The sequence below is a fragment of the Salmo salar genome, chromosome 11 (assembly GCF_965601325.2).
Source record: "Salmo salar chromosome 11, fSalSal1, whole genome shotgun sequence".
In the NCBI taxonomy this organism is placed as follows: domain Eukaryota; kingdom Metazoa; phylum Chordata; class Actinopteri; order Salmoniformes; family Salmonidae; genus Salmo; species Salmo salar.
The window spans coordinates 124,845,513-124,913,012 of record NC_138301.1 but is presented as its reverse complement, the minus strand read 5'-3'; the positions used below and the strand labels follow the sequence as shown (position 1 = coordinate 124,913,012).

General features: G+C 44.2%; 4 protein-coding genes across 4 annotated transcripts in view; 2 read left to right on the top strand and 2 right to left on the bottom strand.

The window, feature by feature from the left end:
* Positions 1-4,507, bottom strand: part of hoatz (HOATZ cilia and flagella associated protein) — a 9,350-nt gene extending 4,843 nt beyond the window's left edge. Inside the window, 2 exon segments of the mRNA NM_001146477.1 lie at positions 1,327-1,365; positions 4,107-4,507. Of these exon segments, the coding sequence (NP_001139949.1) occupies positions 1,327-1,365; positions 4,107-4,359 (292 nt within the window). The 5' untranslated portion in view covers positions 4,360-4,507.
* Positions 4,508-8,564: 4,057 nt separating this feature from the next.
* On the top strand, positions 8,565-13,260 carry btg4 (BTG anti-proliferation factor 4). The gene is made up of 5 exons (XM_082957609.1): positions 8,565-8,955; positions 9,138-9,275; positions 11,562-11,683; positions 12,331-12,464; positions 12,949-13,260. Exons 1-5 carry the CDS (start codon positions 8,783-8,785, stop codon positions 13,180-13,182), a joined length of 801 nt encoding a protein of 266 aa, XP_082813735.1. The 5' UTR covers positions 8,565-8,782; the 3' UTR covers positions 13,183-13,260.
* Positions 13,261-20,355: 7,095 nt separating this feature from the next.
* Positions 20,356-34,152, top strand: bud13 (BUD13 homolog). Its single transcript, XM_045690317.2, has 10 exons — positions 20,356-20,509; positions 20,783-20,876; positions 21,019-21,103; positions 21,188-21,478; positions 21,919-22,229; positions 22,628-22,736; positions 32,093-32,231; positions 32,552-32,742; positions 33,145-33,226; positions 33,910-34,152. The coding sequence occupies exons 1-10, from the start codon at positions 20,367-20,369 to the stop codon at positions 34,001-34,003; spliced, it is 1,539 nt and encodes a 512-aa protein (XP_045546273.1). The 5' UTR covers positions 20,356-20,366; the 3' UTR covers positions 34,004-34,152.
* Positions 34,153-40,643: 6,491 nt separating this feature from the next.
* On the bottom strand, positions 40,644-56,315 carry c1qb (complement C1q B chain). Its single transcript, NM_001173900.1, is given in 5 exon segments — positions 40,644-42,100; positions 49,185-49,388; positions 53,990-54,171; positions 55,667-55,853; positions 56,119-56,315. Coding segments are annotated over 5 exon segments (750 nt in total). The 5' UTR covers positions 56,122-56,315; the 3' UTR covers positions 40,644-41,926.
* Between the last annotated feature and the right edge of the window lie 11,185 nt (positions 56,316-67,500).

Genomic DNA, 67,500 nt, shown 5'->3' with positions numbered 1-67,500 from the left:
TGGAGGTCTACAATGTTTTTTCTGAGGTCTTGACTGATTTCTTTTGATTGTCCCATGATGTCAAGCAAAGAGGCACTGAGTTTGAAGGTAGGGCTTGAAATACATCCACAGGTACACCTCCAATTGATTCAAATTATATCAATTAGCCTATCAGAAGCTTCTAAAGCCATGACATCATTTTTTGGAATTTTCCAAGCTGTTTAAAGGCACCAGTCAACTTAGTGTATGTAAACTTCTAACCCACTGGAATTGTGATACAGTGAATTATAAGTGAAATAATCTGTCTGTAAACAATTGTTGGAAAAATTACTTGTGTCATGCACAAAGTAGATGTCCTAACCGACTTGCCAAAACTATAGTTTGTTAACAAGACATTTGTGGAGTGGTTGAAAGTGTCACCAACAAAAAGGTAAACAACAGGCCTGTAGCAAATGCAGCATATGACGTTCATTCTTCACATGTGAATATCACTTTTCAGTAGTGTTCAAAGCCATTCCACGAGCACAGCATTTATTTTTCAACTCAATGAGCCCAATCAGTCCTCCATGACAACACAATCATAAACAACATAGTAGGGCTGGCTAATAAGTGCTGAGTTTTGGGGTCATTCTCAGGTAAAACAATTTGGCTAATCTATACTTCCATATTTCCAAGTCCTATTCATGAAGATCAAGGGGTATTACATTTATTGGAATGACTGTAATTCTGATAGATTTTTAATGTAAAGATATAATTGAATCGTATTATTATATGTAGTAGAAAGCGATGGGTTAGCAGAAGCCTACATAACCAACCCGTAAAGTAAACGGTAACATCCATATATGGCCAGCTATGTAAACTTTAACATTGCAGGATAAATCAATAGATGTCGTTCAGTTGGTAACATGCTTTGGTCTTGTAATGCCTCTTAAGGGGAAAGTAATCTAAAAGTAACAGAATGTAATCAGATTACATTACTGAGTTCAGGTAATCCGAAAGTTACGTTACTGAGTACAGGTTTGGACGAACAAATCACATTTTATTGGTCACATACACATGTTTAGCAGATGTTATTGCGAGTGTAGCGAAATGCTTATGAAAAATAAATGCTGTGCTCATGGAATGGCTTTGAGCACTACTGAAAAGTGCTATTTACATGTGAAGAATGAACGTCATATGCTGCATTCGCTACTCGCCTGTTGTTTACCTTTTTGTTGGTGACAGGTAACTAATAACGGCAAAGAAAATAATCTACCCAACCTCACACACACACACACACACACACACACACACACACACACAGATGTCTTTATGACTGTGATATCTAAGGTAGGGCTGTATACTTACTATGGTCAGAAGAAGACGGTTTGAGAGCAGCATTGGTGTCTAAAAAGGGAATATAAAAGGTTATTTAATTTTTGGGGCACATGACCTCAAATTGAGACTAGAAAATACAGGCACTGGTGTCTCGAAATGAAATGATTAATTCCCTAGTTAAAGTGTGTTCATATCCACTCAATATTAGTTCCCGCACTCCCAACACATAATAATGACATTAAAGCTCATTAAAATAATTCAAAAGGTTCTTAGTTGACACTTAAATATTTTATTCTATACTCATTTGAGGAAAGAAACTTTCTTAATTTGTTTGATGATAAGATTAAATATTTCCAAGGGACCTCATGGGGTCCCGACTCCATGTTTGGGGACCACTGACATAGACTATCCAGGAGGTAGATCCTAGACTATCCAGGAGGTAGATCATAGACTATCCAGGAGGTAGACCATAGACTATCCAGGAGGTAGATCATAGACTATCCAGGAGGTAGATCATAGACTATCCAGGAGGTAGATCCTAGACTATCCAGGAGGTAGATCATAGACTATCCAGGAGGTAGATCCTAGACTATCCAGGAGGTAGATCATAGACTATCCAGGAGGTAGATCATAGACTATCCAGGAGGTAGATCATAGACTATCCAGGAGGTAGATCATAGACTATCCAGGAGGTGATTCATAGACTATCCAGGAGGTAGATCCTAGACTATCCAGGAGGTAGATCCTAGGCTATCCAGGAGGTAGATCATAGACTATCCAGGAGGTAGATCATAGACTATCCAGGAGGTAGATCATAGACTATCCAGGAGGTAGATCATAGACTATCCAGGAGGTAGATCATAGACTATCCAGGAGGTAGATCATAGACTATCCAGGAGGTAGATCCTAGACTATCCAGGAGGTAGACCATAGACTATTCAGGAGGTAGATCCTAGACTATCCAGGAGGTAGATCATAGACTATCCAGGAGGTAGATCATAGACTATCCAGGAGGTGATTCATAGACTATCCAGGAGGTAATTCATAGACTATCCAGGAGGTAGATCCTAGACTATCCAGGAGGTAGATCATAGACTATCCAGGAGGTAGATCATAGACTATCCAGGAGGTAGATCCTAGACTATCCAGGAGGTAGACCATAGACTATTCAGGAGGTAGATCCTAGACTATCCAGGAGGTAGATCATAGACTATCCAGGAGGTAGATCCTAGACTATCCAGGAGGTGATTCATAGACTATCCAGGAGGTAATTCATAGACTATCCAGGAGGTAGATCCTAGACTATCCAGGAGGTAGATCCTAGACTATCCAGGAGGTAGATCATAGACTATCCAGGAGGTAGATCCTAGACTATTCAGGAGGTAGATCCTAGACTATCCAGGAGGTAGATCATAGACTATCCAGGAGGTGATTCATAGACTATCCAGGAGGTAGATCCTAGACTATCCAGGAGGTGATTCATAGACTATCCAGGAGGTAGATCATAGACTATCCAGGAGGTAGATCATAGACTATCCAGGAGGTAGATCATAGACTATTCAGGAGGTAGATCCTAGACTATCCAGGAGGTAGATCCTAGACTATCCAGGAGGTAGATCCTAGACTATCCAGGAGGTAGATCCTAGACTATCCAGGAGGTAGATCATAGACTATCCAGGAGGTAGATCCTAGACTATCCAGGAGGTAGATCATAGACTATCCAGGAGGTAGATCATAGACTATCCAGGAGGTAGATCCTAGACTATCCAGGAGGTAGATCCTAGACTATGCAGGACGTAGATCCTAGACTATTCAGGAGGTAGATCCTAGACTATCCAGGAGGTATATCACAGGGGGCTGCATATGTTACACAATACACAGTCCTGTAATAGTATAACTAAAGATCTCATAAGGAAAAAAATATTGCGTCAAAAATAAGCGTGCGACAGCATGTGAACCGAGCAGTGTGCCTCGCATGGTTTGACCGGGCTAACGTTACCTTACCGACTACCAGAAGTCTCTCATCGTGGTTTGTCGGGGCTAACGTTACCTTACCGACGACCAGAAGTGTCTCATCGTGGTTTGACCGGGCTAACGTTACCTTACCGACTACCAGAAGTATCTCATCGTGGTTTATCGGGGCTAACGTTACCTTACCGACTACCAGAAGTGTTTCATCGTGGTTTGACCGGGCTAATGTTACCTTACCGACTACCAGAAGTGTCTTATCGTGGTTTGACTGGGCTAATGTTACCTTACCGACTACCAGAAGTGTCTCATCGTGGTTTGACCGGGCTAACGTTACCTTACCGACTACCAGAAGTGTCTCATCGTGGTTTGACCGGGCTAACGTTACCTTACCGACTACCAGAAGTGTCTCATCGTGGTTTGACCGGGCTAACGTTACCGACTACCAGAAGTGTCTCATCGTGGTTTGACCGGGCTAACGTTACCTTACCGACTACCAGAAGTATCTCATCGTGGTTTATCGGGGCTAACGTTACCTTACCGACTACCTGAAGTGTCTCATCGCGGTTTGACCGGGCTAACGTTACCTTACCGACTACCAGAAGTGTCTCATCGTGGTTTGACCGGGCTAACGTTACCTTACCGACTACCAGAAGTGTCTCATCATGGTTTATCAGGGCTAACGTTACCTTACCGACTACCAGAAGTGTCTCATCGTGGTTTGACCGGGCTAACGTTACCGACTACCAGAAGTGTCTCATCGTGGTTTGACCGGGCTAACGTTACCTTACCGACTACCAGAAGTGTCTCATCGTGGTTTGACCGGGCTAACGTTACCTTACCGACTACCAGAAGTGTCTCATCGTGTTTTGTCGGGGCTACCGGCAGCCTCTGGCGGATGTCTGCGTTGACCAGGCGGGACTCTAGCGGAGGGAGCAGTGACAGAGAGGTCCACAGCTGCTTGGCGTGAGACACATCTTCAGGAGACGAGCCGTCAAACACTGTGAAGAAGTATTTATCCAACTCTGTCTCTAGCTGCTCTGCCTCTCTCCTCTCCTCCTCCGTTACCGGAGCCCGCGGCTCTGACTCACACATTACGATAGACAGTGTGTTTTAAACCAACCAACAACAGGAGGAGCGGATATCACCGAATCATCAATATTATAAAGTAACCGAGCCACAGACGGAATATTGATATTGCTAGCTAGCTAAATGGAGAGGCGATAGATACACTGGAAATGTTTCGTTTTTTTGGCAACCCGGAAGTGAGGAGAACGCGTTACCAAGGCGACGGGACGCTCCAGGAAGTGTGTGTTGCAGCAGGAAGGGGGGATGGGATAAACATTTGACACTATTATAGTGTATATGGTATTATATTCAGTTCTACAGTATATAGTATTATATTCAGTTCTACAGTATATGGTACTATATTCAGTTCTACAGTATATTATATTCAGTTCTACAGTATATGGTATTATATTCAGTTCTACAGTATATAGTATTATATTCAGTTCTACAGTATATGGTACTATATTCAGTTCTACAGTATATTATATTCAGTTCTACAGTATATGGTATTATATTCAGTTCTACAGTGTATGGTATTATATTCAGTTCTACAGTATATGGTACTATATTCAGTTCTACAGTGTATGGTATTATATTCAGTTCTACAGTATATGGTATTATATTCAGTTCTACAGTATATTATATTCAGTTCTACAGTATATGGTATTATATTCAGTTCTACAGTATATGGTATTATATTCAGTTCTACAGTATATGGTATTATATTCAGTTCTACAGTATATTATATTCAGTTCTACAGTATATGGTATTATATTCAGTTCTACAGTATATGGTATTATATTCAGTTCTACAGTATATTATATTCAGTTCTACAGTATATGGTATTATATTCAGTTCTACAGTATATGGTATTATATTCAGTTCTACAGTATATTATATTCAGTTCTACAGTATATGGTATTATATTCAGTTCTACAGTATATGGTATTATATTCAGTTCTACAGTATATGGTATTATATTCAGTTCTACAGTATATTATATTCAGTTCTACAGTATATGGTATTATATTCAGTTCTACAGTATATGGTATTATATTCAGTTCTACAGTATATGGTATTATATTCAGTTCTACAGTATATGGTATTTTATTCAGTTCTAGTATATGGTATTTTATTCAGTTCTACAGTATATGGTATGGTAGCACCATGGTGATAAGTGATAATCTTCTATTTGTAATAATAATGTCAACTATAAAAATACATTTCCTGAAGAAAACGTGGCGTGCTTGCTAGCTTGTTTTGAAACAGTCAGAAAATATGAATGTGGTTTTAATGTTTGTAGCTGAAATGGTTAAAGAGTGCTAGCATTTAAAATGTCTACCACTGTGTTCTTATTTTTGGCATTGAATCCATGAAGTGTTATGCTAATTTATGCAAATTACCACTGCTTGTAGTTTATAAACGTTTTTAGGAATGTGAAGTCAGGATAGACTGAACATGCTAAAGTTGGTTTGGTGTCTCTAGCCTGAACATGCTAAAGTTGGTTTGGTGTCTCTAGCCTGAACATGCTAAAGTTGGTTTGGTGTCTCTAGCCTGAACATGCTAAAGTTGGTTTGGTGTCTCTAGCCTGAACATGCTAAAGTTGGTTTGGTGTCTCTAGCCTGAACATGCTAAAGTTGGTTTGGTGTCTCTAGCTTGAACATGTGAAAGTTGGTTTGGTGTCTCTAGCCTGAACATGTGAAAGTTGGTTTGGTGTCTCTAGCTTGAACATGCTAAAGTTGGTTTGGTGTCTCTAGCCTGAACATGTGAAAGTTGGTTTGGTGTCTCTAGCCTGAACATGTGAAAGTTGGTTTGGTGTCTCTAGCTTGAACATGCTAAAGTTGGTTTGGTGTCTCTAGCCTGAACATGTGAAAGTTGGTTTGGTGTCTCTAGCCTGAACATGCTAAAGTTGGTTTGGTGTCTCTAGCTTGAACATGTGAAAGTTGGTTTGGTGTCTCTAGCCTGAACATGCTAAAGTTGGTTTGGTGTCTCTAGCCTGAACATGCTAAAGTTGGTTTGGTGTCTCTAGCCTGAACATGCTAAAGTTGGTTTGGTGTCTCTAGCCTGAATATGTGAAAGTTGGTTTGGTGTCTCTAGCCTGAACATGTGAAAGTTGGTTTGGTGTCTCTAGCTTGAACATGCTAAAGTTGGTTTGGTGTCTCTAGCCTGAACATGTGAAAGTTGGTTTGGTGTCTCTAGCCTGAACATGTGAAAGTTGGTTTGGTGTCTCTAGCTTGAACATGCTAAAGTTGGTTTGGTGTCTCTAGCCTGAACATGTGAAAGTTGGTTTGGTGTCTCTAGCCTGAACATGCTAAAGTTGGTTTGGTGTCTCTAGCCTGAACATGCTAAAGTTGGTTTAGTGTCTCTAGCCTGAACATGATAAAGTTGGTTTGGTGTCTCTAGCTTGAACATGTGAAAGTTGGTTTGGTGTCTCTAGCCTGAACATGCTAAAGTTGGTTTGGTGTCTCTAGCCTGAACATGTGAAAGTTGGTTTGGTGTCTCTAACCTGAACATGCTAAAGTTGGTTTGGTGTCTCTAGCTTGAACATGTGAAAGTTGGTTTGGTGTCTCTAGCCTGAACATGCTAAAGTTGGTTTGGTGTCTCTAGCCTGAACATGCTAAAGTTGGTTTGGTGTCTCTAGCCTGAACATGTGAAAGTTGGTTTGGTGTCTCTAGCCTGAACATGTGAAAGTTGGTTTGGTGTCTCTAGCTTGAACATGCTAAAGTTGGTTTGGTGTCTCTAGCCTGAACATGCTAAAGTTGGTTTGGTGTCTCTAGCCTGAACATGCTAAAGTTGGTTTGGTGTCTCTAGCCTGAACATGTGAAAGTTGGTTTGGTGTCTCTAGCCTGAACATGTGAAAGTTGGTTTGGTGTCTCTAGACTGTACGGTTGGTGAGTTGATTTTATGCAAATGTATGCACATTTGTCTAGTTATAGTTGATAAAAGTTTTATAGAATTTTAAGTTAGGATAGCCTGAACTTTTGAAAGTTGGTTTGGTGTTCAAGAGGTACTGTTGATGAATTAATTTATGCAAATGTATAGACAACAGAACATGATTTATTATTTGAAGTGATTTGAGCGCCCTTTGAATCGTGGCGCTGAAAGGACAACACCGTAAAGTGGTGACCCATCGATCTGGGTTCCGCTGTGCAAGAGGGGGTCCGTGGAGTTCTGAACATCAAGGGGATCGCTGTGAGGGATAAGATTCACGCGGTGGATCAGTTGATCTGCATATGCAAATAGAGATGGTATGTTTCTGTAAGCTAAGCACTCCCACAGTGGTGCGAATTCAAGTGCATCATACATGAGTGGACGTGTCATAATACTCATACAATCTGTCAGTCAAACAGGGAAATAGTTCCAATAGTTTTCCCACCATTTATTTTTCCCCAAAGGGGGATTTTAGAAACACTTCAAATGAGGGCTGTGTTTCCTGTAGGTTTACCCTGGCGTGACGCTTTGATAACCATGTAAATCTCTCTCGGACAAGGTGACTTTTAGCAGTAGTAGTAGTAGTAATAGAGCGGTCCATGTGTAGGTTCTGACGGACAGAGCTGTCCATGTGAAGGTTCGGACAGACAGAGCGGTCCATGTGTAGGTTCTGACGGACAGAGCTGTCCATGTGAAGGTTCGGACAGACAGAGCAGTCCATGTGAAGGTTCTGATAGACAGAGCGGTCCATGTGAAGGTTCTGACGGACAGAGCTGTCCATGTGAAGGTTCGGACAGACAGAGTGGTCCATGTGAAGGTTCGGACAGACAGAGCGGTCCATGTGAAGGTTCTGACAGACAGTGGTCCATGTGAAGGTTCTGACAGACAGAGCGGTCCATGTGAAGGTTCTGACAGACAGAGCGGTCCATGTGAAGGTTCTGACAGACAGTGGTCCATGTGAAGGTTCTGACAGACAGAGCGATCCATGTGAAGGTTCTGACAGACAGAGCGGTCCATGTGAAGGTTCTGACAGACAGTGGTCCATGTGAAGGTTCTGACAGACAGAGCGGTCCATTGTACTGAGTCTGGTTAACATATCAATGAATGAGATGGTACCCTGAGGCTGGTTATCCCATCTCCTTGGTGCATTCCTTCTGTCAGAGTTACTACCGCAGCCTGCTGTCAATCAGTCAGGACCTGCAATCACATTGGAACTCACATCACCTGTGCTTTTCCCCTCACACACACAGCTGATTTCAACGAGGTGTGTTTAGCAGCAGGCTTTTATACAGAACCTGTTTGTTCTGGGCTCAAGCTGCCCTGAACGAACTGGCTGTTATCTAGAAGTGTCCAGAGAGAAACGGTAACATTTAAAAGCAGATTTGTTTGCTAGGGATTGGGACATTTTTGTCATTTGGTTTCTAAAGCTGCAGTTTAATTAAGTCTTTAAGCGGTGTCTGTGTTGCTAAGGTAGTTGGCTGAAGGTTGTGTTAAGGTTAGGTGGTTTGACCTTCTGACGATGAAGGAAGAGATCGCAGCAGCAGTGTTCTTTGTTGCTCGGCTGGCGAAGCGCCATGGAAGTTTAGATGCTGAGAGCAGAGAAGGGTTTGCTGCTGCCCTCACCTCAGCCCTGTTTGACACCTACAAGACCCACTGGTACCCTCACGCACCTGTCAAGGGACAGGCCTACCGGTCAGTAACTACACACACACACACCTGTCAAGGGACAGGCCTACCGGTCAGTAACTACACATAGGCAAGATTGTCTCTGGCTGTGTGTGTAACCATTGTGTGTGTGTGTGTGTGTGTGTGTGTGTGTGTGTGTGTGTGTAACCATTGTGCTGTGTGTGTGTGTGTAACCTGTGCTGTGTTAGGTGCCTGCGTATGAACCGCATTCAGCTGAGGGACCCTGTGTTGGAGAGGGCGTGTGTACGCAGCGCTGTCTGTTACGAGGACCTGGGGTTGCCACGGGAGATGACAATCTGGGTCGACCCTGGAGAGGTGTCCTGCAGGTGAGTGCTGAGGTACTACTGTACTGGTATGTCTTACTGGCGCCTCTCGGGAAGAAATTGTCAACTGGTGTGCCAAATTCAGCCCCTCGGCATGTTAAATGTAGACATAAATAGACATAAGACTGTAAAAACCCACTTGGAATTCACCTCAAAATGATCTATTTTAAGAAATCTATACCGAAGTATTTCCACTCCTAAATGGACGTATGTGAACATGTATAAATGTAAGGTTTGAAATTGTCAAAGACGGCCGGGGGGGTCGTGGTCACTGCAAAAGTTATTTTTACAGAGTGAGTTAATGAATATGACCCAGGATTGTGTTGATTAGGCCATCAATCAAATCAATCAATCAAATTTATTTTTATATAGCCCTTCGTACATCAGCTGATATCTCAAAGTGCTGTACCGAAACCCAGCCTAAAACCCCCAAACAGCAAGCAATGCAGGTGTAGAAGCATAGTGGCTAGGAAACTCCCTAGAAAGGCCAGAACCTAGGAAGAAACCTAGAGGAACCAGGCTATGAGGGGTGGCTAGGAAAAACTCCCCTAGAAAGGCCAGAACCTCAGAAGAAACCTAGAGAGGAACCAGGCTATGAGGGGTGGCTAGTCCTCTTCTGGCTGTGCAGGGTGGATATTGTAACAGAACATGGTCAAGATGTTAAAATGTTCATAAATGACCAGCATGGTCAAATAATAATAATCATAGTAGTTGTCGAGGGTGCAACAAGCACGTCCGGTGAACAGGTCAGGGTTCCATAGCCGCAGGCAGAACAGTTGAAACTGGAGCAGCAGCACGGCCAGGTGGACTGGGGACAGCAAGGAGTCATCATACCAGGTAGTCCTGAGGCATGGTCCTAGGGCTCAGGTCCTCCGAGAGAAAGACAGAAAGAGAGAATTAGAGAGAGCATATTTAAATTCACACAGGACACCGGATAAGATAAGAGAAATACTCCAGATGTAACAGACTGACCCTAGCCCCCCGACACATAAACTACTGCAGCATAAATACTGGAGGCTGAGACTGGAGACTGGATAAATACTGGAGGCCAGTGGTTTTCACCCACTCCTTGGAGACCCCCAGCTGTTTCACGGGACTATTAGACCAGAACATTGTAAACCTCTCCATTAGACCAGAACATTGTAAACCTCTCCACGGGACTATTAGACCAGAACATTGTAAACCTCTCCACGGGACTATTAGACCAGAACATTGTAAACCTCTCCATTAGACCAGAACATTGTAAACCTCTCCATTAGACCAGAACATTGTAAACCTCTCCATTAGACCAGAACATTGTAAACCTCTCCATTAGACCAGAACATTGTAAACCTCTCCATTAGACCAGAACATTGTAAACCTCTCCATTAGACCAGAACATTGTAGATCTCTCCATTAGACCAGAACATTGTAGATCTCTCCATTAGACCAGAACATTGTAAACCTCTCCACGGGACTATTAGACCAGAACATTGTAAACCTCCACGGGACTATTAGACCAGAACATTGTAGATCTCTCCATTAGACCAGAACATTGTAAACCTCTCCACGGGACTATTAGACCAGAACATTGTAAACCTCTCCACGGGACTATTAGACCAGAACATTGTAAACCTCTCCAATAGACCAGAACATTGTAAACCTCTCCAATAGACCAGAACATTGTAAACCTCTCCACGGGACTATTAGACCAGAACATTGTAAGCCTCTCCACGGGACTATTAGACCAGAACATTGTAAACCTCTCCACGGGACTATTAGACCAGAACATTGTAAACCTCTCCACGGGACTATTAGACCAGAACATTGTAAACCTCTCCACGGGACTATTAGACCAGAACATTGTAAACCTCTCCACGGGACTAATAGACCAGAACATTGTAAACCTCTCCATTAGACCAGAACATTGTAAACCTCTCCACGGGACTATTAGACCAGAACATTGTAAACCTCTCCATTAGACCAGAACATTGTAAACCTCTCCACGGGACTATTAGACCAGAACATTGTAAACCTCTCCATTAGACCAGAACATTGTAGATCTCTCCACAGGGACCCCCTGTATTTAATTCATTTCAGAGCTAACACACCTGATTCAAATTATATCAAGCTTTTGACTAAAATCAGGTGAGCTAGTTCAGGGCTACAATAAAATTAAGTCTGGGGGGGGGGGGGGGGTCCCGATGAGAGGTTTGGTTCAGCTAGAACCTCCCTCTGCTTGTTAACCTGAGCCCAGGGAAAGGAGCTACTGTTTTGGCAGGAAGATGTTGTGATGCGTTTCCTGTGTAGGTACGGAGAGCGCAGCGTTCCCTTCTGTGTGATGCAGCTGCAGGGCTGTCACCAGGGTGACAAGGAGTTTTCCCGACGCATACATAATGCGGTGGAGCGGGCCGCCTCCGACATCCAATCAGGTGCTCTGGTTTTCTGTTTTTAACTCATGTTTTTCTGTTTCTCAGACAAATACTTGTATTTCTTACCCTGATTTATAAAATGTGTAGCAACATGTATGGTTGGATTGGATTATGCTGAGCTGCGGGAACCTGATGTAAATGGTCAAAGCACTGATGGAGGAGCGCCCTTCTCAAATTGAACAGTAATCTGCCCAGCATGGCCGCGTCGTCGCCAAGCCAGCATGGCCGCGTCGTCCACAAACATCTATTTTCAATAAAATACATATGTTCTAACTAGTTTTCACTGGAAGGCAGTTCCAAATTAACTGTTCTAGAAGGTTCTACAGTTGTTTTTACTGTAGCCTGTAGGGCAGGGATTGCCAACTGCTTTTGATTAAAAAAACGCCAATCACTTTCTCCCCTTGAACACAGAATCCTACTCCTTATTCACGTAATGTAGGCTAGGCTACGTCACTTGTTTTGAGCTGACTTCGCCGCTGGCTTTGAACGGGGCACCTGGCTCACGCCTGGGATGTAGCCCTGTTCCAAACTGATTACAGCCACTTTTCACCAGGTGCAATCACCTCTCACCGGGGTAACCCATGGCCAGATAATCAATTCCATTTACTGTGAAAAAATGTTTTAAAGCTTTGATTTGATCCAATCAGGCTCTTCCTCTGAAGAGGAGGGCGAGGACACCAGCATGGGTAGCAGCTGCAGCAGCCTATCCGCTCCCGGCCCTGCCCCCAACCCGAAACCCAAAACCATCCCAACAGTCAGCAACCCCAACAGTGTCTACAAGGTAACTAACCAACCAGGTAACTAACCAGGTAACTAACCAGGTAACTAACCAGGTAACTGGAGCTCTAGAGGTGTCTACCAGGTAACTGGAGCTCTAGAGGTGTCTACCAGGTAACTAACAAACTAATGTTAAGCGCTCTGACGTAATAAACCAGGACTGGACGGAGCTCTAGGGCAGGGGTACTCAACTCTTACCATACAAGGTCCGGCGCCTGCTAGTTTTCTGTTCTACCTGATAATTGCACTCACCTGGTGTCCCAGGTCTAAACCAGTCCCTAATTTAGAGAGAACAATGAAGGGGGGGGGGGGGAAATGCATTGAAACTGGCTTTAAAGTCCAGAGTTGAATTTGAGGGATGTGTGATGGTTTAGATGATAGTAATAATTGTTGTCTGCTGCGCAGTAACAATGTGGTCCAGGTGTTGTAGAGAGCTGGCAGGCATCAATGATGTGGTTGTGATGTGACTCTTTCTCTCTCTGTTCCAGTTCAGTGAGTTCGCTCTAGTACCACCCCCTCTGGCCTGGGCAGCTTACCCCAACAGGAAGGCCTTCCCTGGGGACGGCTACCCTCCTCACGGCCCTCCCTCTGGAGGCGTGTTCGCCCAGCAGCACACCGGCCAGTTCCAGCCTCCTAAAGGCTTCAAACCCTACAGAGCTGCCACCTCCTTCACTGGGCCCAGGCAGGACAAGTACCACTGGGTCAGCAAGAACCGCTCCTAGAATGTAAACCTAGAAACCTACTAGAAACTAGGCTGCTTAGAGGCCAGAACACTTAAAAATATTAAAAGGTCAAAGTATGAATTATGAAATGGTTAAAGCAATGCTTTTTAAGCATTTTTTAAAAGTTGCAGTATTTTTATTTAAAAAATATTTTATGTCTTAACTATTGTGACTGTTAAACTGGAAAATATTGTCTGAATAAAATTATTGATTTATTTTTAAGAAACTGGTTCTGTTTGTAGTGGGGGATTGTTTTCAGATAAACACAGGAGTGTCCCGGTTTACATTGGTCCATATTATTCAGTGGGGTTAATTTAGTTCGTGACTGAGCTTCAATATTCGTAAACCAACTAGGGGTGGGTAGTATACCGGTATGACATTGTGCCAGGATATGGATTTTTGCCATATTGTGCGTATCATGATAAATATATGAAATGAGGTGTTCATTTCAGTCACGTGATACAGCCTAGTGGGTTAGTTCAAATTGTTTCTTACTAAAAACTAAACAGCAAAGAAAACAAAGCATGGATGTTTCACTCAATCAGTCTGCCAAGTCGACAAGCGTGTGTCGAGTAAGTGACCATTTCGTGAAACACCTTTCATTAACGGCCTTCCCTGTGGCTCAGTTGGTAGAGCATGGTGTTTGCAACGCCAGGGTTGTGGGTTCGATTCCCACGGGGGACCAGTACAAAAAAAAAAAAAAGGCATGAAATGTATGTATTCACTACTGTAAGTCGCTCTGGATAGCTTCTTTTGGTCTTCCCTGTGGCTCAGTTGGTAGAGCGCTACCACTAAAACTAAAGAAGGATTTTCCTAAAAATCGGTCAAGACCAGAGGGAACTCAAGAATTAACCAACCCTGCGATCACATTTGACCACTTTTTGCAGCTCTATTTCATTTTCCAACAGCCAGATCAATCGCCTTCAACTTGAAAGCTGCATCATATGCATTTCTCCGTGTCTTTGCCATGATGAGGGTGACAAAATGACTACCGTAATCAGAATGATGGGAAGTTTGAGAGCGCTCGATTTAATCTAAACAGTAAACAAAAAAGTTGTTTGACCTTAATAACCCGTTCGGCAATTTCATTAAAAAAACTGAGCATGTCACAGAATGTATTTTTTTGCAAAAAAAAAAATTGAAAGCGGGAAAAATCCATATATTAGCCGCGTCATAGTTTAAGCCGCAACGTTCAAAGTGTGGGAAAAAAGTTGCGGCTTAAAGTCCGGAAATTACGGTACATAAAATGCCCAGATACTGTATTTATAGGTGGGAACTCCATCGATGACAGAACCATCCAATTAATAAATATGTAGTTCATCTGAAACATTTCTGTGAGAATTAGAGAACATGTATTTAGTCTTGCTCACATTAAATACATGTTTTAAACCAAACAGGGCTTCTGAAACCCCACCTCTTTAAGGAATACCTGGGATAGGATAAAGTAATCCTTCTAACCCCCCCCCCCCCCCCCCCCCCCCCCCCCCCCCCAAAAAAAAAGATATAGATGTACTATTGTAAAGTGGTTCTTCCACTGGATATCATAAGGTGAATGCACCTATTTGTAAGTCGCTCTGGATAAGAGCGTCTGCTAAATGACGTAAATGTAAATGTAATGGCTTCCTGTAAGGTAACAAGTTCAGAGTGCAGCTCTTACATAGCCTGCTCAACAGGCAATGGCATACATAAGTGTAGATTAATATTACAAGTTAACAGATAGACCCAATATTATTCATATAAATAGTAAAGAGGACAGGTCCCATAACCAACCCCTGCGGAACACCTTTTGTTATAAAACCAGACTTAACACCATCAGAAATCACACATTGTGTCCCGTCTGATAGGTTGACTGAAATAGATCATTTTTCAAACCTTTGGATGAGAATGTGAGGGTCAGCGGAATCGGACGCCTTGGAAATGTCTATAAATAAGACGGCACAATGGATTTTTAATGAACTAAGCAGTTTAACATCTAAAAACATAGCAGCTGAAACGATGTTCAGGTCTAAAACCAGGTGAAGATTAAGAACAGAGTGAAAAGTAAAAAAAAAAAAAAAAGTTCTTAGGGATTCTAAAACTTCAGAAAAGGCAAGGTAACTACTGTCCGATTTATCTGAGACAGAAAGATCTCCTTCTCCACCCCATAGGCAGGTAGTCTGGCGAGTAGGAGCGTTTGGCGAGTAGGAGCGTTTGGAGAGTAGGAGCGTTTGGAGAGTAGGAGCGTCTGGAGAGTAGGAGCGTCTGGAGAGTAGGAGCGTCTGGCGAGTAGGAGCGTCTGGCGAGTAGGAGCGTCTGGAGAGTAGGAGCGTCTGGAGAGTAGGAGCGTTTGGAGAGTAGGAGCGTCTGGCGAGTAGGAGCGTCTGGAGAGTAGGAGCGTCTGGAGAGTAGGAGCGTCTGGAGAGTAGGAGCGTTTGGCGAGTAGGAGCGTCTGGCGAGTAGGAGCGTCTGGCGAGTAGGAGCGTTTGGCAAGTAACTGAAAGGTTGCTGGATCGAATCCCCAAGCTGACAAGGTTAAAAAAAATCTGTCGTTCTGCCCCTGAGCAAGGCAGTTAACCCACTGTTCCTTTATGTAGGGGGAGTACATGGCTTTCCAGATTTGAGGGATTACAAGTTCAAAATATAGGTCAATGGGTCTGAGTGTGGCAGAGAGCTGCAGTAAAAAGGGATGACGCAAATCATTCCCTGTGGCTGTATTAACATCAAGCTTTAGTAAAACACTTAGTACATCACAGACATTACCTTAGTACATCACAAACATTACCCATTACCTTAGTACATCAGACATTTATTATCTTAGTACATCAGACATTACCTTAGTACATCACAGACATCAAAGGGTTGAAATGAATTGTGTCTGTTAGTGCATCATTCTCTACAATCTCTGAGGTGACTAAAGGACTTCCTCTAGTGGAATGAGATTAAAATAACATTTTATTGGTCACATACACATGATTAGCAGATGTTAATGTGAGTGTAGGGAAATGCTTGTGCTTCTAAAGTCAGTGAAAAAGAAACGTTCTCACTATCAACTCCGTTTATTTTCAGCAAACTTAACATGATTCAACAACTGAGACAAACTGAACAAGTTCCACAGACATGTGACTAACAGAAATGGAATAATGTGTCCCTGAACAAAGGGGGGTCAAAATCTAAAGTAACAGTCAGTATCTGGTGTGGCCACCAGCTGCATTAAGTACTGCAGTGCATCTCCTCCTCATGGACTGCACCAGATTTGCCAGTTCTTGCTGTGAGATGTTACCCCACTCTTCCACCAAGGCACCTGCAAGTTCCCGGCAATTTCTGGGGGGAATGGCCCTAGCTCTCACCCTCCGATCCAGCAGGTCCCAGACGTGCTCAATGGGATTGAGATCCGGGCTCTTCGCTGGCCATGGCAGAACACTGACATTCCTGACTTGCAGGAAATCACGCACAGAACGAGCAGTATGGCTGGTGGCATTGTCATGCTGGAGGGTCATGTCAGGATGAGCCTGCAGGAAGGGTACCACATGAGGGAGGAGGATGTCTTCCCTGTAACACACAGCGTTGAGATTACCTACAATGACAACAACCTCAGTCCGATGATGCTGTGACACACCACCCCAAACCATGACGGACCCTCCACCTCCAGATGTAACGCTCATTCCTTCGACGATAAACGTGAATCCGACCATTTTTATTTATTTCACCAGGTAGGCAAGTTGAGAACAAGTTCTCATTTACAACTGCGACCTGGCCAAGATAAAGCAAAGCAGTTCGACACATACAACAACACAGAGTTACACATGGAGTAAAACAAACATACAGTCAATAATACAGTAGAAGAATAAGTCTATATACAATGTGAGCAAATGAGGTGAGATAAGGGAGGTAAAGGCAAAAAAGGCCATGGTGGCAAAGTAAATACAATATAGCAAGTAAAACACTGGAATGGTAGATTTGACAGTAGATGAGTGTGCAAAGTAGAAATACTGGGGTGCAAAGGAGCAAAATAAATAAATAAATACAGTAGGGGAAGAGGTAGTTGTTTGGGCTATTTATAGATGGGCTATGTACAGGTGCAGTGATCTGTGAGCTGCTCTGACAGCTGGTGCTTAAAGCTAGTGAGGGAGATAAGTGTTTCCAGTTTCAGAGATTTTTGTAGTTCGTTCCAGTCATTGGCAGCAGAGAACTGGAAGGAGAGGCGGCCAAAGGAGGAATTGGCTTTGGGGGTGACCAGAGAGATATACCTGCTGGAGCGCGTGCTACAGGTGGGTGCTGCTATGGTGACCAGTGAGCTGAGATAAGGGGGGACTTTACCTAGCAGGGTCTTGTAGATAACCTGGAGCCGGTGGGTTTGGCGACGAGTATGAAGCGAGGGCCAGCCAACGAGAGCGTACAGGTCGCAGTGGTGGGTAGTATATGAGGCTTTGGTGATAAAACGGATGGCACTGTGATAGACTACATCCAGTTTATTGAGTAGAGTGTTGGAGGCTATTTTGTAAATGACGTCGCCAAAGTCGAGGATCGGTAGGATGGTCAGTTTTACGAGGGTATGTTTGGCAGCATGAGTGAAGGATGCTTTGTTGCGAAATAGGAAGCCAATTCTAGATTTAACTTTGGATTGGAGATGTTTGATGTGAGTCTGGAAGGAGAGTTTACAGTCTAACCAGACACCTAGGTATTTATAGTTGTCCACATATTCTAAGTCAGAACCGTCCAGAGTAGTGATGCTGGGCAGGCGGGCGGGCGCAGGCAGCGATCGGTTGAAGAGCATGCATTTAGTTTTACTTGTATTTAAGAGCAGTTGGAGGCCACGGAAGGAGAGTTGTATGGCATTGAAGCTCGTCTGGAGGGTTGTTAACACAGTGTCCAAAGAGGGGCCAGAAGTATACAGAATGGTGTCGTCTGCGTAGAGGTGGATCAGAGAATCACCAACAGCAAGAGCGACATCATTGATATATACAGAGAAAAGAGTTCTCTGTATCTACTGTATAGGCACTGCGGACATACAGTACCAGTCAAACCCATTCCAATGAGTAAATGTCCGACCTTTTGACTGGTAATATACATCTCTTCTGATCCGCAATACAGGTGATCAATGTCAAATTCAAATCAAATGTATTTATATAGCCCTTCTTACATCAGCTGATATCACAAAGTGCTGTACAGAAACCCAGCCTAAAACCCCAAACAGCAAGCAATGCAGGTGTAGAAGCACGGTGGCTAGGAAAAACTCCCTAGAAAGGCCAAAACCTAGGAAGAAACCTAGAGAGGAACCAGGCTATGAGGGGTGGCCAGTCCTCTTCTGGCTGTGCCGGGTGGAGATTATAACAGCACATGGCCAAGATGTTCAAATGTTCATAAATGACCAGCATGGTCAAATAATAATAATCATAGTAGTTGTCGAGGGTTCAACAAGTCAGTAACACAAGAGTAAGTGTCAGTTGGCTTTTTCATAGCCGATCTTTGAGAGTATCTCTACCGCTCCTGCCGTCTATAGAGAGTTGAAAACAGCAGGTCTGGGACAGGTAGCACGTCCGGTGAATAGGTCAGGGTTCCAGCAGGTCTGGGACAACAGGTCTGGGACAGGTAGCACGTCCGGTGAACAGGTCAGGGTTTCATAGCTGCAGGGAGAACAGTTGAAACTGGAGCAGCAGCACGGCCAGGTGAACTGGGGACAGCAAGGAGTCATCAAGCCAGGTAGTCCTGAGGCATGGTCCTAGGGCTCAGGTCCTCCGAGAGAAAGAGAGAAAGAGAGAATTAGAGAGAGCATATTTAAATTCACACAGGACACTGGAAAAGACAAGAGAAATACTCCAGATGTGACAGAGTGACCCTAGCCCCCCGACACATAAACTACTGCAGCATAAATACTGGGGCTGAGACAGGAGGGGTCAGGAGACACTGTCGCCCCATCCGATGATACCCCCGGACAGGGCCAAACAGGTAGGATATAACCCCACCCACTTTGCCAAAGCACAGCCTCCACACCACTGGAGGGATATCTCCAGCCACCAACATGTGTTGATATTACTTGTGTTTCAACAGGATCCATAGACTGCTCACTCTTCATGGACAGACGGCTGGGTACAGGGGAGGCTGGTCTCTCCCGACGGAGCCTGACAGACACAGGAAGTGTAACTTCTGTCTAATTAGTTTATTTACAATTTGAGGCATTACATAGTATCAACAGCAATGAAGAGCTGAATAACGTGATACAATGTTACACAATAAATTGGTAAACACGGTACAAATGGAAAATCTATTTTCTTCAAACCTGTCACAGCGCTGGAGGCATAGCCTCGGGAAGTAGGGGTGCCGAGTGTGCTGCAGCACCCCCTGACAAATCAGAATAAAAAAAATATATTAATACATTTAAATAAAAATCTCACAAAAAGTAGTGCACTGGGCCACAGCAAATGAATATCTCTCTCCTCAGCTATTTGTGTTGCAAAAGCAAAGTTCAATATTTAAAGTTCACTGAGAAAATTAAAAAGTGAAATTCAACTCCCATTGAGCAAAATCTTTGGGTTAGTGAAGTAGGTCCATGTCAACTCAACAACTTCCCAATTAAAGTCCAGCCAACATAGATACTGAAGTTGTATTTTTCACAGTGTGTCTTGAGCAGTCGTATCATTTAAGGAAGTGATGTAATATAACAGTCATCAACAGTTACATTTTCATCACACATCTTGGCTTTGGTGTCGCTGTCATGGTCCCTAAAAATACTTTTAGGGGCTGTGGTCCCCTTCTCACTCACCCACCAGGGTTATTCCAACAAATATTGATTTCTGAACTCTTTCTAAGTTAAAACATTAGTATTGTTTAAAAATTAATATGAATTTATTTTCTTTGCATTATTCGAGGTCTGACAACACTGCATATTATTATTATTTTTTTGACCAGTTGTCATTTTCTGCAAATAAATGCTCTAAATGACTATATTTTTATTTGGGAGAAATGTTGTCAGTAGTTTATAGAATAAAATAAATATATTCATTTTACCCAAACACAGACCTATAAATAGTAAAACCAGAGAAACTGATAATTTTGCAGTTGTCTCTTAATTTCTTCCAGGGCTGAATATTTATGAAGTCTACTCTTCATTGACAAAACAAAATAGAAAACGCGGCATTTCGTGACGTTCATTGCACTGTTTGTCCCTCGGTCCTCTCCGTTCCCTACGTAGGTGGACTGTTTTCAAAATGGCTGCGTCCACGAATGACAGTAAAGGAGCGTCTCTCTCCAAATCCGAGTATCTGAAACGTTATTTATCCGCAGATGGAGACGCCAAGAAGTCAAGGGAGAAGAAGGCTAAAAAGAAATGCATTAAAGCTACAGGAAAGGGGTGAGTAGGTGTGAAATCACCGGGGGAATATAGAGTTAAACAGTCAGGCAGATAGCTAACGTTAGCTACATAGCGACGTTAGCCTGCTAGCCCTACTACACTGTGATAACGTTAGCTGGCTAGCATAACAAACTTAACTGGTCGATGTTTCGCTGTAGTTTCATCTCTGTTGGCGACTCCAGTAGCTAGTTAACTATCTGGCTAGCATAAAAAAAGTGAACTTGTTGTTATTTGGCAGTAGTTTCTAACCGCTCTGTTACTCGGTCTGAGCAGGATGAAGATAGTAGATGACGACGTGGATTGGAAACAGCTGACCCACGAGGAGAAGGGGAACGAAGAGGAGGAAGAGGAGGAGGAGGCGCCAGTGGTAAATAATGCTACATAACTAGCTAACTTCACTATCACTTTGTTTTCAGTTGGGCTGACCTTTACCATAAACATCACTTTAGAGTGGCTAGCTAGTGCTCTGATCCACTCACCTGTGTCTCTCGCTCTGTATTGTGTGTCAGGTTGCTGAGGTGATAGACGAGCGTCCAGATGAGATCAAACGCCTGGAAGCCTTCAGGACCAGCAACAAATGGAGAGTGATGGGAGGTGAGGCAGCGGATGTGCGCTCAGGTGTTGTCTGCTGCATGGTGTGTGTACTAATATATATATATATATATTGTCTCTGCTCAGCTGATGAAGAGGTCCCGGAGGAGGAGGAGGAACAGAGAGTTCGACACGATTCGCCAGAGCCCCTGTTGATCAAAAAGACGCGACATGATTCGCCAGAGCCCCTGTCACTCAGAAAGCAGCGTCATGATTCGCCAGAGCCCCTGTCACTCAGAAAGCAGCGTCATGATTCGCCGGACGTCTCTCCGCCTAGGAGGATTGGACATGAATCCCCCGATGCGTCTCTTCGTAGACTGAAGCCTAGCATTCCTCCTCCCTCATCATCCCAACCCCCCCACAGGACACACAGCAGAGGTGAGACCTGACCCATAACCTCTGTCCCTGAAATCAGTGTTTCTTATTGGACAAGTTCAAAGGTGTATTCACTTGGAACCAAACTGAGAAGGACCAACCTCAATCTGTCCAATAGAAACACTTTTTTTTTTTTTTCAGATTTTTTTTTTTGTTCTCTGTTTGGAGTAAACGGTTTCTGTTGCAAAACGTTTTGCTACAGTTTGCGACTAATGAATACAGTCCATGTTAACATCCATTCAGACAAATCTCTCTATAAAACCCTGGGGTGTATTCATTTAGTACCAGTTTTGCAACGGAAACCCTTTTACTCCAAACGGAAATTGTTTTCTGATTTAAAAAAAAAAAAAGTTTATATTGGACAAATTCTGTTTGGTCCTGTTGGTTCCTAATTGTTCCTGGTGTGGTTAAGTTCTGAAGTCATTTTCTATGTTTTTCTTCAGATTCATCTCCGTCCAGGAAAAAAGCTAAGTCTTTGTCGTCTGCTCGTGTTGGCCAGCGCTCTTCAGGGTCTGACCAATCCCCACCCAGGAGGCGGGCTCAGAACGGGCCCGGCTCAGACTCAGACCAATCACCTCCAAGGAAAAGGACACAGATGGGAAGGGCCTCTGATTCTGACCAATCACCGCCCAGGAGAAGGCGAAAGGGAGGGCAGAACTGTGATTCTGACCAATCGCCCCCCAGGAGGCGACCGCATGGTGGGAGGGGCTCAGACTCTGACCTCTCCCCCCCTCGCAGGCCTGACCAATCACAAGTGAGCGTGTGGAGCTGAAGGGACCAGGCACAGAAATTCAAGTATTGGGCCACGTTCAGTTGACAAATAATGTGGAATGTTACAGATAGAAATGTCATGAATAGAGCCAACATGAATGCCTTATTCTACATGTCAGAGGCATGTTTGTTCCACATAGCATATTTCTATCTGAACGTTCCAAAAAACAATGCGTCCTGCTGAACATGCCCCTGTAGCTAGGTAGAGATGTTTTGTGTAGGCTTTGCCTATTCTAACATCGCTGTGTGTGTGTGTGTGTGTGTGTGTGTGTGTGTGTGTGTGTGTGTGTGTGTGTGTGTGTGTGTGTGTGTGTGTGTGTGTGTGTGTGTGTGTGTGTGTGTGTGTGTGTGTGTGTGTGTGTGTGTGTGTGTGTGTGTTAGTCTCGGAACATGCTGTCAGGAGCCGCAGCAGGACTGGTATCAGTGGACGTTCTAAGAAGAGAACAGCAGGAGAACCGACGCCGAGAAAAGATCAACCAGCCGCTAGAAGGTACGACTCACACACACACACCCTCCCGCTGTATGTTACTATAGTACACCACACACACACCCTCCCGCTGTATGTTACTATAGTACACCACACACACACCCTCCCGCTGTATGTTACTATAGTACACCACACACACACCCTCCCGCTGTATGTTACTATAGTACACCACACACACACACCCTCCCGCTGTATGTTACTATAGTACACCACACACACCCTCCCTCCCGCTGTATGTTACTATAGTACACCACACACACACACCCTCCCGCTGTATGTTACTATAGTACACCACACACACACACCCTCCCGCTGTATGTTACTATAGTACACCACACACACCCTCCCTCCCGCTGTATGTTACTATAGTACACCACACACACACACCCTCCCGCTGTATGTTACTATAGTACACCACACACACACCCTCCCGCTGTATGTTACTATAGTACACCACACACACACACCCTCCCGCTGTATGTTACTATAGTACACCACACACACACCCTCCCGCTGTATGTTACTATAGTACACCACACACACACCCTCCCGCTGTATGTTACTATAGTACACCACACACACACCCTCCCGCTGTATGTTACTATAGTACACCACACACACACACCCTCCCGCTGTATGTTACTATAGTACACCACACACACCCTCCCTCCCGCTGTATGTTACTATAGTACACCACACACACACACACACCCTCCCGCTGTATGTTACTGTAGTACACCACACACACACACCCTCCCGCTGTATGTTACTATAGTACACCACACACACACCCTCCCGCTGTATGTTACTATAGTACACCACACACACACACCCTCCCGCTGTATGTTACTATAGTACACCACACACACACCCTCCCGCTGTATGTTACTATAGTACACCACACACACCCTCCCTCCCGCTGTATGTTACTATAGTACACCACACACACACACCCTCCCGCTGTATGTTACTATAGTACACCACACACACACACCCTCCCGCTGTATGTTACTATAGTACACCACACACACACCCTCCCGCTGTATGTTACTATAGTACACCACACACACACACCCTCCCGCTGTATGTTACTATAGTACACCACACACACACACCCTCCCGCTGTATGTTACTATAGTACACCACACACACACCCTCCCGCTGTATGTTACTACAGTACACCACACACACACCCTCCCGCTGTATGTTACTATAGTACACCACACACACACACCCTCCCGCTGTATGTTACTATAGTACACCACACACACACACCCTCCCGCTGTATGTTACTATAGTACACCACACACACACCCTCCCGCTGTATGTTACTATAGTACACCACACACACACCCTCCCGCTGTATGTTACTATAGTACACCACACACACACCCTCCCGCTGTATGTTACTATAGTACACCACACACACACCCTCCCGCTGTATGTTACTATAGTACACCACACACACACACCCTCCCGCTGTATGTTACTATAGTACACCACACACACACACCCTCCCGCTGTATGTTACTATAGTACACCACACACACACACCCTCCCGCTGTATGTTACTATAGTACACCACACACACACACCCTCCCGCTGTATGTTACTATAGTACACCACACACACACACCCTCCCGCTGTATGTTACTATAGTACACCACACACACACCCTCCCGCTGTATGTTACTATAGTACACCACACACACACACCCTCCCGCTGTATGTTACTATAGTACACCACACACACACACCCTCCCGCTGTATGTTACTATAGTACACCACACACACACCCTCCCGCTGTATGTTACTATAGTACACCACACACACACCCTCCCGCTGTATGTTACTATAGTACACCACACACACACACCCTCCCGCTGTATGTTACTATAGTACACCACACACACACCCTCCCGCTGTATGTTACTATAGTACACCACACACACACCCTCCCGCTGTATGTTACTATAGTACACCACACACACACCCTCCCGCTGTATGTTACTATAGTACACCACACACACACACCCTCCCGCTGTATGTTACTATAGTACACCACACACACACACCCTCCCGCTGTATGTTACTATAGTACACCACACACACACACCCTCCCGCTGTATGTTACTATAGTACACCACACACACACCCTCCCGCTGTATGTTACTATAGTACACCACACACACACCCTCCCGCTGTATGTTACTATAGTACACCACACACACACCCTCCCGCTGTATGTTACTATAGTACACCACACACACACCCTCCCGCTGTATGTTACTATAGTACACCACACACACACACCCTCCCGCTGTATGTTACTATAGTACACCACACACACACACCCTCCCGCTGTATGTTACTATAGTACACCACACACACACACCCTCCCGCTGTATGTTACTATAGTACACCACACACACACCCTCCCGCTGTATGTTACTATAGTACACCACACACACACCCTCCCGCTGTATGTTACTATAGTACACCACACACACACCCTCCCGCTGTATGTTACTATAGTACACCACACACACACCCTCCCGCTGTATGTTACTATAGTACACCACACACACACCCTCCCGCTGTATGTTACTATAGTACACCACACACACACACCCTCCCGCTGTATGTTACTATAGTACACCACACACACACACCCTCCCGCTGTATGTTACTATAGTACACCACACACACACACCCTCCCGCTGTATGTTACTATAGTACACCACACACACACACCCTCCCGCTGTATGTTACTATACTACACCACACACACACACCCTCCCGCTGTATGTTACTATAGTACACCACACACACACCCTCCCGCTGTATGTTACTATAGTACACCACACACACACACCCTCCCGCTGTATGTTACTATAGTACACCACACACACACACCCTCCCGCTGTATGTTACTATAGTACACCACACACACACACCCTCCCGCTGTATGTTACTATAGTACACCACACACACACACCCTCCCGCTGTATGTTACTATAGTACACCACACACACACACCCTCCCGCTGTATGTTACTATAGTACACCACACACACACACCCTCCCTCTGTATGTTACTATAGTACACCACACACACACACCCTCCCTCTGTATGTTACTATAGTACACCACACACACACCCTCCCTCTGTATGTTACTATAGTACACCACACACACACCCTCCCGCTGTATGTTACTATAGTACACCACACACACACACCCTCCCGCTGTATGTTACTATAGTACACCACACACACACACCCTCCCGCTGTATGTTACTATAGTACACCACACACACACACACCCTCCCGCTGTATGTTACTATAGTACACCACACACACACACCCTCCCGCTGTATGTTACTATAGTACACCACACACACACCCTCCCTCCCGCTGTATGTTACTATAGTACACCACACACACACACCCTCCCGCTGTATGTTACTATAGTACACCACACACACACCCTCCCTCCCGCTGTATGTTACTATAGTACACCACACACACACACACCCTCCCGCTGTATGTTACTATAGTACACCACACACACACCCTCCCGCTGTATGTTACTATAGTACACCACACACACACCCTCCCGCTGTATGTTACTATAGTACACCACACACACACACCCTCCCGCTGTATGTTACTATAGTACACCACACACACCCTCCCTCCCGCTGTATGTTACTATAGTACACCACACACACACACACCCTCCCGCTGTATGTTACTATAGTACACCACACACACACACCCTCCCGCTGTATGTTACTATAGTACACCACACACACACCCTCCCGCTGTATGTTACTATAGTACACCACACACACACACCCTCCCGCTGTATGTTACTATAGTACACCACACACACACCCTCCCGCTGTATGTTACTATAGTACACCACACACACCACCCTCCCGCTGTATGTTACTATAGTACACCACACACACACACCCTCCCGCTGTATGTTACTATAGTACACCACACACACACACCCTCCCGCTGTATGTTACTATAGTACACCACACACACACCCTCCCGCTGTATGTTACTATAGTACACCACACACACACACCCTCCCGCTGTATGTTACTATAGTACACCACACACACACACCCTCCCGCTGTATGTTACTATAGTACACCACACACACACCCTCCCGCTGTATGTTACTATAGTACACCACACACACACCCTCCCGCTGTATGTTACTATAGTACACCACACACACACACCCTCCCGCTGTATGTTACTATAGTACACCACACACACACACCCTCCCGCTGTATGTTACTATAGTACACCAACACACACACCCTCCCGCTGTATGTTACTATAGTACACCACACACACACCCCTCCCGCTGTATGTTACTATAGTACACCACACACACACCCTCCCGCTGTATGTTACTATAGTACACCACACACACACCCTCCCGCTGTATGTTACTATAGTACACCACACACACACACCCTCCCGCTGTATGTTACTATAGTACACCACACACACACACCCTCCCGCTGTATGTTACTATAGTACACCACACACACACACCCTCCCGCTGTATGTTACTATAGTACACCACACACACACACCCTCCCGCTGTATGTTACTATAGTACACCACACACACACACCCTCCCGCTGTATGTTACTATAGTACACCACACACACACCCTCCCGCTGTATGTTACTATAGTACACCACACACACACACCCTCCCGCTGTATGTTACTATAGTACACCACACACACACACCCTCCCGCTGTATGTTACTATAGTACACCACACACACACCCTCCCGCTGTATGTTACTATAGTACACCACACACACACCCTCCCGCTGTATGTTACTATAGTACACCACACACACACACCCTCCCGCTGTATGTTACTATAGTACACCACACACACACCCCTCCCGCTGTATGTTACTATAGTACACCACACACACACCCTCCCGCTGTATGTTACTATAGTACACCACACACACACCCTCCCGCTGTATGTTACTATAGTACACCACACACACACACCCTCCCGCTGTATGTTACTATAGTACACCACACACACACACCCTCCCGCTGTATGTTACTATAGTACACCACACACACACACCCTCCCGCTGTATGTTACTATAGTACACCACACACACACCCTCCCGCTGTATGTTACTATAGTACACCACACACACACCCTCCCGCTGTATGTTACTATAGTACACCACACACACACCCTCCCGCTGTATGTTACTATAGTACACCACACACACACCCTCCCGCTGTATGTTACTATAGTACACCACACACACACACCCTCCCGCTGTATGTTACTATAGTACACCACACACACACACCCTCCCGCTGTATGTTACTATAGTACACCACACACACACACCCTCCCGCTGTATGTTACTATAGTACACCACACACACACCCTCCCGCTGTATGTTACTATAGTACACCACACACACACCCTCCCGCTGTATGTTACTATAGTACACCACACACACACCCTCCCGCTGTATGTTACTATAGTACACCACACACACACCCTCCCGCTGTATGTTACTATAGTACACCACACACACACCCTCCCGCTGTATGTTACTATAGTACACCACACACACACACCCTCCCGCTGTATGTTACTATAGTACACCACACACACACACCCTCCCGCTGTATGTTACTATAGTACACCACACACACACACCCTCCCGCTGTATGTTACTATAGTACACCACACACACACACCCTCCCGCTGTATGTTACTATAGTACACCACACACACACACCCTCCCGCTGTATGTTACTATAGTACACCACACACACACACCCTCCCGCTGTATGTTACTATAGTACACCACACACACACACCCTCCCGCTGTATGTTACTATAGTACACCACACACACACCCTCCCGCTGTATGTTACTATAGTACACCACACACACACACCCTCCCGCTGTATGTTACTATAGTACACCACACACACACACCCTCCCGCTGTATGTTACTATAGTACACCACACACACACACCCTCCCGCTGTATGTTACTATAGTACACCACACACACACACCCTCCCGCTGTATGTTACTATAGTACACCACACACACACACCCTCCCGCTGTATGTTACTATAGTACACCACACACACACCCTCCCGCTGTATGTTACTATAGTACACCACACACACACCCTCCCGCTGTATGTTACTATAGTACACCACACACACACACCCTCCCGCTGTATGTTACTATAGTACACCACACACACACACCCTCCCGCTGTATGTTACTATAGTACACCACACACACACACCCCTCCCGCTGTATGTTACTATAGTACACCACACACACACACCCTCCCGCTGTATGTTACTATAGTACACCACACACACACCCTCCCTCCCGCTGTATGTTACTATAGTACACCACACACACACACCCTCCCGCTGTATGTTACTATAGTACACCACACACACACCCCCTCCCGCTGTATGTTACTATAGTACACCACACACACACACACCCTCCCGCTGTATGTTACTATAGTACACCACACACACACACCCTCCCGCTGTATGTTACTATAGTACACCACACACACACACCCTCCCGCTGTATGTTACTATAGTACACCACACACACACACCCTCCCGCTGTATGTTACTATAGTACACCACACACACACACCCTCCCGCTGTATGTTACTATAGTACACCACACACACACCCTCCCGCTGTATGTTACTATAGTACACCACACACACACACCCTCCCGCTGTATGTTACTATAGTACACCACACACACACACCCTCCCGCTGTATGTTACTATAGTACACCACACACACACACCCTCCCGCTGTATGTTACTATAGTACACCACACACACACCCTCCCTCTGTATGTTACTATAGTACACCACACACACACCCTCCCGCTGTATGTTACTATAGTACACCACACACACACCCTCCCGCTGTATGTTACTATAGTACACCACACACACACACCCTCCCGCTGTATGTTACTATAGTACACCACACACACACCCTCCCGCTGTATGTTACTATAGTACACCACACACACACACCCTCCCGCTGTATGTTACTATAGTACACCACACACACACCCTCCCGCTGTATGTTACTATAGTACACCACACACACACCCTCCCGCTGTATGTTACTATAGTACACCACACACACACCCTCCCGCTGTATGTTACTATAGTACACCACACACACACACCCTCCCGCTGTATGTTACTATAGTACACCACACACACACACCCTCCCGCTGTATGTTACTATAGTACACCACACACACACCCTCCCTCTGTATGTTACTATAGTACACCACACACACACACCCTCCCGCTGTATGTTACTATAGTACACCACACACACACCCTCCCGCTGTATGTTACTATAGTACACCACACACACACCCTCCCGCTGTATGTTACTATAGTACACCACACACACACACCCTCCCGCTGTATGTTACTATAGTACACCACACACACACACCCTCCCGCTGTATGTTACTATAGTACACCACACACACACCCTCCCGCTGTATGTTACTATAGTACACCACACACACACCCTCCCGCTGTATGTTACTATAGTACACCACACACACACACCCTCCCGCTGTATGTTACTATAGTACACCACACACACACACCCTCCCGCTGTATGTTACTATAGTACACCACACACACACACCCTCCCGCTGTATGTTACTATAGTACACCACACACACACACCCTCCCGCTGTATGTTACTATAGTACACCACACACACACACCCTCCCGCTGTATGTTACTATAGTACACCACACACACACACCCTCCCGCTGTATGTTACTATAGTACACCACACACACACACCCTCCCGCTGTATGTTACTATAGTACACCACACACACACACCCTCCCGCTGTATGTTACTATAGTACACCACACACACACACCCTCCCGCTGTATGTTACTATAGTACACCACACACACACACCCTCCCGCTGTATGTTACTATAGTACACCACACACACACACCCTCCCGCTGTATGTTACTATAGTACACCACACACACACACCCTCCCTCTGTATGTTACTATAGTACACCACACACACACCCTCCCGCTGTATGTTACTATAGTACACCACACACACACCCTCCCGCTGTATGTTACTATAGTACACCACACACACACCCTCCCGCTGTATGTTACTATAGTACACCACACACACACACCCTCCCGCTGTATGTTACTATAGTACACCACACACACACACCCTCCCGCTGTATGTTACTATAGTACACCACACACACACACCCTCCCGCTGTATGTTACTATAGTACACCACACACACACACCCTCCCGCTGTATGTTACTATAGTACACCACACACACACACCCTCCCGCTGTATGTTACTATAGTACACCACACACACACACCCTCCCGCTGTATGTTACTATAGTACACCACACACACACACCCTCCCGCTGTATGTTACTATAGTACACCACACACACACCCTCCCGCTGTATGTTACTATAGTACACCACACACACACACCCTCCCGCTGTATGTTACTATAGTACACCACACACACACCCTCCCGCTGTATGTTACTATAGTACACCACACACACACACCCTCCCGCTGTATGTTACTATAGTACACCACACACACACACCCTCCCGCTGTATGTTACTATAGTACACCACACACACACACCCTCCCGCTGTATGTTACTATAGTACACCACACACACACACCCTCCCGCTGTATGTTACTATAGTACACCACACACACACACCCTCCCGCTGTATGTTACTATAGTACACCACACACACACACCCTCCCGCTGTATGTTACTATAGTACACCACACACACACCCTCCCGCTGTATGTTACTATAGTACACCACCAGTCACTAGGTAGTGTTAGCTAGCGCTAGTCTCCTCCACTCACTAGGTAGTGTTAGCTAGCGCTAGTCTCCTCCACTCACTAGGTAGTGTTAGCTAGCGCTAGTCTCCTCCACTCACTAGGTAGTGTTAGCTAGCGCTAGTCTGCCCAACCTCCTCCATTCACTAGGTAGTGTTAGCTAGCGCTAGTCTGCCCAACCTCCTCCATTCACTAGGTAGTGTTAGCTAGCGCTAGTCTGCCCAACCTCCTCCATTCACTAGGTAGTGTTAGCTAGCGCTGGTCTCCTCCACTCGCTAGGTAGTGTTAGCTAGCGCTAGGTAGCGTTAGCTAGTTGTAATGCTATGTGGTATATTATACTAATCCGTCTGTTTTGTCTCTCTCCTGCAGATGCGTCTCGTAATGCGGAGACTGTGTTCAGAGATAAGAGTGGGAAGCGGAGAGACATCGAGACAGAGAGAGAGGAGCAGAGGAGGATGGCAGGAGAGAAGGCAGAGAAAGACCTTAAATATGCTCAGTGGGGGAAAGGGTGAGAGAGAGTGTGTGGATATGTATAGTATGAGTGTATATTTATTTTTATCTATTTTCTACAATGTAGAATAATAGTGAAGACATCAAAACTATGAAATAACACATTATGGAATCATGTAGTAACCAAAAAAGTGTTAAAACAAATCAAAATATAATTTATATTTGAAACTCTTCAAAGTAGCCACCCTTTGCCTTGATGACAGCTTTACACACTCTTGCAATCTCACACTCTGGATTGAACAAGTGACATCAAAAAGGGCTTTCACCTGGTCAGTCTGTCTATGTCATCTACGTGTGTGTGTGTGTGTGTGTGTGTAGTGTGGCCCAGGGCCAGATGCAGCAGCAGAATGTTGAGGATGCGCTGAGGGAATCCCAGAAGCCTCTAGCACGGTCCTGTAATGACCAGGACCTGGACAGGATGTTGAGAGAGCAGGAGAGAGAGGGAGACCCCATGTTGGCCATGATGAGACGCAAGAAGGACCGAGACAAGAAACTACGAGGAGTCAAAGGTATGTGGGGGGAGGAGAGGGGAGAGGAGGGGGAGGAGAGGAGGGGGGAGAGGAGGGAGGGTATTGTGGCTCTAGGGCCACTTCGGGATTTCAACGTTCAGCAGAATGCCGCACCGATTCATTTTGGGGACTGCTTTTTTTCTCTCCTCGATGATGGCCAGAAAAACAGCAGTTATTTGAAAATCTATATAGAAGGTAAATAATGTTGTGTTCTTGGTTTCTGTCTGGTATCAGAGTTCCAGAGTGGCCTGTACTGGTTTGAACCCCTGGTTGTGTGAAGGGTTAACATGCTACAAATCTTAACATTCTACTTGTGATGTACCACAGGTTCCCAACCCTCCTCGGCCAATCAGGATGAATCTCTCTGACACTTCCTGTTGTTGTTGTTGTTGTTGTTTACAGAGAAGCCTCGTTACAAAGGCCCGGCTCCGCCCCCAAACCGCTTTAACATTCCACCAGGCTACCGTTGGGATGGAGTGGACAGGTACAGCTCTCACCCCCTGGCTGATGGGGGGGGGGTCTGGGTGATGGGGGGGGGGGGGGGGGGGGGTCTGTGTGATGGGGGGGGGGTCTGTGTGATGGGGGGGGGGTCTGTGTGTGTGATGGGGTCTGTGTGATTGGGGGGGGGGTCTGTGTGTGTGATGGGGTCTGTGTGATTGGGGGGGGGTCTGTGTGTGTGATGGGGGGGGGGTCTGTGTGTGTGTGTGTGATGGGGGGGTCTGTGTGATGGGGGGGTCTGTGTGTGTGTGTGTGTGTGATGGGGGGGGGGCTGTGTGATGGGGGGGGGTGTGTGTGTGATGGGGGGGGGTCTGTGTGTGTAGCGCCACGTTGATACATAATTAGCTTTATCATATATAATTACAATTAATAAAATGTATCATTAGAATTAACATTATAATATATAATTACAATTAACATAATATATAATTAACATTATCATTATAATATATCATTAGAATTAACATAATATATAATTAACATTATCATTATAATATATCATTAGAATTAACATAATATATAATTATCATTATAATATATAATTAACATTATCATTAATATGTAATTACTCTAATTTGTTTTTTTTGCTCGCCCATATTATTGTATCTGTAATAACGAGTGTGTGTGTGTGTGTGTGTGTGTGTGTGTGTGTGTGTGTGTGTGTGTCAGGTCGAATGGTTTTGAACAGAAGCGATACACCAGGATGGCTGATAAGAAGGCTGTGCAGGAGATGGCCTACAAGTGGAGCGTAGAAGATATGTAGAGATGGAGACTGATGCTGTTAGAACATCTACACCATCAAACTGCTACAACAAACCCAGCAGGCTCTACATTACACACGCTGTACTGTGGAAAGGAAGTCAATGATTTGTCCAGTTTTTTTTCTGCTTTATTAAACACTGTGTTTTGTAACTCTGTGGTTCCTGATTTATATTACTGTATGAGCCCTTACCCAGTCACAGACAGTCTCAAGATGAGCCCTTACCCAGTCAGAGTCTCAAGATGAGCCCTTACCCAGTCACAGAGAGTCTCAAGATGAGCCCTTACCCAGTCACAGAGAGTCTCAAGATGAGCCCTTACCCAGTCACAGACAGTCTCAAGATGAGCCCTTACCCAGTCACAGACAGTCTCAAGATGAGCCCTTACCCAGTCACAGAGAGTCTCAAGATGAGCCCTTACCCAGTCACAGAGAGTCTCAAGATGAGCCCTTACCCAGTCACAGATGAGCCCTTACCCAGTCACAGATGAGCCCTTACCCAGTCACACAGTCTCAAGATGAGCCCTTACCCAGTCACAGAGAGTCTCAAGATGAGCCCTTACCCAGTCACAGAGTCTCAAGATGAACCCTTACCCAGTCACAGAGTCTCAAGATGAGCCCTTACCCAGTCACAGAGAGTCTCAAGATGAGCCCTTACCCAGTCACAGAGAGTCTCAAGATGAGCCCTTACCCAGTCACAGAGAGTCTCAAGATGAGCCCTTACCCAGTCACAGAGAGTCTCAAGATGAGTCCTTACCCAGTCACACACAGTCTCAAGATGAGCCCTTACCCAGTCACAGTTTCAAGATGAGCCCTTACCCAGTCACAGATGAGCCCTTACCCAGTCACAGTCTCAAGATGAGCCCTTACCCAGTCACAGAGAGTCTCAAGATGAGCCCTTACCCAGTCACAGAGTCTCAAGATGAGCCCTTACCCAGTCACAGAGTCTCAAGATGAGCCCTTACCCAGTCACAGAGTCTCAAGATGAGCCCTTACCCAGTCACAGAGTCAAGATGAGCCCTTACCCAGTCACAGAGTCTCAAGATGAGCCCTTACCCAGTCACAGAGTCTCAAGATGAGCCCTTACCCAGTCACAGAGTCTCAAGATGAGCCCTTACCCAGTCACAGAGTCTCAAGATGAGCCCTTACCCAGTCACAGAGAGTCTCAAGATGAGCCCTTACCCAGTCACAGAGTCTCAAGATGAGCCCTTACCCAGTCACAGAGTCTCAAGATGAGCCCTTACCCAGTCACAGAGAGTCTCAAGATGAGCCCTTACAGGTCCATACAGAAATGGTTTGTCGAGATCGGTGTAGAAGAACTTGACTGGCCTGCACAGGGCCCTGACCTCAACACCATCGAACACCTTTGGGATGAATTGGAACGCCGACTTCAAGCCAGGCTTAATCACCCAACATCAGCACCCGACCTCACTAATGCTCTGGTGGCTGAATGGAAGCAAGTCCCTGCAGCAATGTTCCAACATCTAGTGGAAAGCCTTCCCAGAAGAGAGGAGGCTGTTATAGCAGCAATGATCCAACATCTAGTGGAAAGCCTTCCCAGAAGAGTGGAGGCTGTTATAGCAGTGATGATCCAACATCTAGTGGAAAGCCTTCCCAGAAGAGTGGAGGCTGTTATAGCAGTGATGATCCAACATCTAGTGGAAAGCCTTCCCAGAAGAGTGGAGGCTGTTATAGCAGCGAATGGTGGACCAACTCCATATTAATGTCCATGATTTTGGAATGAGATGTTCAACTAGCAGGTAGGTGTCCACATACTTTTGGTCATGTAGTGTAGCTAGCAAAGCTAAAAGGATTGCAAACAGGCAGGGTTGGGTAGTAACGGATTACATGTAAGGGTTTACAAAAACCCGGTAACTGTAATCCGTTACTTTACCAGCAAATATATTGTAATCAGATTACAGATACTTTACAAAAACTAGAGGAGTACTTCGAGGATTACTTTTAAATTCAGAAAGGATGTTTGCGAGAGAAAAAAGTATTTGAAACTTCTCTGTTTTCTCAATGACATTTTAAATCAGTTTAAATCATCAAAACAGACGCAAGTTTAAGTTTGTTCCACCTGAGCGAGTCTGACCACCAATCAGAGACCACTATGATGACACATCAAATGTGTTTGATGGATCGCAGGAGAAGAGCAGGTATAGGTTTTTGTAGGCTACAGTCCAAGCTATGTCTTCCAATGGTGCGGCTGCTGTCGGCAACCAAAGATGATCCAACTTGAATAAACGCTTGGAGGTAAAGGATGACAGCAGTGGTGTAGTCTACGGTGATACGGATAACACTTATTATTGATATCTACATAGTACATTGACGTGAATCACACTGCTGCTCTCTCATTTAGCTATTTGGGCCTTACAGATTGTGGTTGAATTCAAGAAGTTTAAGCTGCCATTCGATCATTGTTTTTGAAACCAGTGGACAGCCAGTGAAAAATGTGCTCTTGCAACATTATACAGTAGAAGTGGGAAGTTTACATACACCTTAGCCAAATAAATTTAAACTCAGATTTTCACAATTCCTAACATTTAATCCTAGTAAAAATGTCCTGTCTTAGGTCAGTTAGGATCACCACTTTATTTTAAGAATGTGAAATGTCAGAATAATAGTAGAGAGAATGATTTATTTCAGCTTTTATTTCTTTCATCACATTCCCAGTGGGTCAGAAGTTTACATACACTCAATTAGTATTTGGTAGCATTGCCTTTAAATTGTTTAACTTGGGTCAAACGTTTCGGGTAGCCTTCCACAAGCTTCCCACAATAAGTTGGGTGAATTTTGGCCCATTCCTCCTGACAGAGCTGGTGTAACTGAGTCAGGTTTGTAGGCCTCCTTGCTCGCACACACTTTTTCAGTTCTGCCCACACATTTCTGTAGGATTGAGGTCAGGGCTTTGTGACGGCCACTCCAATACCTTGACTTTGTTGTCCTTAAGTCATTTTGCCACAACTTTGGAAGTATGCTTGGGGTCATTGTCCATTTGGAAGACCCATTTGTGACCAAGCTTTACCTTCCTGACTGATGTCTTGAGATGTTGCTTCAATATATCCACATAATTTTGCTTTCTCTTCTTGCCATCTATTTTGTGAAGTGCACCAGACCCTCCTGCAGCAAAGCACCCCCACAACATGATGCTGCCACCCCCGTGCTTCATGGTTGGGATGGTGTTCTTCGACTTGCAAGCCTCCCCCTTTTTCCTCCAAACATAACGATGGTCATTATGGCCAAGCTATTTTCGTTTCATCAGACCAGAGGACATTTCTCCAAAAGTACGATCTTTGTCCCCATGTGCAGTTGCAAACCGTAGTCTGGCTTTTTTATGGCGGTTTTGGAGCAGTGGCTTCTTCCTTGCTGAGCGGCCTTTCAGGTTATGTCGATATTGGACTCGTTTTACTGTGGATATAGATACTTTTGTACCTGTTTCCTCCAGCATCTTCACAAGGTCCTTTGCTGTTGTTCTGGGATTGATTTGCACTTTTCGCACCAAAGTACGTTAATCTCTAGGAGACAGAACGCGTCTCCTTCCTGAGTGGTATGACGGCTGCGTGGTCCCATGGTGTTTATACTTGCGTAGTATTGTTTGTACAGATGAACGTGGTACCTTCAGGTGTTGGGAAATTGCTCCCAAGGATGAGCCAGACTTGTGGAGGTCTACAATTTCTTTTCTGAGGTCTTGGCTGGTTTCTTTTGATTTTCCCATGATGTCAAGCAAAGAGGCACTGAGTTTGAAGGTAGGTCTTGAAATACATCCACAGGTACACCTCCAATTGACTCAAATGATGTCAATTAGCCTATCAGAAGCTTCTAAAGCCATGACATCATTTTCTGGAATTTTCCAAGCTGTTTAAAGGCACAGTCAATTTAGTGGATGTAAACTTCTGACCCACTGGAATTGTGATACAGTGAATTATAAGTGAAATCATCTGTCTGTAAACAATTGTTGGACAAATGACTTGTGTCATGCACAAAGTAGATGTCCTAACCGACTTGCCAAAACTATAGTTTGTTAACAAGAAATTTGTGGAGTGGTTGAAAAACGAGTTTTAATGACTCCAGCCTAAGTGCATGTAAAGTTCTGAGAAGAATCTACATTGATTCTTGAATAATGTAATTTATATAATACCCAACCTTTGCCTTGATGACAACATTGCACACTCTTGGCAAAGCAGGCCATTCCACGAGCACAGCATTTATTTTTCAACTGGAATCAATGAGCCCAATCAGTCGTCCATGACAACACAATCATAAACAACAGAGTAGGGCTGGCTAATAAGTGCTGAGTTTTGGGGTCATTCTCAGGTAAAACAATTTGACTAATCTATACTTCCATATTTACAAGTCCTATTCTTGAAGATCAAGGGGTATTACATTTATTGGAATGACTGTAATTCTGATAGATTTTTAATGTAAAGATATAATTGAATCGTATTATTATATGTAGTAGAAAGCGATGGGTTAGCAGAAGCCTACATAACCAACCCATAAAGTAAACGGTAACATCCATATATGGCCAGCTATGTAAACTTTAACATTTATTTATCCTGCAATAGATGTGGTTCAATTGGTAACATACATTTTTGTTTTCTTGTAATGCTTCTTAAAGGGAAAGTAATCTAAAAGTAACTGAATGTAATCAGATTACATTACTGAGTTCAGGTAATCCAAAAGTTACGTTACTGAGTACAGGTTTGGACAGGTAACTGTAAAGGATTACATTTAGAAAGTAACCTACGCAACCCTGCAAACTGGCTAGCATATCACATAGACAAACACATTTATTAAGTTAGCTGGCTAGCATTTATTAAGTTAGCTGGCTAGCATTTATGAAGTCAGCCGGCTAGCATTTATGAAGTTAGCCAGCTAGCATTTATGAAGTTAGCTGGCTAGCATTTATGAAGTCAGCTGGCTAGCATTTATGAATTTATTTATTTCCGGAGACACCTGAAACCCCACCTCTTTAAGGAATACCTAGGATAGGATAAAGTAATCCTTCTAACCCCCCCCCCCCCTTAAAAGATTTAGATGCACTATTGTAAAGTGGTTGTTCCACTGGATATCATAAGGTGAATGCACCATTTTGTAAGTCGCTCTGGATAAGAGCGTCTGCTAAATGACTTAAATGTAAATGTAAATGTAAATGAAGTTAGCCGGCTAGCATTTATGAAGTTAGCTGGCTAGCATTTATGAAGTTAGCTGGCTAGCATTTATGAAGTCAGCAAACACGTTCCTCATACGCTATGAACGCATTTCCTCCAACATTATAATGAATAGGTGCCTCTCGGTCCCAAAACACACGTTTTCTGGAGACTTGTGCTGATGATGGAGGAGTGCTGATGATGTCGCCCACTGTAGTCGCTTTCGGTCACCTGATTGCATCCAGACTGAGGAGAAATCCCTGACCACCTCCTGGAGTGGTCAGCAGAGGAGGCTGCTGAGGGGAGGATGAGCTCATAATAACGGCGTGAATGGAATGGTATTAAACACATGGAAACCATTCCACTTATTCCGTTCCAGTCATTACTATGAGCTCATAATAATAATAACCATTCCATTCATTCCGTTCCAGTCATTACTATGAGCTCATAATAATAATAACCATTCCATTCATTCCGTTCCAGTCATTACTATGAGCTCATAATAATAATAACCATTCCATTCATTCCGTTCCAGTCATTACTATGAGCTCATAATAATAATAACCATTCCATTCATTCCGTTCCAGTCATTACTATGAGCTCATAATAATAATAACCATTCCATTCATTCCGTTCCAGTCATTACTATGAGCTCATAATAATAATAACCATTCCATTCATTCCGTTCCAGTCATTACTATGAGCTCATAATAATAATAACCATTCCATTCATTCCGTTCCAGTCATTACTATGAGCTCATAATAATAATAACCATTCCATTCATTCCGTTCCAGTCATTACTATGAGCTCATAATAATAATAACCATTCCATTCATTCCGTTCCAGTCATTACTATGAGCTCATAATAATAATAACCATTCCATTCATTCCGTTCCAGTCATTACTATGAGCTCATAATAATAATAACCATTCCATTCATTCCGTTCCAGTCATTACTATGAGCTCATAATAATAATAACCATTCCATTCATTCCGTTCCAGTCATTACTATGAGCTCATAATAATAATAACCATTCCATTCATTCCGTTCCAGTCATTACTATGAGCTCATAATAATAATAACCATTCCATTCATTCCGTTCCAGTCATTACTATGAGCTCATAATAATAATAACCATTCCATTCATTCCGTTCCAGTCATTACTATGAGCTCATAATAATAATAACCATTCCATTCATTCCGTTCCAGTCATTACTATGAGCTCATAATAATAATAACCATTCCATTCATTCCGTTCCAGTCATTACTATGAGCTCATCCTCCACAATTAAAAAGCCACGGGCCATCTGTGGTGGTCGGACAGATGTAAACCCTATCTGGTCACAATGGCACTTCTGTGCGTTTAGACCTGTCTTTTCAAAGCGATCCTCGTATTCTAATAGCAAAAGTCACATGTAAGTTTAAAGTGTAGACAGCCTCAACATCTTCCACAAACAATGTATACTGTTGATAAAATAATATAAAAAAAACTGGTAACAAATAATTTTATTGATTGAAAATTCATTTCCAAAATGGTATCTTTTAGTTTTGGTAGGCAGCTCAGCAGATGTAATACATGATTAATTATTTGATTTATATGAAATGTATTCCTTATTTTACCAGGTGAGTTGACTGAGAATATGTTCTCATTTACAACAACGACCTGGGAAAATTAATTGATTGATTGATTGATTGATTGATTGATTGAGTGAATGATTGATTGATTGAATGATTGATTGATTGATTGATTGAATGATTGATTGATTGAATGATTGATTGATTGATTGATTGATTGATGAATGATTGATTGAATGATTGATTGATTGATTGAATGATTGATTGAGTGAATGATTGATTGAATGATTGATTGATTGATTGATTGAGTGAATGATTGAATGATTGATTGATTGATTGATTGAATGATTGATTGAGTGAATGATTGATTGATGAACCGTCTCAGCAAGCAGCAGCAGTATAGACATGGAGGCAGAAACAGACACAGAGATGGTTGGTTGTTCTGCAGATGCTTCTAGAGCAGAATGATGTGGCTATGATATGTATTTTATGTGGTGTGGAAGAGCAGGAAGCTGGTTTCAGCAGGTGTGATCTGGTTTAATCTCTCGTGGACAGATTCTGCGTGTAAACGGCAACAATCTGTCAAGGCTCACGTAGAATTATGTGATTACGAGCAGCAGTAGTTCCTGGTGTGGGGTTTTCATCATCGATTATTTGAAAGAATCAGGATTGGGAGAAAGCGGTGCTTAATAAACTGTGGCTGAGATTTCAAACCCGTGTGCGGATGATAAAAGGTTTCCGCTAGATACCACACCTACAAATTCAAAATTGAAGTAAAACAGGAAGTGACAAACTTTCACGAAAATTTTACTTCTGGGTAACCGAGATTAGATCTGGTTGAATCTGGTTTGAGCTGGTTCAATGTGGTTCAATGTGGTTCAGTGTGGTTCCGTGTGGTTCTGTGTGGTTCCGTGTGGTTCCGTGTGGTTCTGTGTGGTTTCATGTGGTTCTGTGTGGTTCTGTGTGGTTTCATGTGGTTCCGTGTGGTTCTGTGTGGTTCCGTGTGGTTCTGTGTGGTTCTGTGTGGTTTCATGTGGTTCTGTGTGGTTCTGTGTGGTTCCGTGTGGTTCTGTGTGGTTCTGTGTGGTTTCATGTGGTTCTGTGTGGTTCCGTGTGGTTCTGTGTGGTTCTGTGTGGTTTCATGTGGTTCTGTGTGGTTCTGTGTGGTTCCGTGTGGTTCTGTGTGGTTCTGTGTGGTTTCATGTGGTTGGCAAGATCAGGAAGCCGGTGAAGGTGTTGTCGGCTCGTTCGTCTTTAGTGATGATGGCGTTGTTATCGGTGGGCTGTAGTGACACCACGTCTCCCTCGATCAGATCCAGCACCACCGACCCAGACGTCACCAGGAAACCACTCGACGAATCACAGAACCCCACCTTCACAACAACAACAACAACAACAACTTTTATCACATAACCTAGAACAATAATGACCTTAATCACAGAACAAAATCACAACAACAGAACACCTTCACAACAACAACAGAACACCTTCACAACAACAACAGAACACCTTCACAACAACAACAGAACACCATCACAACAACTACAGAACAGCTTCACAACAACAACAGAACACCTTCACAACAACAACAGAACACCTTCACAACAACAACAACAGAACACCTTCACAACAACAACAGAACACCATCACAACAACAACAGAACACCTTCACAACAACAACAGAACACCTTCACAACAACAACAACAGAATACCTTCACAACAACAACAGAACACCATCACAACAACAACAGAACACCTTCACAACAACAACAGAACACCTTCACAACAACAACAGAACACCTTCACAACAACAACAACAACACAACACATCATACAACAACAACACAACACCATCACAACAACAACAACAGAACACCTTCACAACAACAACAGAACACCTTCACAACAACAGAACACCTTCACAACAACAACAGAACACCTTCACAACAACAGAACACCTTCACAACAACAACAACAGAACACCTTCACAACAACAACAGAACACCTTCACAACAACAACAACAGAACACCTTCACAACAACAACAACAACAGAACACCTTCACAACAACAACAGAACACCTTCACAACAACAACAGAACACCTTCATAACAACAACAGAACACCATCACAACAACAACAGAACACCATCACAACAACAACAACAGAACACCTTCACAAAAACAACAACAGAACACTTTCACAACAACAACAGAACACCTTCACAACAACAACAGAACACCTTCACAACAACAACAGAACACCTTCACAACAACAACAACAGAACACCATCACAACAACAGAACACCTTCACAACAACAACACAACACCATCACAACAACAACAACAGAACACCTTCACAAAAACAACAACAGAACACTTTCACAACAACAACAGAACACCTTCACAACAACAACAGAACACTTTCACAACAACAACAGAACACCTTCACAACAACAACAACAACAACAGAACACTTTCACAAAAACAACAACAGAACACTTTCACAACAACAACAGAACACCTTCAGAACAACAACAGAACACCTTCACAACAACAACAGAACACCATCACAACAACAACAGAACACCTTCACACAACAACAACAGAACACTTTCACAACAACAACAGAACACCATCACAACAGATCATAATTTAGTATTTTGATCAACCTTGGGATTTGAACTCAAAACCTCTTGGTCACTAGTAACCTGAAATGTCCTGCTACAGTGCAGCTACACCACCACATATGTGAGTGTGAAAGTAATATAGACACAGACTTATTGGCAAGAATGTATTTCTGCATTTTGATAAAAGCTGCCCAGAATCAAATAAACAATTGTCCAACTGCACTCCAGCGGGTATATTTCACAGGTCACCCCCAAAGCCAATTCCTCCTTTGGCCGCCTTTCCTTCCAGTTCTCTGCTGCCAATGACTGGAACGAACTACAAAAATCTCTGAAACTGGAAACACTTATCTCCCTCACTAGCTTTAAGCACCAGCTGTCAGAGCAGCTCACAGATCACTGCACCTGTACATAGCTCATCTGTAAACAGCCCATCTATCTACCTACCTCATCCCCATACTGTATTTATTTATCTTGCTCCTTTGCACCCCTGTATCTCTACTTGGACATTCATCTTCTGCACATCTACCATTCCAGTGTTTAATTGTTATATTGTAATTACTTCGCCACCATGGCCTATTTATTGCCTTATCTTACCTCATTTGCACTCACTGTATATAGACTTTTTGTTTTCTTTTGTTCTACTGTATGTTTGTTTTACTCCATGTGTAACTCTGTGTTGTTGTTTGTGTAGAACTGCTTTGCTTTATCTTGGCCAGGTCACAGTTGTAAATGAGAACTTGTTCTCAACTAGCCTACCTGGTTAGATAAAGGACTTGTTCTCAACTAGCCTACCTGGTTAAATAAAGGACTTGTTCTCAACTAGCCTACCTGGTTAAATAAAGGTGAAATAAATAAAATAAAAATAAAACATAACGATAGAACCACTTAAACTGGTCAACCTTCATCCACATAACGATAAAACCACTTAAACTGGTCAACCTTCATCCACATAACGATAAAACCATTTAAACTGGTCAACCTTCATCCACATAACGATAAAACCATTTAAACTGGTCAACCTTCATCCACATAACGATAAAACCACTTAAACTGGTCAACCTTCATCCACATAGCGATAAAACCATTTAAACTGGTCAACCTTCATCCACATAACGATAAAACCACTTAAACTGGTACATTTCCACTGACAGTTGTCACAAATACCCCACCAGCACATTGCCCCCACCTACATGTCAAAGTGCAGTAATGATTGTACCTAATGCTGTGTTCGCAACCAAGTGGGAATTTACCACATACGACTGTGAAAACTCCACTTGAATGCCCCTCCAGCTGGCAGTTAGTTACTAGTGGGAAACGAGTCTATCATCCCTGAGCTTTGACTTCTGCCACATGGTGACCTCTGACGTCACCCACTGAAGAAATGACCTCCATAACAGCATTTTCAGCAGTTAAATGTAACAAAACAATATTTATGAAAAATACATCTATTAATATGGTTTTTGAACTCTGTAATTAGTTTACCATTTTAGTTTATGGTTGACGCAGCTTGTTGGCGTTTCCCAATGATTTCAAAGCACGTGAATGCCTCCAGCTGGTAGTTACGACTTCACAACTGGTAAATGACCTCCTCCCGCATGGTTACGAACACGGCTTTATATTTAATACATTCCCTCAGAACAGCCTCAGTTTGTCAGGGCGTGGACTCTACAAGGTGTCGGAAGAGTTGACTGCAATGCCTACCGCAGTTGTGTCAAGTTGACTCGATGTCCTTTGGGTGGTGGACCATTCTACACACAGGAAACTGTTGAGCGTGAAAAACCCAGCAGCGTTAGAGGGATCTTGACACAAACCGATGTGCCTGGCTTTTACTACCATACCCCCCCCCCCCCCCCCCCCCCGTTCAAAGGCACTTAAATATTTTGTCATGCCAATTCACCCTCTGAATGGCACACACACACAATCCATGTCTCAAGGCTTAAAAATCATTCTTTAACCTGTCTCCTCCCCTTCGTCTACACTGATTGAAGTGGATTTTAACAAGTGACATCAATAAGAGATCATAGCTGTCAGCTGGATTCACCTGGTCAGTCTATGTCATGGAAAGAGTAGGTGTTCTTAATATTTTGTCCCCTCAATGTATGTTCTTGGTAACAAATAACCAACCATCTGGCGGCCGTGCTTAGACATTAATGCACTCCAGACCAAAAGGTTACAAGTGCAAATCCGAAATCCCATGCATCCTTGTTTCCAAGTTGGAACGCTGTAATGTTGAGATGTAATCTACACCTCGACAAGGCTGATCGAAATCCTTATTATTTTCTTTATTGATTTATCAAGTTGAGCGTCATTATGTCTATATAGTCTACAGTTTCTTGTTCTGAACGTCTAGCGCGAGTAGGACGGCTTCTTGACAATAACCACACGAGCAGCCGCTCACCGATTTGACATCTCTAACACAGTTACACATCTGACAACGGCCAAAAACACCAGCTAACGAGCGTCGGCTAACGAGCGGTTGATCTGATTGAAGGGTCCCTGAGCACTGATACTTTTCAGTTGGTGTTGTCAGTTAATAGCACAATTTGAAAACTTGATTCAAGGCAACTTTTAGCAAAGTTCAGAAATGTATTCTTGACAATAAATCTGTGGTCGATCTCTGTCATGGTCACAGACCTGGTGGCGAAGCAGGGAATTCAAGTTGCTGTCATTTAAGAGATTGTGAGTTCAAATCCTGGGTGTGGTTGAATCCTGATGTTGAGGTCAATTCCCTTTAATTTCCAGTCAATTCCCTTTAATTTCCAGTCAATTCCCTTTAATATTCAGTCAATTCCCTTTAATATTCAGTCAATTCCCTTTAATATTCATTCAATTCCCTTTAATTTCCAGTCAATTCCCTTTAATATTCAGTCAATTCCCTTTAATATTCATTCAATTCCCTTTAATTTCCAGTCAATTCCCTTTAATATTCAGTCAATTCCCTTTAATTTCCAGTCAATTCCCTTTAATATTCAGTCAATTCCCTTTAATTTCCAGTCAATTCCCTTTAATATTCAGTCAATTCCCTTTAATATTCAGTCAATTCCCTTTAATATCCAGTCAATTCCCTTTAATTTCCAGTCAATTCCCTTTAATATTCAGTCAATTCCCTTTAATTTCCAGTCAATTCCCTTTAATTTCCAGTCAATTCCCTTTAATATTCAGTCAATTCCCTTCAATATCCAGTCAATTCCCTTTAATTTCCAGTCAATTCCCTTTAATATTCAGTCAATTCCCTTTAATATTCAGTCAATTCCCTTTAATTTCCAGTCAATTCCCTTTAATTTCCAGTCAATTCCCTTTAATATTCAGTCAATTCCCTTTAATTTCCAGTCAATTCCCTTTAATTTCCAGTCAATTCCCTTTCATTAACAGTCAATTCCCTTTAATTTCCAGTCAATTCCCTTTAATATCCAGTCAATTCCCTTTAATTTCCAGTCAATTCAGGAAGTATTCCGGTACTGAAAATAATTTAATTTGAATTTCTGTCTACTTCCTAAATACAGTATGTGGTTGTTTATTTACTGACAAAATACAGTCCAGCTGTAGAAATACACTCAAAGTTGTTTCCACTGTTTTCACCTCAGTAGACGATAACATACTATAACATTTTATAAGGATTTTTTTTTAACAGTTTGTGCCATAAGTACATCTTAAGTATTCTATACGTTTAATTGCGACAAGGCCCAAAAAAGTACCCAAGTGCATTGTGATTGGCCACTAATATAGATATGTAGCCAAACACTATGCTACCAGTGTAGAAATGTACCGTATAGTGACTGTAACATTTACCACAACATTAACAGCAATTGGCTAACAGTGTAGTTTTCAAGTTATCACATGTTGAACAACATGATTTCACATGTGTAATGTTAAATTTGATGTGAAAACGTGTTTTTGGAACACTTCACATGTGTTTTTAGAGCACTACACATGTGTTTGTGGAGCACTTCACATGTGTTTGTGGAGCACTACACATGTGTTTGTGGAGCACTTCACATGTGTTTGTGGAGCACTTCACATGTGTTTGTGGATCACTTCACATGTGAAAACCTGCATTTGGAACACTTCACACGTGACATTTTACGTATGAAGACGTGGTTTTAGAAAACTTCATGTGACATTTCACATGTGAAAACATATTTTTGTAAACACTTCACATGTCATTACGTTTTCAAATGTGCAATTCCATGTGTTATCACTATTCAGCTAAAATATGACCCCCACAACTGGATTTGAGGTACACTGATCTTTCTGCGGTGTAACAAAGTCTGCAGCGTTCCCCTAAGCGTTCATTACCTATAATACATATCTTCACTAAGCAAAAAGATTGCCATCTGCACTGCTATTTTAGTTATCATTCATCTGGCAATTCTCTCATCGTTGATTTAATTTAGGTTTTAGGTTTTAAGTTTTCAATTTTAGTTTTTGCTGTATAGTTGTCTAATGTAGTTCAAATCCCAGGTAAGGACATGTTGAATTTACAGGATTATTTTTTAGACCCAGTCTAATTACTCTATAGCTGTATTCGAATACTCATACTAACCACACTAACTGTACTATTTGTGATGTAAATTGAGAATGTAGTATACTTATTGGTCATAGTATGGATATATTTAGTATGCCAAAAGTTCCCAAATGTTGTACTAAATTCGCCAAAATACACTATTTCTGTGCTTTTAGGGCCCATAATGCAATTCTTCATAAATCAGGTGTGGCTTCACAGCATTTTTAGATTTGAAGAAAATGGAGGAAAATATGCAGTCCGACGAAGGCACAAACAACAACACAGAGTTACACATGGAGTAAAACAAACATACAGTCAATAATACAGTAGAACAAAAGAAAACAAAAAGTCTATATACAGTGAGTGCAAATGAGGTAAGATAAGGCAATAAATAGGCCATGGTGGCGAAGTAATTACAATATAACAATTAAACACTGGAATGGTAGGATGTGCAGAAGATGAATGTGCAAGTAGAGATACTGGGATGCAAAGGAGCAAGATAAATAAATAAATACAGTATGGGGATGAGGTAGGTAGATAGATGGGCTGTTTACTAATACATCGAACTTGCCAGGCAGTATATTAACTACCTGCTATCCCACTAACTACCCAGCGTTTATTGATTTCACTATTCATGCCATTCTTAGCTAAGTGGTATAATCATTTTGAGTTCTCAATGGACATTCAGAGCAGTCGCGTCTGAGTGTGCAAGAGTGCAGAATAACTGAATAATTTACAAATAGCTCAATTCCCTATTTTTTTTTTATGGCCGGTATCAGTAAACGTTGGCAAAAACAAGCATAATTAAATTGTTGCCAGCATCACAGTTAGTCCCCAACGCTCTGGATAACATGAAAACAGCCTAATCAGCTCTGCTGGGGAGAGTAAAATGGTCAGTGAGTTGTTCTCTCATGTGTGTCTGGAAGTAGCTAGCAAACGTTAGCCAGTTAGCCAGTTAGCCAGTTAGCCTGTTAGCCAGTTAGCCAGTTAGCTTGGGTGCTTGACTGCCGTTGTGAAGTCAGAACGCTCGTATCAACCCTACTCCTCGGCCAGAGCGTCCAGAGCGCACGCTGCCACTCCAGATTGAATTTAAGAACACATCCAAAATCATAAAATGTCTAGCTAGTAATTTGTTATGCTAGGGTTAGGGTTAGCAAGAGGTTGCATAGCAACAGCATCAACTTCCGGGAAGACAGGTAACGCGCTAGTAACGCTCAACTGAAAGGACACCGTTCAGATACAGTATACTAAAAGTACATATACAGTATGTTAGTGTGGGTATTCGAACACAGCGTATGTTTTCTGGTAGAAAAATAAAACTAACCTTGGTCTCTGTCCCCTTCTTCAGGCTAAGACAGACCAGGTTCTTAGCAGACAGATGATAGGTAAAGAAGTACACTCCCCTAATGGTACATTTAAACAACCCATCCTTCAGCGAAACACCTTCCATGCTAGGATCAAGACCCGAGATTATTGGTCCGTCGAAACGCATGGGCAAGTTCTTGGGAGGCAGCTGAATGGTGTTCCTCTGGGAGATAGAGAGAGAGGGAGAGAGAGAGAGAGAGAGAGAGAGAGAGAGAGGGAGAGAGAGAGAGAGAGAGAGAGAGAGACAGAGAGACAGAGAGAGTGACAGACAGAGAGAGAAGAGATAGAGAGAGAGAAGAGATAGAGAGAGAGAGAGAGAGAGAGAGAGAGAGAGAGAGAGAGAGAAGAGATAGAGAGAGAGAGAGAGAGAGACAGAGAGACAGAGAGAGTGACAGACAGAGAGAGAAGAGATAGAGAGAGAGAGAGAGAGAGAGAGAGAGAGAGAGAGAGAGAGAGAGAGAGAGAGGAGATAGAGAGAGAGAGAGAGAGACAGAGAGAGAGAGAGAGAAGAGATAGAGAGACAGAGTACGTTACTGACTTTATTGACATGTTGTTACAGTGTCATGTACTTTAAAGTTTAAATATAAAACAAATTGACAATACAACTTTCATAAGGAGAGAGAGAGAGAAGAGATAGAGAGAAGAGATAAAGAGAGAGAGAGAGAGAGAGAGAGAGAGAGAGAGAGAGAGAGAGAGAGAGAGAGAGAAGAGATAGAGAGAGCGAAAGAGAGAAGAGAGAGAGAGAGAGAAGAGATAGAGAGAAGAGCGAGAGAGAGAGAGAGAGCGAGAGAGAGAGAGAGAGAGAGAGACAGAGAGAGAGAGAAGAGATAGAGAGACAGAGTACGTTACTGACTTTATTGACATGTTGTTACAGTGTCATGTACTTTAAAGTTTAAATACAAAACAAATTGACAATACAACTTTCATAACAGTAACGTACCAATAAAAAGAGACCTGCCTGCTGGCCTTACTGGGTGGATAGGAACATTAGCCTGCTGGCCTTACTGGGTGGATAGGAACATTAGCCTGTTAGCCTTACTGGGTGGATAGGAACATTAGCCTGCTGGCCTTACTGGGTGGATAGGAACATTAGCCTGTTAGCCTTACTGGGTGGATAGGAACATTAGCCTGCTGGCCTTACTGGGTGGATAGGAACATTATCCTGTTAGCCTTACTGGGTCTATAGGAACATTAGCCTGTTAGCCTTACTGGGTGGATAGGAACATTAGCCTGTTAGCCTTACTGGGTGGATAGGAACATTAGCCTGTTAGCCTTACTGGGTGGATAGGAACATTAGCCTGTTAGCCTTACTGGGTGGATAGGAACATTAGCCTGTTAGCCTTACTGGGTGGATAGGAACATTAGCCTGCTGGCCTTACTGGGTGGATAGGAACATTAGCCTGTTAGCCTTACTGGGTGGATAGGAACATTAGCCTGTTAGCCTTACTGGGTCTATAGGAACATTAGCCTGTTAGCCTTACTGGGTCTATAGGAACATTAGCCTGTTAGCCTTACTGGGTGGATAGGAACATTAGCCTGCTGGCCTTACTGGGTCTATAGGAACATTAGCCTGCTAGCCTTACTGGGTGGATAGGAACATTATCCTGTTAGCCTTACTGGGTGGATAGGAACATTAGCCTGCTGGCCTTACTGGGTGGATAGGAACATTAGCCTGTTAGCCTTACTGGGTCTATAGGAACATTAGCCTGTTAGCCTTACTGGGTGGATAGGAACATTAGCCTGTTAGCCTTACTGGGTGGATAGGAACATTAGCCTGTTAGCCTTACAGGGTGGATAGGAACATTAGCCTGTTAGCCTTACTGGGTGGATAGGAACATTAGCCTGTTAGCCTTACAGGGTGGATAGGAACATTAGCCTGTTAGCCTTACTGGGTGGATAGGAACATTAGCCTGTTAGCCTTACTGGGTGGAAAGGAACATTAGCCTGCTGGCCTTACTGGGTGGATAGGAACATTAGCCTGTTAGCCTTACTGGGTGGATAGGAACATTAGCCTGTTAGCCTTACTGGGTGGATAGGAACATTAGCTTGTTAGCCTTACTGGGTCGATAGGAACATTAGCCTGTTAGCCTTACTGGGTCTATAGGAACATTAGCCTGTTAGCCTTACTGGGTGGATAGGAACATTAGCCTGTTAGCCTTACTGGGTGGATAGGAACATTAGCCTGCTGGCCTTACTGGGAGGATAGGAACATTAGCCTGCTGGCCTTACTGGGTGGATAGGAACATTAGCCTGCTGGCCTTACTGGGTGGATAGGAACATTAGCCTGTTAGCCTTACTGGGTGGATAGGAACATTAGCCTGTTAGCCTTACTGGGTGGATAGGAACATTAGCCTGTTAGCCTTACTGGGTGGATAGGAACATTAGCCTGTTAGCCTTACTGGGTGGATAGGAACATTAGCCTGCTGGCCTTACTGGGTGGATAGGAACATTAGCCTGCTGGCCTTACTGGGTGGATAGGAACATTAGCCTGCTGGCCTTACTGGGTGGATAGGAACATTAGCCTGCTGGCCTTACTGGGTGGATAGGAACATTATCCTGTTAGCCTTACTGGGTGGATAGGAACATTAGCCTGTTAGCCTTACTGGGTGGATAGGAACATTAGCCTGTTAGCCTTACTGGGTGGATAGGAACATTAGCCTGCTGGCCTTACTGGGTGGATAGGAACATTAGCCTGCTGGCCTTACTGGGTCGATAGGAACATTAGCCTGTTAGCCTTACTGGGTGGATAGGAACATTAGCCTGTTAGCCTTACTGGGTGGATAGGAACATTATCCTGTTAGCCTTACTGGGTGGATAGGAACATTAGCCTGTTAGCCTTACAGGGTGGATAGGAACATTAGCCTGTTAGCCTTACTGGGTGGATAGGAACATTAGCCTGTTAGCCTTACTGGGTGGAAAGGAACATTAGCCTGCTGGCCTTACTGGGTGGATAGGAACATTAGCCTGTTAGCCTTACTGGGTGGATAGGAACATTAGCCTGCTGGCCTTACTGGGTGGATAGGAACATTAGCCTGTTAGCCTTACTGGGTGGATAGGAACATTAGCCTGTTAGCCTTACTGGGTGGATAGGAACATTAGCCTGTTAGCCTTACTGGGTGGATAGGAACATTAGCCTGTTAGCCTTACTGTGTCTATAGGAACATTAGCCTGTTAGCCTTACTGGGTGGATAGGAACATTAGCCTGTTAGCCTTACTGGGTGGATAGGAACATTAGCCTGTTAGCCTTACTGGGTGGATAGGAACATTAGCCTGTTAGCCTTACTGGGTCTATTGGAACATTAGCCTGTTAGCCTTACTGGGTCTATAGGAACATTAGCCTGTTAGCCTTACTGGGTGGATAGGAACATTAGCCTGTTAGCCTTACTGGGTCTATAGGAACATTAGCCTGTTAGCCTTACTGGGTGGATAGGAACATTAGCCTGTTAGCCTTACTGGGTGGATAGGAACATTAGCCTGTTGGCCTTACTGGGTCGATAGGAACATTAGCCTGTTAGCCTTACTGGGTGGATAGGAACATTAGCCTGTTAGCCTTACTGGGTGGATAGGAACATTAGCCTGTTAGCCTTACTGGGTGGATAGGAACATTAGCCTGTTAGCCTTACTGGGTGGATAGGAACATTAGCCTGTTAGCCTTACTGGGTGGATAGGAACATTAGCCTGTTAGCCTTACTGGGTGGATAGGAACATTAGCCTGTTAGCCTTACTGGGTCTATAGGAACATTAGCCTGTTAGCCTTACTGGGTGGATAGGAACATTAGCCTGTTAGCCTTACTGGGAGGATAGGAACATTAGCCTGTTAGCCTTACTGGGTGGATAGGAACATTAGCCTGTTAGCCTTACTGGGTCGATAGGAACATTAGCCTGTTAGCCTTACTGGGTGGATAGGAACATTAGCCTGTTAGCCTTACTGGGTGGATAGGAACAAAGGCATCACCTATAGATGACGTGCATTTAAACCATGTTAACCTTGTATTATAGGAGGAAGAGGTGTTGTTGTTTACCTTGTATTATAGGAGGAAGAGTTGTTGTTTACCTTGTATTATAGGAGGAAGAGGTGTTGTTTACCTTGTATTATAGGAGGAAGTGGTGTTGTTTACCTTGTATTATAGGAGGAAGAGGTGTTGTTAACCTTGTATTATAGGAGGAAGAGGTGTTGTTTACCTTGTATTATAGGAGGAAGAGGTGTTGTTTACCTTGTATTATAGGAGGAAGAGGTGTTGTTGTTTACCTTGTATTATAAGAGGAAGAGGTGTTGTTTACCTTGTATTATAGGAGGAAGAGGTGTTGTTTACCTTGTATTATAGGAGGAAGAGGTGTTGTTTACCTTGTATTAAAGGAGGAAGTGGTGTTGTTTACCTTGTATTAAAGGAGGAAGAGGTGTTGTTTACCTTGTATTAAAGGAGGAAGAGGTGTTGTTTACCTTGTATTATAGGAGGAAGAGGTGTTGTTTACCTTGTATTATAGGAGGAAGAGGTGTTGTTTACCTTGTATTATAGGAGGAAGAGGTGTTGTTTACCTTGTATTAAAGGAGGAAGAGGTGTTGTTTACCTTGTATTATAGGAGGAAGAGGTGTTGTTTACCTTGTATTAAAGGAGGAAGAGGTGTTGTTTACCTTGTATTAAAGGAGGAAGAGGTGTTGTTTACCTTGTATTATAGGAGGAAGAGGTGTTGTTTACCTTGTATTATAAGAGGAAGAGGTGTTGTTTACCTTGTATTATAAGAGGAAGAGGTGTAGTTGTTTACCTTGTAGGAGAAGAAGGAGGTGAGGGAGGAATCGACCCCAGAGGGACTACCTTTCTCCCCAGGGGGGCCAGCGGGTCCTCTGGGTCCAAGCTGACCGGGGTTCCCTTGAAGACCTGACCGTCCTGGAGGACCTGATTCACCTGGCTCCCCCTTCAGACGCTTCCATCCCAGACCAGACTCACCTGCACATGCATCACAGACTGCTCATTACAGGCCGTAACAGGATAGCTTAGTGTCTATATTACACATCAGAGAGAGGTATTACAGGCCGTAACAGGATAGCTTAGTGTCTAGACCAATCAGAGAGAGGTATTACAGGCCGTAACAGGATAGCTTAGTGTCTATATTACACATCAGAGAGAGGTATTACAGGCCGTAACAGGATAGCTTAGTGTCTAGACCACTCAGAGAGAGGTATTACAGGCCGTAACAGGATAGCTTAGTGTCTAGACCACTCAGAGAGAGGTATTACAGGCCATAACAGGATAGCTTAGTGTCTAGACCACTCAGAGAGAGGTATTACAGGCCGTAACAGGATAGCTTAGTGTCTAGACCACTCAGAGAGAGGTATTACAGGCCATAACAGGATAGCTTAGTGTCTATATTACACATCAGAGAGAGGTATTACAGGCCGTAACAGGATAGCTTAGTGTCTAGACCACTCAGAGAGAGGTATTACAGGCCGTAACAGGATAGCTTAGTGTCTATATTACACATCAGAGAGAGGTATTACAGGCCATAACAGGATAGCTTAGTGTCTATATTACACATCAGAGAGAGGTATTACAGGCCGTAACAGGATAGCTTAGTGTCTAGACCACTCAGAGAGAGGTATTACAGGCCATAACAGGATAGCTTAGTGTCTAGACCACTCAGAGAGAGGTATTACAGGCCATAACAGGATAGCTTAGTGTCTAGACCACTCAGAGAGAGGTATTACAGGCCGTAACAGGATAGCTTAGTGTCTAGACCACTCAGAGAGAGGTATTACAGGCCGTAACAGGATAGCTTAGTGTCTAGACCACTCAGAGAGAGGTATTACAGGCCGTAACAGGATAGCTTAGTGTCTAGACCACTCAGAGAGAGGTATTACAGGCCGTAACAGGATAGCTTAGTGTCTAGACCACTCAGAGAGAGGTATTACAGGCCGTAACAGGATAGCTTAGTGTCTAGACCACTCAGAGAGAGGTATTACAGGCCGTAACAGGATAGCTTAGTGTCTATATTACACATCAGAGAGAGGTATTACAGGCCGTAACAGGATAGCTTAGTGTCTAGACCACTCAGAGAGAGGTATTACAGACCGTAACAGGATAGCTTAGTGTCTAGACCACTCAGAGAGAGGTATTACAGGCCGTAACAGGATAGCTTAGTGTCTAGACCACTCAGAGAGAGGTATTACAGGCCGTAACAGGATAGCTTAGTGTCTAGACCACTCAGAGAGAGGTATTACAGGCCGTAACAGGATAGCTTAGTGTCTAGACCACTCAGAGAGAGGTATTACAGGCCGTAACAGGATAGCTTAGTGTCTAGACCACTCAGAGAGAGGTATTACAGGCCGTAACAGGATAGCTTAGTGTCTAGACCACTCAGAGAGAGGTATTACAGGCCGTAACAGGATAGCTTAGTGTCTAGACCACTCAGAGAGAGGTATTACAGGCCGTAACAGGATGTTACCTGGGTCTCCCTTCTCGCCCTTTGGTCCGTCTTTACCGTTGGCGCCGTGAGCTCCTGGTATCCCAGGTAACCCGGGGTAACCAAGGTTTGCGTTACAGCTGGGCTCCATGGCAACAGAGGTTACAAGGGAGGCCAGGATGCTGCCCGCCGTCACAACAGCAGTACCCCACCTCGACCACCAGGTGGCCTTATGCACACACACACACAGACACGCACACACACGCACACACACACACACACACAGACACGCACACACACGCACACACACACACACACACACACACACACACACACAGCGTTATGTCAGACTCGACCCCAGTTAGAACCAGAACAGACAGTTATAATATATATACTATATCAGATTACATTCAGTGTTCAGTTAGCCACCCTGTGCTTCATGAATACAAAGTCCTTACTGTTAGTGTGATCGTTATCCTTCTCGTTAAACATACCATCTGATATGCGCCGTCGTCTGGCAGCCTCTGGCAGCCTCTGGCGGGGTCTCTAGTTGATGGTCTGTTGGTCTGTAGTTTTCAGATGTCTGTGGGCTCCTTAGAGGCTTCAAGAGTGTCAAGTCTTTCTGAAGACAACGACAGACAGACTGACTGATGAACGGAGAGAGAGAGATGAACGGTGAGGCTGATTTACAGATGGACTGATGGAGGGAGAGAGATACTGAGAGAAGCTCCGCTGAAAGAGGAAGAGAGGACAGTCACATCGAACACTGCACGATCACAACAAAGATTTCCCATAATTAACACCCCCGTCATTCTGTCTCTCTCAGCACTTTCTGTCTCCCTGGTTCCTCTTACTGGACTGAGAACAGGGAAGAGCTCCTGAGGTCAGTACTTTAGACCAGGGCCCATAGAGCTGTAGTGAATAGGGTGCCATTGGGTACACAGACTGTGTGTTATGGAGATGTTGCTTCCTCTTGTGATGCTGCTGATGTTGTGACAAAGAACCCTCTGACCTGCCGTCTCCGCCTGACCTCTGACCTGCCGTCTCCGCCTGACCTCTGACCTGCCGTCTCCGCCTGACCTCTGACCTGCCGTCTCCGACTGACCTCTGACCTGCCGTCTCCGACTGACCTCTGACCTGCCGTCTCCGCCTGACCCTTTGGTAACACCCCTAGTCCTCCTAACCCTAGTCCTCCTCTTCCTCTTCCCTTCTGCACCTCCTCCTCTCCTCCTTCTCCTCTTCCTCCTCCTATTCTTCCTCCTCTTCTTCCTGCTCCTCCTCTTTCTCCTCTCCTGGTACCTCCTCCTCTTCCTCTTCTTCCTCCTCCTGCTCCTCCTACTCTTCCTCCGCCTCCTGCTCCTCTTCCTCCTCACCCTCCTCCTCTTCCTCCTCTTATTCTTCCTCCTCCTCCTCACCCCCCTCCTCTTCCTCCTCCTTACCCTCCTCCTGGTCCCTCTTTCTCCTGCTCCTGCTCCTCCTTTTCTCCCTCCTCCTCACCCTCTTCCTCCTCTTCCTCCTGCTTTTCCTCCTAACATTGCTCCTCTTCCTCCTCTTCCTCCTCCTCAATTCAAACTGTATAGTCCTTCAGGGAAATCTATTGCTCAGCCAGGAGTCCAAGACATCTCCAGATCCTCTAAACACAGTGGTTGATTTGGGCTGGATAACCCTGAAAGAGAACATGTTGAATTCTCTACTGCTTGACTTCCTGCATCTCTAATAGAATATTAGTTTCCAAAGTTCCAATACTGGCACCCAAAATGAGTACAGTCACCTAGTTCAGTCCGAGCCAAAAGCACAGTGTAGGGGAGAGTGGGGTAATTTGAGCCTAAGGGTTAGTTGAGTCACCCCTATTTTCTAGGAAAACATACACAAAATTATTAATTTGACCAAATATTTAGGAAAGGAAAATAACACATGGAAAAAGGTAGGTCCAAAAAAACGGATTTTCACCAAGTCTTGTGTTAAGAGGTTTCATGATGCTTGTATCTTAACCGAAGTAGATAATTGTACAATTGTTTTATACAGGACCTCAACCAGGGTTTCAATTTCAGTCAGAATATACATACCCCTGAACACACAGCCTATTAGCTGTAATGTTATACCCCTGAACACACAGCCTATTAGCTATACAGCTGTAATGTTATACCCCTGAACACACAGCCTATTAGCTATACAGCTATAATGTTATACCCCTGAACACACAGCCTATTAGCTATACAGCTGTAATGTTATACCCCTGAACACACAGCCTATTAGCTATACAGCTATAATGTTATACCCCTGAACACACAGCCTATTAGCTGTACAGCTGTAATGTTATACCCCTGAAAGAGGGGAAAATATGTGACAAGATTCACACTGACACGTAGCCTGTGGGACTGTTGAAGAATTGCATAAAATCATTAACTCTTTACATACAGTACCAGTCAAAAATTTGGACACACCTACTCATTGAAGGGTTTTCTATATTTTGACTATTTTCTACATTGTAGAATAATAGTGAAGACATCACAACTATGAAATAACACATTTGGAATCATGTAGTAACCAAAAACAAATATACACTGCTCAAAAAAATAAAGGGAACACTTAAACAACACATCCTAGATCTGAATGAAATAAATAATCTTATTAAATACTTTTTTCTTTACATAGTTGAATGTGCTGACAACAAAATCACACAAAAATAATCAATGGAAATCCAATTTATCAACCCATGGAGGTCTGGATTTGGAGTCACACTCAAAATTAAAGTGGAAAACCACACTACAGGCTGATCCAACTTTGATGTAATGTCCTTAAAACAAGTCAAAATGAGGCTCAGTAGTGTGTGTGGCCTCCACGTGCCTGTATGACCTCCCTACAATGCCTGGGCATGCTCCTGATGAGATGGCGGATGGTCTCCTGAGAGATCTCCTCCCAGACCTGGACTAAAGCATCCGCCAACTCCTGGACAGTCTGTGGTGCAACGTGGCGTTGGTGGATGGAGCGAGACATGATGTCCCAGATGTGCTCAATTGGATTCAGGTCTGGTGAACGGGCGGGCCAGTCCATAGCATCAATGCCTTCCTCTTGCAGGAACTGCTGACACACTCCAGCCACATGAGGTCTAGCATTGTCTTGCATTAGGAGGAACCCAGGGCCAACCGCACCAGCATATGGTCTCACAAGGGGTCTGAAGATCTCATCTCGGTACCTAATGGCAGTCAGGCTACCTCTGGCGAGCACATGGAGGGCTGTGCGGCCCCCCAAAGAAATGCCACCCCACACCATGACTGACCCACCGCCAAACCGGTCATGCTGGAGGATGTTGCAGGAAGCAGAACGTTCTCCACGGCGTCTCCAGACTGTCACGTCTGTCACATGCTCAGTGTGAACCTGCTTTCATCTGTGAAGAGCACAGGGCGCCAGTGGCGAATTTGGCAATCTTGGTGTTCTCTGGCAAATGCCAAACGTCCTGCACGGTGTTGGGCTGTAAGCACAACCCCCACCTGTGGACGTCGGGCCCTCATACCACCCTCATGGAGTCTGTTTCTGACCGTTTGAGCAGACACATGCACATTTGTGGCCTGCTGGAGGTCATTTTGCAGGGCTCTGGCAGTGCTTCTCCTGCTCCTCCTTGCACAAAGGTGGAGGTAGCGGTCCTGCTGCTGGGTTGTTGCCCTCCTACGGCCTCCTCCACGTCTCCTGATGTACTGGCCTGTCTCCTGGTAGCGCCTCCATGCTCTGGACACTACGCTGACAGACACAGCAAACCTTCTTGCCACAGCTTGCATTGATGTGCCATCCTGGATGAGCTGCACTACCTGAGTCACTTGTGTGGGTTGTAGACTCCGTCTCATGCTACCACTAGAGTGAAAGCACCGCCAGCATTCAAAAGTGACCAAAACATCAGCCAGGAAGCATAGGAACTGAGAAGTGGTCTGTGGTCACCACCTGCTGAACCACTCCTTTATTGGGGGTGTCTTGCTTATTGCCTATAATTTCCACCTGTTGTCTATTCCATTTGCACAACAGCATGTGAAATGTATTGTCAATCAGTGTTGCTTCCTAAGTGGACAGTTTGATTTCACAGAAGTGTGATTGACTTGGAGTTACATTGTGTTGTTTAAGTGTTCCCTTTATTTTTTGGAGCAGTATATATATATTCTTCAAAGTAGCCACCCTTTGCATTGATGACAGCTTTGCACACTCTTGGCATTCTCTCAACCAGCTTCATGAAGAATGCTTTTCCAACAGTCTTGAAGGAGTTCCCACATATGCTGAGCACTTGTTGGCTGCTTTTCCTTCACTCTGAGGTCCAACTCATCCCAAACCATCTCAATTGGGTTGAGGTCAGGTGATTGTGGGGCCAGGTCATCTGATGCAGCACTCCATCATTCTCCTTCTTGGTCAGATAGCCCTTACACAGCCTGGAGGTGTGTTGGGTCATTGTCCTGTTGAAAAAACAAATGATAGTCCCACTAAGCCTTAACCAGATGGGATGGTGTATCACTGCAGAATGCTGTGCGTCTCACAAAGACACGGCGGTTGTAACTAATAATCTCATATTTGGACCCATCAGACCAAAGGACAAATGTCCACTGGTCTAATATCCATTGCTCATGTTTCTTGGTCCAAGCAAGTCTCTTCTTCTTACTGGTGTCCTTTAGCAGTGGTTTCTTTGCAGCAATTCGACCATGAAGGCCTGATTCATGCAGTCTCTTCTGAACAGTTGATGTTGAGATGTGTCTGCTACTTGAACTCTCTGAAGCATTTATTTGGGCTGCAATCTGAGGCTGGTAACTCTAATGAACTTATCCTCTGCAGCAGAGGTAACTCTGCGTCTTCCTTTCCTGTGGTGGTCCTCATGAGGCTGGTAACTCTAATGAACTTGTCCTCTGCAGTAGAGGGAACTCTGGGTCTTCCTTTCCTGTGGCGGTCCTCATGAGGCTGGTAACTCCTCATCAGAGCCAGTTTCATCATTGAGCTTGATGGTTCAGTTTCGTGATGGTTTTCGCGACTGCACTTGAAGAAACATTCAAAGTTCTTCAAATTTTCCGTATTGACTGACCTTCAGGTCTTAAAGTAATGATGGACTGTCGTTTCTCTTTGATTATTTGAACTGTTCTTTGTATAATATGGACTTGGTCATTTACCAAATAGTATATAGAATATCTTCTGTATACAACACCTACCTTATACAACTGATTGACTCAAATGCATTAAGAAAGAAAGAAATTCCACAAATTATCTTTTTTTCTTTTTCAACCGGTTCTCCCCATTAAGCAACAAGTCGGAGTCAGAGGCCTTCTCAGGTCTCTCCTCCACCCGTTACGGGGTCTGAAACACCGAAGCCTCCTACCATTAGTTCTGACAAATTGAAAACCCTAGTCATTGGCGACTCCATTTATTATTTTACCTTTATTTAACTATGCTCTAGGCTACGCTGCGGCCCATTACCCGTAGTATTAGACTTAAAAATAATCATCCAGCGATCGTACACTGTTTACCAGGGGAAGGGCTACCGACGTTAAGGCTAATCTGAAGAGGGTGCTGGCTAAGCCTAGTGGTTAGAGAGTTGGACTAGTAACCGAAAGGTTGCAAGATCAAATCCCCAAGCTGACAAGGTAAAAATCTGTTGTTCCGCCCCTGAAAAAGGCAGGTACTGTTCCTAGGCTGTCATGGAAATAAGAATTTGTTCTTTAGCTGACTTGCCTCATTAAATAAAGGTAAAATAAAAAATAAAATAAAAATCAAGGCTAAAACTGGCGAATGTTGAGAGTATAGAGATATTGTTATCCACGTCGGCACCAACGATGTTAGGATGAAACAGTCAGAGGTCACCAAGCGCAACATAGCTTCAGCGTGTAAATCAGCTAGAAAGATGTGTCGGCATTGAGTAATTGTCTCTGGCCCCCTCCCAGTTAGGGGGAGTGATGAGCTCTACAGCAGAGTCTCACAACTCAATCGCTGGTTGAAAACTGTTTTCTGCCCCTCCCAAAATAAATAATTTGTAGATAATTGGCCTTCTTTCTGGGACTCACCCACAAACAGGACCAAGCCTGGCCTGTTGAGGAGTGACGGACTCCATCCTAGCTGGAGGGGTGCTCTCATCTTATCTACGAACATAGACAGGGCTCTAACTCCTCTAGCTCCACAATGAGATAGGGTGCAGGCCAGGCAGCAGGTTGTTAGCCACCCTGCCAGCTTAGTGGAGTCTGCCACTAGCACAGTCAGTGTAGTCAGCTCAGCTTTCCCCATTGAGACCGTATCTGGACCTCGATCTAGGTTGGGCAAAACTAAACATGGCAGTGTTCGCCTTAGCAATCTCACTGGAATAAAGACCTCCTCCATTCCTGCCATTATTGAAAGAGATTGTGATACCTCACATCTCAAAATAGGGCTACTTAATGTTAGATCCCTCACTTCCAAGGCAGTTATAGTCAATGAACTAATCACTGATCATAATCTTGATGTGATTGGCCTGACTGAAACATGGCTTAAGCCTGATGAATTTACTGTGTTAAATGAGGCCTCACCCCCTGGTTACACTAGTGACCATACCCCCCGTGCATCCGGCAAAGGCGGAGGTGTTGCTAACATTTACGATAGCAAATTTCAATTTATGAAAAAACAATGAATTCCTATCGGACCTTGTAGTCATGGCAGAAAATATTCAAATTTTTGGTGACTTTAATATTCACATGGAAAAGTCCACAGACCCACTCCAAAAGTATTTCGGAGCCATCATCGACTCAGTGGGTTTTGTCCAACATGTCTCTGGACCTACTCACTGCCACAGTCATACTCTGGACCTAGTTTTGTCCCGTGGAATAAATGTTGTGGATCTTAATGTTTTTCCTCATAATCCTGGACTATCGGACCACCATTTTATTATGTTTGCAATCACAACAAATAATCTGCTCAAACCCCAACCAAGGATCATCAAAAGCGAAGGAGAACAAATTGTCAGACAGGGCACTTCCTGTATGGAATCTTCTCAGGTTTTGGCCTGCCATATGAGTTCTGTTATACTCACAGACACCATTCAAACAGTTTTAGAAACTTTAGAGTGTTTTCTATGCACATCTACTAATTATATGCATATTCTACTTTCTGGGCAGGAGTAGTAACCAGATTAAATTGGGTACGTTTTTTATCCGGCCGTGAAAATACTGCCCCCTATCCCAAACAGGTTAAACCCCAACCAAGGATCATCAAAAGCCGTACTAATAAATTCTCGGAAAACCCAAAGATTCCTAGATGCCCTTCCAGACTCCCTCCACCTACCCAAGGATGTCAGAGTACAAAAATTGGTTAACCACCTAACTGAGTAACTACATTTAACCTTGCGTAATACTCTCGATTCAGTTGCACCCCTAAAAACAAAACACATTTGTCATAAGAAACTAGCTCCTTGGTATACAGAAAATACCCAAGCCCTGAAGCAAGCTTCCAGAAAATTGGAACGGAAATGGCGCCACACCAAACTGGAAGTCTTCCGACTAGATTGGAAAGACAGTGCCGTGCAGCATCGAAGAGCCCTCACTGCTGCTCGATCATCCTATTTTTCCAACTTAATTGAGGAAAATAAGAACAATCCGAAATTTCTTTTTGATACTGTCGCAAAGCTAACTAAAAAGCAGCCTTCGCAAATGGAGGATGGCTTTCACTTCAGCAGTAATACATTTATGAACTTCTTTGAGGAAAAGATCATGATCATTAGAAAGCAAATTACAGACTCCTCTTTAAATCTGCGTATTTCTCCAAAACTCAGTTGTCCTGAGTCTGCACAACTCGGCCAGGACCTAGGATCAGGGGAGACACTCAAGTGTTTTAGTACTATATCTCTTGACACAATGATGAAAATAGTCTTGGCCTCTAAACCTTCAAGCTGAATACTGGACCCTATTCCAACTAAACTACTGAAAGAGCTGCTTCCTGTGCTTGGCCCTCCTATGTTGAACATAATAAACGGCTCTCTATCCACCGGATGTGTACCAAGCTCACTAAAAGTGGCAGTAATAAAGCCTCTCTTGAAAAAGCCGAATCTTGACCCAGAAATTATAAAAAAACTATCGGCCTATATCGAATCTCCCATTCCTCTCAAAATCTTTAGAAAAGCTGTTGCACAGCAACTCACTGCCTTCCTGAAGACAAACAATGTATACGAAACGCTTCAGTCTGGTTTTAGACCCCATCATAGCACTTAGACTTCACTCATGAAGGTGGTAAATTACCTTTCAATGGCGTCAGACCGAGGCTCTGCATCTGTCCTCGTGCTCCTAGACCTTAGTGCTGCTTTTAATACCATCAATCACCACATTCTTTTGGAGAGATTGGAAACCCAAATTGGTCTACACGGACAAGTTCTGGCCTAGTATAGTTCTTATCTGTCGGGAAGATATCAGTTTGTCTCTGTGAATGGTTTGTCCTCTGAAAAACGTGTCAGTGTTCCTCAAGGTTCCGTTTTAGGACCACTATTGTTTTCACTATATATTTTACCTCTTGGTGATGTCATTCGAAAACATAATGTTAACTTTCACTGCTATGCGGATGATACACAGCTGTACATTTCGATGAAACATGGTGAAGCCCCAAAATTGCCCTCCCTGGAAGCCTGTGTTTCAGACATAAAGAAGTGGATGGCTGCAAATGTTTTATTTTTAAACTCAAACAAAACAGAGATGCTTGTTCTAGGTCCCAAGAAACAAAGAGATCTTCTGTTGGATCTGACAATTAATCTGGATGGTTGTACAGTCGTCTCAAATAAAACTGTAAAGGACCTCGGCGTTACTCTGGACCCTGATCTCTCTTTTGAAGAACATATCAAGACTGTTTCAAGGACAGCTTTTTTCCATCTACGTAACATTTCAAAAATCTGAAACTTTCTGGCCAAAAATGAATCCATGCTTTTGTCACTTATGGACTAGACTACTGCATTGCTCTACTTTCCGGGTACCTGGATAAAGCACTAAATAAACTTCAGTTAGTGTTAAACACTGCTAGAATCTTGACTAGAACCAAAACATTTTATAATTTTACTCCAGTGCTAGCCTCTCTACTCTGACTTCCTGTTAAGGCTAGGGCTGATTTCAAGGTTTTACTGCTAACCTACAAAGCATTACATGGTCTTGCTCCTACCTATCTTTCCGATTTGGTCCTGCCGTACATACCTACACGTACGCTACGGTCACAAGACGCAGGCCTCCTTACTGTCCCTAGAATTTCTAAGCCAACGGCTGGAGGCAGGGCTTTCTCCTATAGCGCTCCATCTTATGGAATGGTCTGCCTACCCATGTGAGAGACACAGACTCGGTCTCAACCTTTAAATCTTTGTTGAAGACTCATCTCTTCAGTAGGTCCTATGATTGAGTGTAGTCTGGCCCAGAAGTGTGAAGGTGAACGGAAAGGCAATGGAGCGACGAACCGCCCTTGCTGTCTCTGCCTGGCCGGTTCCCCTCTCTCCACTGGGATTCTCTGCCTCTAACCCTATTACAGGGGCTGAGTCACTGGCTTACTGGTGTTCTTCCATGTCGTCCCTGGGAGGTGTGCGTCACTTGAGTGGGTTGAGTCACTGACGTGATCTTCCTGTCCGGGTTGGCGTCCCCCTCGGGTTCGTGCCGTGGGGGAGATCTCTGTGGGCTATACTCGGCCTTGTCTCAGGATGGTAAGTTGGTGGTTGAAGATATCCCTCTAGTGGTGTGGGGGCTGTGCCTTGGCAAAGTGGGTGGGGTTATATGGGGTTATATCCTGCCTGTTTGGCCCTGTCCGGGGGTATAGTCAGTGTCTCCCGACCCCTCCTGTCTCAGCCTCCAGTATTTATGCTGCAATAGTTTATGTGTTGGGGGGCTAGGGTCAGTCTGTTATATCTGGAGTATTTCTCATGTCTTATCCGGTGTCCTGTGTGAATTTATGTATGCTCCCTCTAATTCTCTCTCTCTTTTTCTCTCTCTCTCTTTCTCTTTCTTTCTCTTTCTCTCTCTCTTCTCTTGGAGGACCTGAGCCCTAGAACCATGCCTCAGGACTACCTGGCCTGATGACTCCTTGCTGTCCCCAGTCCACCTGGTCATGCTGCTGCTTCAGTTTCAACTGTTCTGCCTGCGGCTATGGAACCCTGACCTGTTCACTGGATGTGCTACCTTGTCCCAGACCTGCTGTTTTCAACTCTCTCTCTCTACCACACCTGCTGTCTCTAACTCTGCTATGAAAAGCTAACTGACATTTACTCCTGAGGTGCTGACCTGTTGCACCACTGTGATTATTACTATCTGACCTTGCTGGTCATTTATGAACGTTTGGACATCTTGGCCATGTTCTGTTATAATCTCCACCCGACACAGCCAGAAGAGGACTGGCCACCCCTCAGAGCCTGGTTCCTCTCTAGGTTTCTTCCTAAGATTCAACCTTTCTAGGGAGCTTTTCCTAGCCACCGTGTTTCTACACCTGCAATGTTTACTGTTTGGGGATTTAGGCTGGGTTTCTGTACAGCACTTTGTGACATCGGCTGATGTAAAAAGGCCTTTATAAATACATTTGATTGATTGATTGCATTTTAATGTCGGACATATCATGTTTATTAAAGTTCCTAACTTGTTTGATGAGATTATTCAAGATTTGCTCAGGGGACTCCATATGGACCGACCCCAAGTTTGGGAACCACTGTACTAACCTCTCTGTCTCTCTGTTGCTCTCGCTCTCTCTCCCTCCCTCCTCTGCTTCCCCCTGCATGCATTGCAGCCTGCCTCAGCCTCACCGCTAAGCACAACATCTCTGTCTGTCTCTCCAAAAGCAAAGTTATTAGTAGAACTTAGCGGCGTATATTCTGCTGTCTGTTTAACGTCAACTTCTTACTTCATCCTTCTAGTTGGTTAAATAATACTAGCCAGAGGTCTTCAGCATTGGTTAGTGTTGTCTAGGTTCCTTGGGATGTCCCTACCCTAAACCTAACCTCTACCCTTACCCTAACCATAAACCTTACAATTTTAAATGTCTACTTCAATTAGACGTCTCAAGGATTCAGAAAAGCATGTACCCTTCAACGTTATTGCAGTAGAAGTCTCTGCCAGCAGCTACCTGACTGACTGACATATCTATAAACAACTATTTACCAGTCGTGCACTCATTCTCCGAGAGTCATATTTATTTTGTAACTCACCAGTGTTACCAGCATTACGACCAGGAATATGACTTTCCCGATCGGATCCTTTGTTCGTACCCCCCAGGTCAATTGAACTGATTCCTGAGGCTGATAAAAAGGTACTCTGAGTGGACTTCTAGTCCAACTCAGGAGGCGCGCACACCACCCACCGCTTCCGAGTGTATTACTCGCTAATGTTCAGTCTCTGGATAATAAAGTTGACGAGCTCAGGGCGAGGATTTCCTTCCAGAAAGACATCAGGGATTGTAACATACTCTGTTTCACGGAAACATGGCTCTCTCGGGATATACTGTCTGAGTCCGTACAGCCAGCTGGGTTCTCAGTTCATCACACAGACAGGAATAAACATCTCTCTGGGAAGGAGAAGGGCGGGTGTGTATGTTTCATGATTAACAACTCATGGTGTTATTGTGACAGCATACAGGAACTCAAGTCCTTTTGTTCACCCAATTTAGAACACAATCAAATGCCGCGCACGCCTCCAACTCAATCATCAAGTTTGCAGACGACACTACAGTGGTAGGCTTGATTACCAACGATGACAAGACAGCCTACAGAGAGGAGGTGAGGTCTCTGGTAGTGTGGTGCCTGGAAAACAACCTCTCACTCAATGTCAACAAAACAAAGGAGATGATAGTGGACTTCAGGAAACAGCAGAGGGAGCAGCCCCCTATCCACATCGACGAAACAGCAGTGGAGAAGGTGGAAAGCTTCAAGTTCCTCGGCACACACA

Coding starts and splice junctions, on each gene's coding strand:
- btg4 (XM_082957609.1), top strand. CDS start 8,783: ATGAAGGAAGAGATCGCAGCAGCAGTGTTCTTTGTTGCTCGGCTGGCG. Junction 8,956..9,137: donor GTCAAGGGACAGGCCTACCG/GTCAGTAACTAC, acceptor GTGCTGTGTTAG/GTGCCTGCGTATGAACCGCA. Junction 9,276..11,561: donor CCTGGAGAGGTGTCCTGCAG/GTGAGTGCTGAG, acceptor TTTCCTGTGTAG/GTACGGAGAGCGCAGCGTTC.
- bud13 (XM_045690317.2), top strand. CDS start 20,367: ATGGCTGCGTCCACGAATGACAGTAAAGGAGCGTCTCTCTCCAAATCC. Junction 22,230..22,627: donor GCAGGCCTGACCAATCACAA/GTGAGCGTGTGG, acceptor TGTGTGTGTTAG/TCTCGGAACATGCTGTCAGG. Junction 32,232..32,551: donor TATGCTCAGTGGGGGAAAGG/GTGAGAGAGAGT, acceptor GTGTGTGTGTAG/TGTGGCCCAGGGCCAGATGC.